The 71,424-nt window shown below is 40.0% G+C and overlaps 4 protein-coding genes and 1 long non-coding RNA gene across 6 annotated transcripts in view; 1 reads left to right on the forward strand and 4 right to left on the reverse strand.

Moving 5' to 3' along the window:
• The window catches only part of anxa5a (annexin A5a), a 23,046-nt gene extending 16,525 nt beyond the window's left edge, over nt 1–6,521 (reverse strand). Inside the window, exons 1-2 of the mRNA XM_061047648.1 lie at nt 6,414–6,521; nt 1,107–1,191 (exon numbers count right to left, since the gene is read on the reverse strand). Of these exons, the coding sequence (XP_060903631.1) occupies nt 1,107–1,191; nt 6,414–6,416 (88 nt within the window). The 5' untranslated portion in view covers nt 6,417–6,521. The remainder of the gene's footprint in view (nt 1–1,106; nt 1,192–6,413) is intronic.
• A 10,781-nt stretch (nt 6,522–17,302) lies between these two features.
• On the reverse strand, nt 17,303–21,502 carry ccna2 (cyclin A2). Of its 2 annotated transcripts, XM_061047650.1 has the most exons (9): nt 21,467–21,502; nt 20,888–21,155; nt 19,335–19,596; nt 19,102–19,208; nt 18,718–18,941; nt 18,424–18,628; nt 18,172–18,285; nt 17,899–18,032; nt 17,303–17,807 (listed from the first exon to the last, which is right to left on the reverse strand). In XM_061047650.1, exons 2-9 carry the CDS (start codon nt 21,110–21,112, stop codon nt 17,756–17,758), a joined length of 1,323 nt encoding a protein of 440 aa, XP_060903633.1. In that variant the 5' UTR covers nt 21,113–21,155; nt 21,467–21,502; the 3' UTR covers nt 17,303–17,755. The 2 variants fall into 2 exon arrangements, with proteins under 2 accessions (XP_060903633.1, XP_060903632.1); XM_061047649.1 differs by lacking the exon at nt 21,467–21,502 and having other exon boundaries at nt 20,888–21,359.
• Nucleotides 21,503–23,217: 1,715 nt separating this feature from the next.
• On the reverse strand, nt 23,218–30,709 carry bbs7 (Bardet-Biedl syndrome 7). Its single transcript, XM_061047651.1, has 19 exons — nt 30,243–30,709; nt 29,591–29,656; nt 29,405–29,467; nt 29,015–29,190; nt 28,716–28,902; nt 28,538–28,610; nt 28,348–28,455; nt 27,640–27,770; nt 27,041–27,125; nt 26,742–26,844; nt 26,416–26,608; nt 26,237–26,311; nt 26,068–26,136; nt 25,748–25,887; nt 24,813–24,977; nt 24,506–24,615; nt 24,295–24,398; nt 24,009–24,132; nt 23,218–23,836 (listed from the first exon to the last, which is right to left on the reverse strand). Exons 1-19 carry the CDS (start codon nt 30,282–30,284, stop codon nt 23,703–23,705), a joined length of 2,148 nt encoding a protein of 715 aa, XP_060903634.1. The 5' UTR covers nt 30,285–30,709; the 3' UTR covers nt 23,218–23,702.
• A 1,118-nt stretch (nt 30,710–31,827) lies between these two features.
• On the reverse strand, nt 31,828–37,443 carry tmem33 (transmembrane protein 33). Its single transcript, XM_061047652.1, has 8 exons — nt 37,327–37,443; nt 36,218–36,285; nt 34,935–35,029; nt 34,649–34,836; nt 34,115–34,182; nt 33,831–33,964; nt 33,432–33,515; nt 31,828–32,936 (listed from the first exon to the last, which is right to left on the reverse strand). The coding sequence occupies exons 2-8, from the start codon at nt 36,263–36,265 to the stop codon at nt 32,807–32,809; spliced, it is 747 nt and encodes a 248-aa protein (XP_060903635.1). The 5' UTR covers nt 36,266–36,285; nt 37,327–37,443; the 3' UTR covers nt 31,828–32,806.
• A 2,264-nt stretch (nt 37,444–39,707) lies between these two features.
• Nucleotides 39,708–51,346, forward strand: LOC132981669 (uncharacterized). Its single transcript, XR_009674637.1, has 2 exons — nt 39,708–40,024; nt 50,405–51,346. It is a non-coding gene; the product is annotated as an uncharacterized LOC132981669 (long non-coding RNA).
• Nucleotides 51,347–71,424: the final 20,078 nt, after the last annotated feature.

A 71,424-nucleotide genomic window follows, 5' to 3' on the forward strand; every position in this document is an offset into this window, starting at 1 on the left:
GGTAGGCCAATGATCAAACAATCAATAACTCCTGGCAGACAAAACGGCTCCGAGGACAAACAGGATCGAGAGCAGGGTGTGGTGTTTCCTCTGAGGGATCAAAGTGTTGAATTAGCCCGAGGTAATTACGCCCCGAACCCCTCTGGACCTCTAATGACAGCTTTAACAGAGGATCAATGTCTACTCTGGTTATCGCTGTGTCCTCCCTGTCGTTCCTTTTTTTAGTTCCACATTTAATAGCTAAGTTGTGAAACAGATAAGAGCCTGGAGATAGAAAGGTGGTGGTGGTTGTCAGTACGGTTGCTTTAAGGTTAATCGTTCCACCATGCGTGCCTGTATTCACCTTTTAATTTAATGATAATCATCCGGCTCATTGATTTAGACTAATGACTGCACAGAGGCGTTTGGATTTCCCCGTTTTTGTGTCTCTGCAAGTGAAAAGGAGATCACATGAGCGAGGGGGGAAACTAGGGCAAAGGTCAAACTATTAAAAGATGAAAACACCTTGAAAACCGAAGCAAAAATTGTGTGACAGGAGACCCTCTTTGGTGGTACAGTCGGTGCTCATTACTGTTGTGTTCTTTGCAGAAATTTACTGAACACTCTGACACATCTTTAGAATATTTCTAAAAAAAGTCGGTGAAACTTTCTTATCTAATTAGACCAAACACAGTGAGGAAAGTCGAGTTATATTCCATGCACCAGTGGATTAAACTAATTGTTGAGGGCAGGAAACTGAGGAAAAAAACAAAACTTCCCTGACAGCTGTGTCATTGTTGGTTTTAGAGAGAAGCAAAAGCAGCAATAAACTGCATGATAAAACAACGTTGATTGTACTTCTTTGAATAAACTCTACAGTATTTATTTTTTTAACTAATGACACAAACAGAACTGTGACATGTGGAAAAATAAACCAACAGTGGCTTCAACGTTCAATGAAGCGACTTTATTAAAGCCGGTCTCTTACAACTTTGAAACAAGCTTTTCCAGAAGTCTCAGCAATAAACCACCAACAAAACTTTTGGAGAATCTCTGTTTGCCCATCTTTCCAACACAGAAATATCAGATGACATTGATAATATGATGAGTTAGTTTGGGAAACATACCGATTCCTTTCATGGCTTTATGAAGGATTTCAGCGTCATGTTTGGCGTTGAAGTTGACGAAAGGTTTGACGCTGCCTCTGTGCTCCTGTTAGATGATAGAAACACAAATCACACACTAAATAAAAATATTGTACAATGCCAAGATACTGTGTCTGCCGTCACCACAACCACCGCCGTCCTCGTTCATTGCACGGCCTGCAGCGACCTCCACCTCAGCAGAGGTAGGAAGTGTGGACAACAGGAACACGAGGAATAAACTCTTTCCGCACAAGAGCATGGTAGGTCGGTACGTAAATGGCCATCGAGCAGGTTCACTGTAACTAACGGTGTTGTCTGGAAATAACAGGCAACATGCAGCCAATCAGGATCGAGACATTATGAGATGATAAAGCACTCTCTGACCAATGGATTCACGGTTCAGTCGACCCGTCTGAGTGTGACTGAGTAGAGATGTTAGACCCACTTAGACATTAAGATTGAGTCAGATGAAACATAGACCTCTACTGCTGCTCAATCCTCAGAGACCCTGTCCTCTGACTGGATTTCTGATGTTCTGGTTGACTCTGGACATTATCTGGACGGGGAGCTGGTGTCTTTCTCCAGCCAATGACAGCAGGCAGGCGAGTTCGGGAGTGAATACTATTCAGTGATTGGACGCTACACAAACCAGCGAACATGGTGGACGCGGACGAAGCGGAAAAGAAGAGAAAATACAGTCACAGTGAGGCGAGATGCCGAGACGATAAAGCTCGTTCCAAAACAAGGGTAACCCCTTGGCCGCCGAGTGGAGTTGGCCGTCTTTCTGTCTGACAGGCAGGCAGGTGACAAACATCGAAGGTTAGCCAGCGCTAGCTTGCTAAATAATTGGCTTTTCCATTAGAACAAATGAAATATTCTCAGACAGCTTGAAGTGTAGGTACAAGCAGTAAACTATACACGCTAACCGTGCTGTGGGCGTCTGCTTCTGGTAGCGAATAGCAATGAGCCCAGAAGGAGGGGCCTAATTTGAATGTTGTGTTTACAAGCTGCAACAAACATTTCTACTGACTCAACCTTTGAATTTAAATAGTTTTCTGTTTCATTCAGGATGTTTTTTTTTTTTTTTTTTGCAGGTCAAATTGGTGTTAACAGTTTCACTACACCTGATAAGAATTTAAAAAACTTCATAGGCTGGTCACTGTGATAGGCCCAGACCCCAACATATAAAATTGGCCACACTAATGAGGTAAATTACGCCTATGTCTGTTTGTTTCATGCTTTTGCAAACAGAGGCGCTGCTTGTAAACAGGCGACTCCTTTGGGCCCCAGACCATTAGCGGGGCCCAAAGCAGCGGCCGAAAATGTGCAAATGTTGCATTGACGGTAAAAAAACATCCTAAATGAATGTTTCATGTCGAGCATCACATCCTGAAAGATACTTGATATTTCTGTGAATGATCCCTGTAGCAGCACTATTACAATTTAGCAGGTGGCCATCCACCAGTATCCACACAGGGCAAGCAGGGAAAGTATAATTGAAATTGAGTCTGGCTGCCTTTTTATGATAATTTAAAATAAATGTGCTGTGTCTCACTCGGAGGAGATTGTTCTGCCATTTGAAGAAAAAGCAATAAAACATCTGCCTCGGCTGCAGCCTTGTTTCAAACTCCAGCGCAGGTGGGAGAAGTGAAACAATACTCTCCTCTCCTCTCCCCTCCTCCTCCCCTCCCCTCCCCTCTCCTCTCCTCTCCTCCTCCTCTCCTCTCCTCTCCTCTCCTCTCTTCCCCTCCCCTCTCCTCCTCCTCCTCTCCTCTCCTCTCCTCTCCTCCCCTCTCCTCCTCTCCCCTCCCCTCTCCTCCTCCTCCTCTCCTCTCCTCTCCTCTCCTCCTCTCCTCTCCTCTCCTCTCCTCTCCTCCCCTCTGCTCCTCTCCTCCTCCTCTCCTCCCCTCCCCTCCCCTCTCCTCCCCTCCTCTCCTCCTCCTCTCCTCCCCTCCCCTCTCCTCCCCTCCTCCTCCTCTCCTCTCCTCCCCCTCCTCCCCTCTCCTCCCCTCCTCTCCTCTCCTCTCCTCTCCTCTCCTCCTCTCCTCTCCTCTTCCTCTCCTCTCCTCTCCTCTTCCTCTCCTCTCCACTCCTCCTCCTCCTCCTCCTCTCCTCTCCTCTCCTCCCCCTCCTCCCCTCTCCTCCCCTCCTCTCCTCTCCTCTCCTCTCCTCCTCTCCTCTCCTCTCCTCTTCCTCTCCTCTCCTCTCCACTCCTCCTCCTCCTCCTCCTCCTCCTCTCAGGTTGAGTTGGTCAGCACAATTTCTCTTCAGAAACTCTCTTACTATCTCTTAGTGTAGTTAGATTTTTTCCAAATGGGATATGAATCAGCACAACCCTAACCCTAACCCTTATTATTAATGTTTGTGTCTTCTAGGAAACAATAAGCAAAGAATGAACCAGTTTGTAAGTCAGAGAATACCAAACTGTCCAGGAGGGATTCTGAGATAGCTAACATCGGGGTCGTTAAATATCTTCACAATGATTGGGAGATTCTTTTTTATAAATTGTTGGAAAAACATTTTAAGGTCCACAGAACACCAAATGCAATCACATTGCTGATACATTTACTTTTAAATCCAACTCCTGTGAACGCGAAATCACCTCTCCACATAAAATATATTGCATTACATTTTTGGGGGAGAAACAGCATTTAGTTAACAAGATGATCTTTTAACTCTTAATATACCAACATCATGAGGCAAAACTTTACCTTTACTTATAACAAATATCTGCAAAGCTGAAGACATTTAATTCTGCGCTCCTGAACTTTTTCGTCCAGTTGAGATGAATGTGTGAATGCAAACAGCTGAATTTTTCTCCCCGGGCTTTCTGCAGACTTTTTCCAGCCAGACTCCAAATAAAAAGTCTGCATGAAGTCAGCATGATGTGTAAATGCAGCCGGCAGGATCTGGAACTTCACTGTGAGCGAGTGAAGTCAGTTATTTTAGCTAGTTCTGTCGCAGCAGTTACTAGCTTACTAGGCGACAGTGGCTGTGTTTAGAAAGTAAAAAAGGTTGAGGGTGATGATGCAAACAGGAAAACCTCTGTAGACTACACCTTCTCATTTCAGTTTGGCCAGAGCAGACTACAAAGCCTGGGTCCTTCCTAGGTTGGGTATTAAAGGATGCTACCCCTGAATTGGGAGTTAGCTAATTGTAGGAGCCATGTTGAGGAAAATTGTTCCAGCAGGTGTCGCCTTTAGGTTGAGGTGATATATATATAGGTAGGAACTATCACTGGGGTGTCAGGTGTTGCTAGACGGGGAGCAATTACACTTTTTTGACCGCTGTACGCTATGAGGTAACAGGAGTGAATGTAAATGTCTGGATTATTGTTTGAACAGCTCACAGCTGACATTAATCAAGACAACGATGGAATGACAAAGAAATATTCCTGAACGAAGAAGTCTTATTTCGAATTCTTACGCTCCGGAACGAAGCCGGCAAGCGCGTCAATAAATAGGGCTAGATTAGCTCGTCCATGTAGCCCCTCAGTGGCTTTAAGTTTTAGGCTTAGCCGCTATACTAATATATCCCATGTTGCCTGAGAATGCTTTAGGATCCCACAGGAAAACGTCACCTGGGAGTGTAAAATGTGTGCTAACTTAGTGCCACTGTGACCCGAACCACAGATATGCAGAAATAAAGGAGGGATGGGTTTGTTCTTAAAATTTGAATTAAACACAAGATACTTTTGCCCTGATGAAAGTGTGAGGGCTCAACCAAATTATGCTCCTTTGCCTTACCTGTGTCCCTTAGTCTCCTCCACAACCGAACCAGCTGTGCCACATTCAACAGACCCAGACTCCGTTTATATGAACTAGCCAGGTAGTGACAACACCGATACATACCCTACCAAATGGCCCCTATTGGCCCCCAAAACTTAACAGTGTAGACTGATGAGAGACATCACCTGGGGTTGTCAAGTGGGAACCTCACTTCATTAGTCCCACAACATCTTGGAAAGGCTTGACAGTGAGCTCCGACGTCCCAGAGCCAACCCCCCTCCATGCTAGCTCTCACCGCCCACCCACACACAGAACTTCTGTATATTACCTACAGGCTCCCTACATGCAAGCTTCAGGTAATGACAACGCCGATGCCACCTACCCTTCCACATGGCCCCTAAAGGCCTCAACAACCCAAATGCAACTATTTCTGGCGCCAACATTACACGAGAAAAAGAAGACAAGACAAAATGGAGAAACACAGAGAAAAGTCTGTATCGAGAAATCTCAGGACAAAATAAATAAACCAGTTAGGAAATAAATGAAAGCAATTTGTAAGATTTCCAATCGTCTTGCACGCCTGAACATAAAGCCACATTATAACAGCCTTTTGAGTTAACCATCCTGAGCACGATGAAAAAGGGAAACGGTCGTCTTAGCTTCTCTTATTGACTCCCTGTATAGTCAGGTGTTTCTTTTTAACACACTCTAATCAACAAATGTGAAGTACAGGCCTCTTGAACCTGCACATGTTTAAGACGATGTTAATGCTAATCTCAAAGAAAAGGCTGTTGCATTAACTAATTATTGGTACAGAGTGCTTCTCTATTCAGCCGAAGCACCATCAGGGAGTCATTGTCTGAAATTGTAACCCGGCGAGGATACAATGACACCTACAGCTTCCACAAACGCGGTAATACAATACGGAGCAAATTAGACCAAGCGTCATCGGCTGAAACGGAGTTCTTGCCATCACTTTTAAATCAGCTTCTCCTCATCAGACAGTCTGAGGTCCCTCTACAAGCCGGGGAGGATAAAATCAAATCAACAGTATCAAATGAAGCCTCTCTTTCTCTTTTAGTGTCGATGTGAGAACACAGCACAAAGTGAGTCGCGCTAATGTTTTTCTAATGAGCACGTCTCTGCAGAGAGTCCTTTCAGGGAATAAGGGATCCTCTAGAAGTCGGCATATCTGCACACCAGGTTTTCACAGTTTATAGGAAATTGAAAAAGACGAGGATTAAATGAATTGAAAAAGCAATCAAATTATGTTTTTAAAAAAAACACGGTAGCTAGGGGATTTATGCAAATCAGGAGGCTGGCTGTGCTGACAGATATTTGTAATGTTTAGTGTTTAGAACTGATCATGCAGTGCGGGGTTCTCGGTGTGGCTGGGAAAAGGCAGTGACCTTTTGAGGAGTCGAGGCACACTTCATCACACAAACATGTCGGTTATATCTGCTGCTGTGGCTACAAGTTGTTTTCTAGTCTCACAGCATTTACCTCTCGACCTCTGAGGATATTTCATTTTTTAATAAAAACAAAGAAAGGGAACACTTACCATCCTTTTTTTTTTCCTGATAGAAGACAGCTGTTGTTGTAACCTAAAAGATTTTACAACAGCCTGTCGGTCCCTCCTCAGGTGATCCTGTAGCTCAGGTGGAAGCTCTTTATATTGTCTGTGGAGACTGCACCGTCACACAGGGGAGGGAGAGCTGTCAGGCTGCACTTCCTCATCCACATGCGGTGTTGTGTTTCACTCGCTGTCACTCAAACAGGAGATCGTCACCTCGTGCATTCAGTTTCTTTGTGTGTCCTTTGGAGAAGAGGCAAGGGGTTAAAAGTGTCTCCCGATGATGTGACTGTCCCCATAATTCAGTGAGGGCTATTTTTTTTATTTTATGTTATTATCCTTTCTGTTTCCAACACATCATATTACAATAACAGTAATTTTTTTGATGTTGCAGGATGTCAGAATCAAATTCACTTCCTGAAAAGATCCAAAATATCCATACCTGTAGATGATATCTTAGACTCAACAGAGACAGAATAGGTCATAAAGTCTTTAAATTAAGTGTAATTAACAAGAGAGAATCAGATGCATCCTTCTTTTGAAAAAGATATGCAAGCTGTCAATAGTTGGGGACACTTTTTTTTTTTGACTGTTTGAATTATGTCATGAAAATTATATTTTAGGAAGTCCTTTGCAGACATGCAGTCATACAATTTGTTTACTTCGTTTTCTGTGATAAATAATAATTTCCGCTCGTTTTTCAAGATCTGGAATAATTCTTGAGATTTATTTATCGCATGGCCTCAGAGTTGCAAACAGTGTCGACTCTACAGTCTGTCGGGGTCCTCGCAAAAATCAACCCTCCTACCAGCATTCAGCAGGGCACCAAGAGTGAGCTCTGTCAGCTGGGAACCCCTTAGGGAGGTTTCCTACCGTCATTGCAAAATTTGTACATTTTCGGTCGCTGCTTTTGGGGCGTAACTTACCTCATTAGTGTGGCCAATGGCAGCATTGCATGTCGGGGTCAGGCCTATCACATTAACCAGCTTATTTTTTTGTTTTCTAGATTGCCAGAAAAAATTATCATGTTATTATGATAACATCAGCTTTGCTATCTTCAGATAACTAAGTCGACATCTCAAGAAAACTACTGGAAATTACCGTTATCACAGAAAAATGGAGTGAATAAAAATGTTTGGATTCATGTCCGCTGAGGGATATGTTTAAGTTTAAAGCTCCTATGAGGAGTTTTAGCTTGTTATGTCTGTCTTGTTTGAGAATCATCATTTTGACTTTAGATTAACTTTAACATTTTTTTATTAATGAGGCAGGTTCCCCTTTCTGGCCTCTATGTTTAATCAGTGTTTAATGCCTTCAGTTTCTTTGGACGGCCCGTTTTCAAGCATGATTAATCCCAGCTTCATGTAATAAAGTGTTGTGTTGTGTTGTGTTTTGTTGTGTTGTGTTGTGTTGTGTTGTGTTGTGTTGTGTTGTGGCAAACAGGAGACAAACCGGAGACGTTTGTGTCTGAAGCGAGCGGTGAGATCAGCAGAGCTAAGCGCCAAGACACTGCTCACATATCATTATTGCTTTCCTCGTCCCCGCTAACCTTAATTAAAGTGAGCACTTGTGAGGAGACGTTAACACCATCTTTCAGGTTATCCAGTTACGGACGCTCGCCATTTCATCTCACTCCCACCAGACTGACGCGCTTCCCTAAAACAAGCACACAAGAAGAAGCCAATAGAGAATCAATCAAATGAAATGGAGACTTAATTAAAGAATAAAATATTGAATTTCTCAAATCTAGAAGATCAAGATTTTAATTTAATTCTAAGCAACATTTGTTTGTCCACAAAGCCGCAGTTTTTAGCTTGATGACCTCTCTTGTTAGGTTCAAATGTTTGCTTTTTTCACCAAACAAAACCGCCCCACCATATTTAAAGACCAAGAGTTTGAACTGTGGAAGTTTTTATGCACTAGAGGGGTTTCACATGGGGTTTCCATTAATATGCTACATGCACGTTTTCATTGTGCTGGGTAGAATGCAGCAAATATGAGAGGAGTCAAAATATTGCAGGAAAGTTTTTCATGGTTGGGGCAGGTGGGAAGGTCTGTGATGGAAATTTGATGCTTTGATAGAAGAAGTTTCAGGAGGAAGTTTCAGTCTGGAGACTGAGGCTCGAGTGTGCAGAAATATTTCATGAAGGAGAAATAAGATGAGCAGAACAACCGACAGATTGTAAAGGCGGAGATGAGGGTCAAATTCTGAAGCTTCCCATGCAAGATTATTTAACCCAGCACATCCAGAAACCCAGGACTCCAAAACTAGTTTGCATGAGATGATGTACATAAAAGAACAAAATAACTTAACATAACTTAAGTAAAGGTTAGTTCATGTTGAGACTGACAATCAGGATTTAAAGTTAACTAATGTTTCACTGCTTAAGAAGACGTTCATGGTCTCCTTACAGAACAACATTGGGAGGTAATACATCCTTATATCTGCAAAGATTAGCATCTAACTGCTTAAAAGAAATATGATTTAAAGGCTTTATATGTGATTTTTCACACTTAAATGTAATAGAAATCAAGTATATCCTCTGAAAATAACTCTGTGAGTCATGACTGTCTACAATGGGTGTAACACCCGAGTCCCACTGTCTGTGATGTTTTCAGAGTTTTCAGAGTCCTATCTTCAGTTTGTTTACATCGTCAGGACGGCCGGCTGACTCCTCCCCTCTCGTATAAAAGTTGTTTAATTGAGGGACTAGAGAAAAGAAGAATAACATACTGTACTCACTGCTTAACTGTGTTTCTAGATCACGCTCATTTCAGGTAAATTTACATGCAGTGTGAAGATACGAGCATAATAAAGATCGCTAGCATTAGCATGCTAACACAACAATGCAGCGCAAGTTGTTTTGGTTTCATGCTGGTGCTCAAGGGCGACATCTGCTGGATCAAAAAATCGCATATAAAGCCTTTAAAGCTTCAAAACTGCTCTTCAAACAGACCTCGACACCAGCTATTAGGTTGTTCCCAGTGTAAGGTATCAGTAAGTCTGCAAACTGCTGACTGATGCTTCATCTTCTCCTATCAGCCCCTGGTTGTCAGTTTCTGAAGTGAATCACGGTGAGGTTTTCATTCCTGAGTGGAGCACCAAGGGACATCCTGCTATACAGAGGTGTGGACAGCTCAATTTGTCAGGTGCTGACTGACAGACAATGAGCTCCATCATCAATCAAAGGGCCTCCCCAGACACCACTGATCGCCTCTGTTTGCTTTTCTCCTCTGCGCTGAGGGCAGGTGTTATCAATGCTGATGGCTTCATTTCAACAAATATTACCGGACCCCCGTGGATCCTTTGAGAACACCCAGAAAATACCACATCATAATATTTCAGGCAGTTTTGCAAGACTGTGACTGAGAAACAATATAGGTTTTTCTTGCAGATAACTATCCATTTCTCTGAATTAAAGCACCACTTTGCTTTAGAGCTGAGCTGAGCTGCAGCTTCCTGCACGATTAGCATACTGTCAGACAGGATTACTGCAAAACACAAGAGACGCCTGGATAACTAGAGTAAGAAATATTGCCACCATCATACTTACAGTCTGTTACGAAGCTAGTTCAATTTCCCATTAGCTACTTTGGACTGGGTTTCAGTGTAACCATTGGCTTTCTCTTTCACACGTGCTCTGCAACTTTGAAAATGTCCAGACAAGAGGGGCTACATGTGACAATGCTAATGTCTGCATTTGTTTGACCAGACATTAAATTCTCTTTGCAGCCTCCTGGTATGAAATCTGTTTCATGACACAGTGAGCTGCTGTGAACTTCTCACCTCTGTTTCCAGCACATTGCTTTTCAGTCTGTCAGATTGTGGATAAGTCTGCATGTTGTGCAGCACAAATACAATTACCACAAAGGAAGACCCTCCTCCTGCTGCATGCTCCTCCACGGTGGCTTCCCCTTGTCTATACAAAACAATGTGTTTACAAGGAGTAGGAATGCAGGAAACCTCCCAATATGATATTTGATGCGTCACACACAATTATATCATGAAACAGCGTTTCTGCGTTGACTGACGTAATGCAAGACAATCGTATTATGATAAATTACGATTTCTGATCCCTGCAATTTGGTGTCAGTTTCCTTATCGTGTCTTCTTCTTTTTCTTGAATCCTGATCTTCTTTTTCTTTGGGCAATTCACTTCTGTTCTCTTTACCTTGATTCACGTCAGAAGCAACAACATGACTTATGAAATGGTGTCGCCATATTTCTTTTTGTTAAAATATTGATATTTGGCTCCAGGGATCGGATATTCGTATCACACAATTTAGGTAGGTATGATTTATTGCCGTACTGATATTTGGGGCATGTGGAAGAAGCGGTATGTGTCAAAAGTCGGTTGTGACCGATGGCATGCCAAAGGGGGCAAGCGTGTCTGTCGCACCAGTACACCCCATCTTCCACCTCCACCTGCCTCTGTAAATTGAAAGCAAATATGCAGGTAAAAAGTGCAGCTAATACTGTGTTTACAGCAAGACATTAGCCATCTAAGTATTCCCTCAAGGCGGAGATTTCTATGATGCAAAGTGGGATCGCATGCTTTCTGCTGTCGATTATTCCGACTGGTTATTGTGGCGTGGATAACCTTCTAAAATGGGATTAACTTTGCCCCGAGCTTACCGGTATCATCGGTTGTTGATATCAACAATGCTACAAACTGCGTGTGTGTTATAATAATAATTATTATTTCCACAAGTGGAAGTGCACATACCTAGTATTATTCTATTATTGTATTTTTTCTTCCTTTATTTAGCTGATGTACATATGTTTGATTTTTAATTTCTTGTTATTTTTAATAATTATATTCCTGTTTCTTGAGCCGTTGTGACAAAAAAATGTCCCCCATGGAGATCAATAAAGTTTATCTTTATCTTTAAGAATATAACTTTGGAATGTCTTTACTGTCATCACAGTGATACCAAACAAACAGTTTCAATACACATGAAAACCAGACAAAGGAAACGTGTACATTCCTTAAATAACATCACTATGCTGCACTTATGTTGTCAATGAAGACAAAAAAATGTCAAATGTTTACATTTACCACAGTGAAATGTACATGTCGTAAAGCAAGACCACTGGTATTGATTCACACATGCACCATGGTGGTGGAAGATAGGCAGTACGGGTGTGAAAGAAGAGTAGCACATGGCTACCACTTGTAGCATGCTAATGAGCCACGGCACAAGCTGCTGAACCTACAACACATGTCGCTGACCTATGCTCCTTTTTTATATACCTGCGCTGCTGCAACATTTTGTCCCACACCCAGTACCTACTTACTTACTTGAGAAAACATACAACACAGAAAAATCTACTTTTAAGGGTGGAAGGGCACGTCTATACTTTGATTCTGATTGTAGCTAGAGTGGCTGAAGTTCATGTATGAAAACGGCTGTATACCGTATAAAAACATTAGCTTAGTCATCGTGATGTCACCTTCTGGTTTCCGTTTTAAAGGGTTGTTTGGCATTATGTTATCTGAGCTATACAGTCACAGCCTCAGGCCTGTTCATTAGCTTGTTTAATTAGCTAGAAATGAAATGAACTCATCCATCAAGGAGGCAAATTGAAAATTTCAGGGTATATAAATTATGTCGGCAACAAGTACTTCGCTGTTAATACGACATAAATTGTGAATTTTCTTTTCAAAATGCTCAAAACAACCGCCACAAGAATAACATCTGCTGTAAAATTTTATTTTTTTCTCTCTTGCACAAAAGCCGGATTTTGAAAATTGGTCACAGAATATGAGACGAAAACAACAATACTATCTCTCCTCATCTCTCATCTTTTCTTGAGCAGACGCTGCCTCTTCACTGTCGTCGGGGTAAACCCAGCAGGTATCTACAAGGCAGAGGGCACCGTCTCTCTAGCTGCTGTGACTCTTTTCATGTTTGAGTTCATTTGGATTTATTTTTTTCGGGATCTGCATCTGCGTGCTATATTCACAGACGTAATGGCACTGTGTGTTTATTAGAGAAGGATGGAGAAGCCACAGATGGCAACGCAGTGCCAGAGGACGCAGGCTATTTCAGCTGAAGAACAGAGGTGAAAAACGTGACGCTGTGGGAGCTTTTCATGGTGTCAAACCTCATTAGTCTGAAAGCTGAAAAGAGACGACAAGCAAATGATTAGTTTGAAATAACCTGCGGTCAGAACTGTTGAAGAAAAATCCCTAAAGATGTCTTGTTTTGAAATAGTGAAGAGTATTTTACAGACTGACAAGGTCTACAGGAGCAGGTCATTTGGGAAATTTAATTAGATGCAAAGTTTAATACCCAGACCACATCTTCACTAAATATGAGGAAAGGGCCAGCAGCTGGTTAGCAGCTAGCTCTGATCAGGGCAGAAGCTGGAAACAAACTGCTAGCCTGGATCAGTCCAAAATGAAAGGCAGGGTTGGTCATTTTCTCCAGAAACACTTTTTAAGATTTTGGCTTAAATTGTCTTTAGGTCCTGACAGACATTATTAATTCATGTGCTCTGAAAAAGGAACAAAGAAAATCTGTCATCTGTATCAGTTTGTAATCCTGTAAAACAAATTGTCATTCTGCATGAAAGTTATAATACACTTTAGCCAAAAAAAATACTAATAAGTGAATGCTTAATTACTTGTTCCTAGTATGCTAAGCTGAGCTAGCAAGTCCAGTTTAGCACAGAATCTGGAAACCAGAAACAGCTAGCTTGGGTAAATCCAAAGCTAACTAATTTTGCCATTCTATATATGTGTGGATTAAACACAAAAAGGAGATAATACATCTTAGTTAGTGCACTTTGATAGACAGGTGTATTTTTATACCTTTTGGTCAAACTAGCCACCAACCTTTCCTGAGTATAAACCAAGCTAAGCTAAGAGGCTGCTGGGTTTTTTTTTCAAGCCAACAGTTGGATCGCTTTGCCGACCAAACTTGGCACTAAATCTGGAAACAGGGAAAACAGCCTTAATTCAAAGTTAAAATATTTGCAAATTTTACTCTTGGACAGAGCCGTCCTGTTTCCAGTCTGCATGCTAAGCTGAACTAACAGCTAGCCAAGTTTGGCAAAATAGCTGGAAACCAGAAAAGACTAGCTTGAGTCAGTCCTTAGCTAATATTAGTCACACATTTTTAGTCTTTATGCTGTTTTTTATGCTAAGCTAAGCAAATTTTAAGCAACTTCACATAAGAGCTGTATGTTTTTTTATCAATCGAAACAGGTAAACAAATAAGCTGTGTCATGATTGAGACAGCAGCCACACACAAAACCCCCTCTATGTCTTCAATTAAGTTAATTACGTCAAATGAGAAGTGATTCCCTTGAAGTAGGCTATCATGCCAACTGGTGTTTACACCGCTTGGGGGGGGGTCAGGGCTTATTTCCACAAGAATGACAAGCTCATTGTACGTTATCCCTGACTGAGGCTTTACACAACAACTCTGTCCAACAATGTCTCTGTTATTGTGCTGCTGTAAAAGGAATTCAACTGTGTTTAATTAAAATGCTACCCTCAGGGCTAATGAGTATTGGTTTCTCTCTCTCAAGACTGTTCAATGCAACACAGCCCGGCCCCCATTGAGTAATGACTGTACAATAATAAAACCAAAACACATAAATACTTAGAGTCCAAGGCATACTGAGTGAAAAGAGGAGCGTCAAATACCCCTGCCTGTATTAAGTAGACACTTTTAAATCCCAGATAAGTTTCAAACAATATCAAGCATGTTGCCTTTTGCTGTTGGTATTAGCCTTTTGCCTCGAGGGCCCTCATTTATTTTTGTTCCCCTGAGGAGTCTAGAAACCAAGTGGCATACAGTTCCCTTCATATTTGTCATCGGCGGCATATTCTCAATATTCCTCCTGCCAATTCACCAATGAGATGAGAAGGGTGCAAATTACCTTGTGAATGCATTTGCTTTAATCAGCATGAATTGGGATGCAGATTTAATCTTGGCTTGTGCTTTCTTTTTTTTCTCTGCCATTTAGATGTCTCAGCTCAGCTGTGCAAATCCATCTGAGGGATGAAAAGAATTAGCTCATGCATAAAAACAACAAGATTTTTTAATTACTCACAATTAAGATACGACTCCCTGAACTTCCTTCGTGCATGTCTAAGAAAAATATTCAAATATTCAAATAATAGACAATGCTTTCTACAAATACAAACATGAACAGATTTTATTTTTTGACAGAATGTAAGGGCTTGAGTCCATAAATCATTTTTTAAAGTCATTTTCTTACATGAACCTGCAAAGGCACATTCAAGCCATCCAACAAGCCCTCAGTCCTTGGCAATGTTTTGGCAGAATTGTCCCCTTGTTTTTGTTTTTTTCACAACACGTGCTGGAACCTGTGTTCAAAGCAAGGCTGTCTGAAAGAGCGCGCAGGCTGCAGCACAGATTTTCCCACCGAGTTGCTCAGCTGCTTGAGGAGCATCCACAGGAGGAGCAGCAGCAGTGTCAGGAGTCCGAGGAGCATCCCCACATACAGGCTCAGGTTCCAGCCCCAGCCCAGAGCAAAGGGCAGCGAGGTGGACGCCACCAGAAATTTTCTGGGGGCAGGCATTTAGGTTACCCAGCAACACGCCCTCCTCACCTCTTCCAGAAAACACTTTTTTTGCCCAGACTTGGATCTTCTCAGGGGTGACACAAATGCTGTGCGGCAGCTGTAGGAGCCATTGTTTAAACTGGTATCCAACAGGTTTGGTTATGTTATAGAATTCCCATCTGTTCCCATAGTTTAATCCTTTTGTTTGTGCGCTGATTCAGTCAAAAAAAAAAGCAAACCTGTTGAGAGCGTGAGCATGGTCTTTGAGCTGCTCGCGAGTGAAATGGTGGAAATCTTTCTGCAGCTGGGCTGTGTTTTCCTTCTCGTCTCCTGTCAGACTCCTCGCACAGAGCCAGCCTCCCAATTTATCACAGGCGAGGGAGAGAGAGAGAGAGAGAGAGAGAGAGAGAGAGAGGGGGGGGGGGGGGGGAGATGCCTTCAACACCACTGGCTGCATTTACTTCACTTTCAGTGAAAATCAAATTACTGATGTATGAGAAGAAAATGTCAAGACCTTTGTCATTAACTGAAATACAAAGAAAGGGGGGAACCTTTATTTGCTCTGCACATTTTTGAATATTAAATATCTCTAAAGCTCAAACAATTGCTCAGAGCAAGCTGTGCACCCTGACACGCTCTGCAATGATTATTTACCACATTTATATTTTAGCCTGTATAATGACTTACAATGCTTTTGTTAGGTTACGGACTATAGATTAAAAAAAAGAAAAAGAAAGAAATTACCAAGTCAAGAAATGTACATACAGTATTAAATGTGTCCATTTTATACTGTGACCAGAACAAATAGATATTGGGGATTATGCCATCCATATAACATTAAGTACATTTCTGTAAACTTTCAATTGGGGTATTTTAAAGGTCCCATATTCTGCTTTTTCTGGTTTTATATGCCCTTTAGTGTGTTAGGGTTATGTGTCCTGTGCATGTTTAGGCACATCTATGTGTAAAAATTCAAAGTCTGCAGAAACACGGCTTCTCCTACGTCCTCCTGTTAGCTGTAGCATTAGCCGCATGTAACGCTCGGTTCTAGCCCCCCTCGATAAAAATTTGTCAGTCCGACGTCATTGTCAGTGTGAGATCACTGATCTAAGCCCATTGGCTCGTTGTGGCAAGCCCAGCAGCTCATGTTGCACACCCGTTAACTTCTGTAGCACGCCCATGATATGCCGTAGCCTGCGGTAGCACAGTAGTGCTAAGGTGCTAATGTTTATGCTCCCCTCGGACGGAGCCAGTGGCTGCATTCCCAATATGGTAAAAGAGGCGGGACATTTCTGAGAACCGTGCTGAGCAACTGACCAATAACGACAGAGCGGATTGGCAGACCAATCAGAGCAGACTTGGCCCACGTGGGGTCTAACAGTGTGGGCTCAACAGAGTGCAGCTGACGGACTCAGAGCGTAGAGGGAGCAAGGAGGAGCAGTACATGAAAACAGACACTTTTTTCAGACTTTAGCTGTTGTGAACATACTTTAGTAGGTACATTAAATATACAAATCCCAAAAGGGCATAATATGGGCTCTTTAAGTATTTTACCTACAGGCTCTACTCCATTCAATCTGCATCTTTAAGAAAAAGCTAAAGACCCAGCTCTTTCATGAATACCTACTAACTTAATGGTCTCCATATTATTGATGATGATAATGACGATGGTTTTTGTTTGATAACGACGACTTATAAGATGGTTTCTATACTGATTAGAGCTCTGAAGAACTGCCCTCAATGTTGTGCTTTGCCTCTGGTCACTGCCTGTGTGTCCAATCAGACTCAAAGCTGATCGTTTGCTCTTACTGACATTGTTGCCTTTTTTTCCTAGATCCTTGTGTTGTACGTCACTTTGGATAAAAGCATCTGCTAAGTGAATTGTACTCAAAATCTCTACTTTCACATTGGAATTCTCTTTAAAAGCTCAACATTTCTTGCTTTTCTAAAAGGCATTTTAGAGTACAGCGTTCTGTTCCAACATTGAGGACCACATTTGAGTAGCCAGGGATTTAAACCATCGTACTTTACCCTTTGAGAAAATCTTCACCTTTAATATTCAGCCTCAATTAGTTTTAAAGCCTCCCGAAAGACGTGCACAAACAGCTTTGTCCCATAGATCAATAAATCATTAGATTTAATAATGAAAATGTCTTTTTTTATCCTTTCTGCAAGTTAGAATGTTTTTGCACAGCCAAGTATTCAGACATGAAACCACTTAATATAAATTAATGTTTCTCGGTCCCCATGCATCTGCTGAAACGTGTTTAGATCCAAAGCCGGTCCTCTGCTGCCCCCATGAGTCCTTTGTGACCATAAACATGTAGACATTAAGTCTTACTTTAAATGAGTTTTTATTTACAAGAGCCATATCTTACAGTGCAGAAGATGTCCTTTAAGACACCTATGTAATGAGACAGCTGACTCCATGACAGACAAAATACACTTTAATTGCCATCCCATGAGGCCAATAGGTAATCAACACTTACTGCTCAGATCAAGCTACACTTGGACATAGTAGCTCAAAGCAGGATGTTCAAACAGCGGTGACCTAAATATATTTTGTCTGTTTTAAAAGTCAAACTATTAAAACTGCTTGATTAACCAAAACTTTGTGGCGTCTGGTAAGAATGCATGTATAAAAATACCATTAAAACTCTAAACATCTGACTCTACTCCGAGAAGAGCAGGCCAAGACATAAAATTGTGGCACACATCATTAAAAAAAGAAAAAATACACAAGACTGACAGGGGAACAACTCTACATGGACAGGGGGAGGGGGAGGAGTCAGTTAAGCTGCAATTTAGCTGGAGCATCGATGAGGGAAACTTCGCAGTACCTGGGAAACAGAAAAGTGTTAAAATCAAAAATATGAAGTTTGAATTTATTGAAACTTGTCTGAAGAGCAGGTTTATTAGTGGCACACTTACTTGGCACCCTTGTACTTCTCCCGAACTGACTGCTGGGCATGTTGAGCAGCATTGAGGTAAAGTCGGTGCAGATCCTCGACGCATGGCATCAGATCTTCTAAGGAGTAGCCGCTCATCTCTATCAAAGACTTTGGCTGAGGAGGAGAAAACTGGAATTACACTTGTGTTTGCAAATATCAAAAGTTAAGACTTTGAATTTTAATCTTTAGGTTTGCCAAGACACTTGTCTGAAAACAAAAATTAGATAAGACAAGTTTGGCATTTAGTATTTACCCATGAGCCACCAGACACTGTGCTGTTTGCCAGGGCGTAAGCTGCAGCTGCAGTCTGAGATGGCAGGTACTTCAGGAAGGGATCTGAGTCCACCAAACTGAGCTCACTGAGGTACTGAAGAAATAAAAAACACAGTTAAAGCCAATCTTGTAAATACATGAACATATCAGAGTTGCTGTGATTGAGCTAATAGTTTTCCAGAAGTATAATTTAAATAATTCTAAATTATTATAATATTTGCAGCAAGCTCACCATTGCCAGGCTTTCCACCTGTTTGCTAACAGACTGATGGAGGAAGTAGTGGGTGAGAAACTGGTTGATGGTCGGTGCAGCCAGATCAAAGGAGAGCACTTTCAGCACCAGATGCTCCATTCTTAACACTTGCTTCTTTGTGTAGGTGTCGTCTGTGATGTAAACAAACTCTGCCACCTCGGGCGGGTAGATTTCTTCAAATTTCCTGCATTAAAGAGTCAAGTTAGATCACAAGGAGTCAACATCACGCATGTTATTCTTCAAACACAAGACATAAAAAATGAATATACTTACGAAGCCAACAGCATGGCGGCAGTCCCAACCAGCTGAAGCTTCCCCCTCAGAACAGACATGGAGGAGAGGAATCGGTCAATGTAGTTCACAGCCAGGTAAAGCGTCTCGCTCTGGAGCTTGTACTCTTCTCCGACCTCGACCAGCCAGTCGACCAGGATGGCCCTCATGCTGTTTGTGATGTCAGGCTGCTTCTTCATGTAGCCTGCTTTAGGTCTGGTTTTTACCTTAGAAGCAATGCAAGTGTGTTACTACAGGAACTCATTAGAAAGGCCTCAGGAGTAATAAGACACAGGTAGAAAATCTGTGAATTAGATTTAAGTTTATGCATAAAGTTGAAGGGGGGGGGGGGGGGGGGGGGGAGTAGCATTTCCCCAGATGTCTCACCTCCATCTCCCTCAGGTACGTGTGGATTTCAGCAGCATATTCTGGCACCTCGTTGACATCGATTGTTTTCTCCTCCCCCTCGACCACAGACATGTCCATGGGAGAGTCTGAACACAGACAAACGTTAACATTTCACAGGTTAAGAATCTCACTTGAAAGCAAAAGCGACACATTACCTGTCAGACAGGATGCGTTAAAAAATGTTGAGATAGTGAATTCATTTTTAAACCCACCGAAGCTGACATCCATTGCCGATGGGAGATCGATGGTGGCCAGGGGCTGTCGGAGCCGTGCCACAGCATTGTTAATAGCGAGGGGAGACTCCTCGGTGATGGACTTGGCCGCTTTGACAGCGTCCGCCACGGGCTGCTTCTTTTTGGCGGCGGCGCCATCGGGCTCGTCCACGTGGATCTGGAAAGCGGGCAGCTTGGAGGAGGGCTTCTCGGAGCAGCTTTTACTGAAATCTTCTTTACATGACAGGTTCTGTGAGGAATCCTAGAAGCAGAGTGAAGATTTCACATGAGGTGGTAGTCTTTAGAGAATGGCAGCATTATAACCCTTCAATGAGGAGAACATTAAGACAATGTGTCACTCCTGCGTAGTTAACTTCATTATGTACCCCCTATTTTTATTTATCTCATCTATTCTGTTTAATGTATATTGAGCTTACTTGTCTGTGCTGCTGCAACGCGTGAATTTCCCCTCTAATAAGTATTATCTATCCTACACTAGTGCAAGTAATGCAATTTCACTCTCTCCCCAAAAACATCAGAGACTCCCCCACACTCACTTCCTACAAGAAAGCCCTAAAAACTCATCTTTTCATCACCGCCTACAACCACTGACTCTCATCCTCTTCCCTTGACACTATTTCTATTTTGTATTGTTCTTACCTGTCAAAGCGTCTTTGAGTATTTAGAAAAGCACTATATAAATCCAATTTATCATGAAAAAAGTAGTAATTTGTGTGCAGATTCAAGAGTTTGTGTTTTAATACTAGAACATTTATGCAAATTAAATAAACACCTTAATCCCCTCCTGCACGATTTATGGACTTTACAATAAGATGCGAGCACAGAATGATTCTATGTAATATCTTAAGGCAGAAGAAACTCTTACATCATTATTGTGGGAAAACTACAAGTTTAACTCACTAAAACTGCGTCAGAGCAGGTTTTACTGAAATCTTCATTTTTACATGACAGGGTGTGTAGCAGCAGAGTGAAGATTTAACATATGGGAGAGGTGGTTGTCTTTGCAGCATTATAACCCTTATATATGAGGAGAACATGAAGACAAAAGTAACACAATAATAACTTTAAGAAAAAAGTAGTAGTTTGTGTGCAGCGTCAACAGTTTGTTTTGTTAATACTAGAGCAAATTAAATAAACGCCCTAATCCCCTCCTGCACGATTTATTGACTTTACAATAAGATGTGAGAGCACAAAGTGATTCTGTGTAATATCTTACGGCAGAACAAACTCTTCTTACATCATATGTGTGGGAAAACTACAAGTTGAAGCAAACAAAAGTGCATCAGAGTGCAAACCCAAATGCTATGGTAAAATGGCGGACAACCTAAACGACAGACAAGTCTGCACTTAAACACAACTTTTAACTTCGCAGGGAGAGTTTTAAAAAACTGCATATTAATAACAAGAAAGTAGTTAATGGTTTACGTGCAGGACGTGTTGCCTCCAAAAACGTACAATGGAAACCCCATCTTGACTTAGCTGCAGCTAGGAGAGCTAAAGATGTAGCATCACACACACACACACACACTGACCTGTTTGGTGCCGCGCTGGTTCTGCTGTTTGCTCCTCTGGTTGTTCTGCAGGGCTCCCAGTACGGTTCTGGTGGCTGCTGCTGCTGCTTTAGGTGGAAGGTTTTCTTGGTTTTCGTTTGCAGCAGCAGCTCGGGGTTTAAGAGAGCCTCTCAGTCTTGACATCATGTTTTCTTGGTTGTGATTCTCAGTAGCCGCGCCTGTCTGTCCCCTGTTAGCTCCCGACATGATGATGATGATTTCCCCCCCTCGAAACAAAAAAGTTCAGCCTCTGCAGGTTTGATTTTAAAAGAAATAACAAGATGTGCTCCTGGGCTGGAGAGAAAAGGTTAAATAGTTGTAAAAAAAAAAAAAAGATCAACTATGGAGGGTTTAAATGGAGGGTAGCATTAGCTGCTAGGTTGCAGAGGAAGGTGAAATAGCGCAGTCTAATCTAAGCTGTTGAGATGGCAACGACACTCAGAACAACAAGCGCAGATAAAAACAAAAACAAAACGCACAGTTGTGAGTAAAAATATCTTCAACTTGTTTAAAAAAAACGCGTTTCAAGTCGCCATTGTGTTCAGTTTCGAGTCCACCAACCTGCTGAGCCCTCAGTTCTCTCACCCAGAAACATGTAAGAGATGTCGCTCCTCTCTCAGTTCAAGTAGCCCGCGATGATTGAAATCAACCAATCACCGTGCGAGTCGGTCCGTGACATCACGAGCAAACGGAAGCCGAAAGAGCACAATGTTGGCCTGATTGTAAATTCGAAACCGGTTTGTTTGACACATTGGGGGGGAAAGCAAAACGTCGTACAAAGACCAAAGGGTGGGCAAAGTGCGGCCCGAGGGCCATTTGCGGCTCTTGAGGAGATTTTTTTGCGGCCCGTGACTTAAATATAGTAAAGCAGATTGTATATAGAGAGATTATAAGGAACACAGGAAGTTAATATAATTTCATAAATATTAATTATTGAGCTGTGGAAAAGGATTAAATAAGTTTAATACTTCTTCCTACTCCTTTTCAGGCATATCAATTGAATATATGTAATTTGCTTTTTCTTTATTTGTGAAATAATTTGAAAATAGTTTTTTGTTTATTGTTATTTTCGTGCTTTTCATTTTGTTTTGTATTTGTTTGATTTTATTTGATATGTTTGAAATAAATTTAATCAATCAATCAATCAATCAATCAAATGAAGAATCAGAAGATTTTGATTAAGATTGGCACATTATCTTATTTTTATTTTTCATGTTAACAAGGGCTGAACAATATTCCTAAACTAGAAAATGTTCAGTAACATGTTGTTGTTTTTTTTTTAAATCTACAGCTTTTACTATTTTCCACATTTTTTAGTAAACTATGAAAAAAAAGTTAAGCAAAGTTTTTGCAAACTTAAACTGTTGTTTAACCATTTAATGACCTGAGCTAAATGCAGAAAGCTTTTCCAAAAAAATGAACCACGTTACAGGCTTGATTCTGAGAAAAAAACAAATAAAGTAGAACAAAGAAATCAAAATATTTGATTTCCTTTTATTAAAGGGTTTCTTTAGCGAGCCTTTTGATTCTGATCTACAAAGCCTTACTATTTTTTCAACTATATTTTAAAAAACAAAACCTGTGGCCCGCGAGCGATTCTAACACGACAATTTTGGCCCGCAAGAAAAAAAGTTTGGACACCACTGACTTAGACCAAACATATGTTGATCTTTAAACTACAAATGTTATTTAGTTCGTTCCTATGTTAGATTTTATGTGTTAATAACTGCGCGTGGTTATTCCGTTTAAAAGACTAAAACCCCACTTTGATATCTTTTGTAGGAGATTTCAGCTCCTTTATTTTGGCTGAAGTTCCTTCCAAGTGCACAAGTTTTATCATCAAACTGCTTATTTTGCAGCCCATACTGATGCTTATATTAGATGATAAGTGGGGGATTTATACTGATGCATTAACACTGGTGTAGTTTTCCACTTGTATAGTTCAGATGCACCTATGCACTGTTGGTGTGTTCAATATTAAGTACTGCATCATATTTAATAAATTGAACCATTTCTGTCAATTAAGTGTATAACAGGAGTTAATTTTTCCCTCCAAAATATGGTGAAAAAAGTGTTGTGCAGTGTAAAATGGAAATCCCTCTTGTACTAAAGTACCTAAACATTAGGTAAATGAATGAAGTTGCACTAGTGGTTTTTGCTTTTATTACAGTGCTCCACCTATTCTCTTTTAAACTTAAGAGTCCCTTCAGTCAGTCAAGGAAAATATTCAGAAGAAAAAATGGAAATATGGAAATTACATCATGTTTTTTGTTTTTCCGGGATGCAGTCATTGTGGAAAAATAGAATTGGTTCAATAGTTTTATTTTATTCAAAACTTTACCCTACATTTTAGTATCAAACCCATTTTTTCCTCCTGTAGAATTTCATAGTCTTAGTTGTATTTTTATTCATTTTTTGGTCCATCAACTTTTATTTCAACAGGGGGAAGTCACATTACTATGATATTGTGCAACAAACAAACAAAAACTTTGTGCTTTTTGTTGGCATATATTTGGTCATTGTCATTTTCAACATGATCAAAAAGGGATTAAAGAAGTCCCTTAACTATCCTGGCAACATTGTAGTGAATTATTCATCACCATCTTCGTTTTAGATGCTATTAAAAGACATTAGAAATACCAAAGTTAGGACAAATATTATCTACATGTCAGTATGACAGAATGGCATTGACACTGCTACTATACCTGCAGCTATAATAAACAATATATATTTTTTATATTTACAAGACAACATTGCTTAAATACAAGTAAATAAATACCCTCTTATCTATATTTCATCATGCCTCGTTGAAAAAGTCTAACAGAGAATTTAAGTCGTAATTATCGAGTATCTCCAACAATGAGGACACTTTAGTTTTCACATTTTGGCCTTTGAACTTAAATTTGTCGATGAACAGGTCCGTGATCATTCCTACAGGGAAGAGAAATCAAAATATTAGAAACAAGCTCTTCTTTGATATTGTATGTTTGTCTATCAGACCAGAGTATTGACAAAATAAATACAAAAGAATCTGCAAACGACACTTTGAAATGTGGAAGGACATTCAGCTCTATTAGCAGGGTAAGAGTGCAAAACCCTTTACCATAAAGCCTCTCGAGGTGTGCAGGCTGCTTCTTATACTCCTCGAGGAGATTAGCGGATTCGTCCAAGATGTTGCGATACTCTGGGATTAGGAAGTCAGCGTTCCCCTCATGAACCTGAAGCTCCTACCAATCAGAGTAATCAGAGAAGTCAGAGCGGTGGCTCAAAGTGAGTGATGAACATTATAAGCCTTTTCTTAAAAAAATAAAAAAACCCTGAGAACTTGAAGTCTTCATTAACAGGAAGTTTACTGAAACATCAGAATGGAAAGGTAGACCAATACTTACTTTAAGTGCATCAATTAGCTGAACTTTTCTCGCCAACAGCAACTGGTACTCGAGCTTTGGATGGATCATCTTCAGAGTGTGGCTCACTGACTCATCATCGATATCTGAACGATTGATTAACACAATAAAGGTCGGTTCAACATGTTTTATTTTTACGAGAGCTTCCTGAGCTAGTGTTACCAGCAAATACTGAAATAATAAAAACATGTACCATATGAAATGTTGAGATTAATTTTCCTCTTGGTAGCTTCTTTAGAGAGAACATCACTCAGTATGGAGATGGTGGAGATGTTGTCTGACCTGAAGTGACCTTCCCCTTTGCTAAAAGACCAGAAAACACATTTGATGTCTTAGTCAATTATAACACAACCGCCCTGCAATAAAGAAAACATTTATGGAAACATCCGGAGAGGAGCATTAAAGATGATTGTATAACACATTGTCAGTTGTCTTTACAGCTCTTTACAGATTTATTCATAATGCAGAGAACAGCTGTTTGACTTTGTGTTCCTATTTACCAGTAGGTGGCTTCAAGCTGTGTCCCGAGAAAAGTGTTATGGAAATAGAAAGCGATGTTCTCTCCTGCTGGTGTTTTCTCCGGCACCTCTGGCAAACAGAAGACCACCCAGGAGTGGATCTCCGCAAAGCTGAACTGTCCCACCAGACTTAGCCTGTTCATGGGCCTGCAAGGAGGGCATTGAGACAAAGAAAAAAGACAGATCAGCATTTTTTAACAGTTAAAATAACAAGACTGATACAAATGTTGTGGTTTTTATATTACTGCTATGAAAATATATGGCATTAAAAATATTAAAATTTAGTTTTTATGACCAGTACTCTAAGATAAAACATAGTTCTCAGCTACCTTTTGACATTCTTTTATAAAGACAGAGCTTGGCTTGGCCCACCATTTAGTTTGAAACATGTTTTCCTTTAATAAAGTGAAATAATCAATTACTATTTTAAATGATTTGTATGCTTCTAATGGAGCCTGAATCCACAATTCTGGTATCCTGTTACTCAACACTGAGCTGTCTTTTATTTCTCTCTGAACAAATCTGATGTGTGCAGCCATTCAGTTTAATTCAGAATCAGAATCAGATTTATTGTCCAGGTATGCTTACACACACAAGGAATTTAACTTTGGTGAACTGTGCTCTCTTATGTACAGGTACAACATTAAATATCAACAATAAAGATAATAAGAAAAGACTAATATTTACATGACTAAATATGAAACAGTGGTGTGCAGTGGTGAATAGTGCAAAAAGATGCTGAAGTAACATGATAAGTAAAATGCAGTTATGTGACAGATGGATCAATTAAGATGTCGATTACAGTATTTACATAAATAAGTGTGCGTGTATTATCATTTAAATTAAATAATATATATATACATATATGTATATTCACAGTGACGGTTGGTTTAGATTGAATTAATTCAAATATTAACCTCTCCTGATCGATGCTGTGTGTCCGCTGGTGGAGGGACAGAGGTTTGATCTGGTACTTGCGGACCTGACATGTCTTGGGTTGCAGTCTGGGGGTGATGTAAGCCTGCAGGGTCCCAAACTGTCCCTCAATGGACCTCACCTATGAAACAAGTTAATGTGGTTAAAACACATTTTTATTCTGCAGTGTAAAATATGTAGGGCCTGTTTTCTAATACATAAAAACGATATAATCGAAAAATAAGAGACACACAAAGCTTAGTACTGGCTGTGACATCAACGCATTCATATCACAAAGAAGAGTTTTGATTGTGTGTGTTACCTTGAGCTCGAGTCTGGTAGTGTTAGCCTGACATCTGTATGTGGCCAGGAGGAAGTTCCCATTAGGCTGCTGGAAACAAAATAAGGGAGTCCGGTTTTAGGAGTAGAAGCAGGTTTGTGTTTTTATGTTTAGACAATGTTTGTCTAATAAAACAGTTTCTATAGCTCACCTCTGAATCACACTCACTGAAACTGACAACAGCTGAGTTCTTATCCACATCCAGGAGGTCTATGGGGACGTCACTCTGCAGAGGAGTTTCATTTTTAAGTTACATTTGGCATTTTCTGAAGCTGAGTGTGTAGGCTCCAGCAGCTGTAACCATAAGGATTGTATAAATAAAAGGCAAACCTGGAGCAGCAGATTGTCGATGGCAGTCTGCACCTCCAGAGTCAGGCTGTAGCTGGCATCGTCCTGGCAGAGGGTAAACTTGTCATTGATACTGAAGAATGGAACGGCAGAGACCGCTGTGCTGGACTGTGAGGTCTGCTGGTACTGCTCACGGCCCTGAAGGACTTTGACCTGCAGCTGCTCCAGCTCGGCCCTGGAAGGTGACATGATGACTTTACAGGAGAATTGATAGAAATGTACTTCATCTAACACGTTCTAACACAAACAAAGAAAAAGACACAAGACGGACTGAACGATGAGATTTAAAAACACAATCTTTCTGGTACCTGAGTGCTTCTACTTTGGACTGCGTCTCCTTACTCATCATGACCTCGTCTCCAGGGCCAGCTTCAGCCTTCTGGGGTTCAGTTGTCAAACCAGTCACCCAACCTGGTAGAGGTAGTGACAGTAATTCCCAATATGCTCTACATTCCAGATATACTACTTCATTTTGTAACATGAGAAGAGAAAGTGCAGGAAATCACTGTGTCCCTCTTTAGAAAATGAACACAGACACATTTTGCTTTCTGAGTCAACATTTGGGAACATTTAGGTTAAGTGTGTGTTTTTCTTGTTTTAATCTAACCTGTATAAGTTGCAGTCAAGACTTCATCATACAACTCCTTCCCTACACAGCCGCCCTGGATAGAGGTCACGCTCTCTGACAACACCTGAAATCAGGAAAGACATCAAACTTAAGCCATCAATGATCTGTATCAACTATGTACCAGTCAACATACTTGGGCGTCTAATGGAAGGCCAGTGAAAAATAAAACTGCTGTAAAATCCAGAATATAAATCACACCAGTACATATGAGCTAGCTTACATTTAACATGAGAAAATAGATATTAAAAGTGTCTTATACACTGGATTTGACTGTGATTTGGATTTGAAGTGATTAAAAATGTAAGCTATTTTACCCTTTGATTATTAGAAAGACTTAATAAAACAGGTGGTGGTATTAAAAAGTGATTGACAAACCAACAGTTTAAGTTAAGTTGAAGAGTTTGCATACAGCTTTGTATTTCTGTATGATACCCGACAAAGATAAAAACTTAACCTAAACATTACAACGTAATAACTTAAAATCTGAGCAGACAAAGTTTTCCTCAGCATTGGAAAACTACAAATTGGAGTGAGTACATTTCTCAACATTTGATGAGTTGTGAGGTGCATAGACTCACATGCTCAAAGCGTAATGTGGGCTCATTGGTGCTTTCAAAACCAAAGACCTCTACTGTCCCATCGTCCCTGCCCACCAGGATGTCGTTCACTCCATCTCCGATAATGTCATAAGTGTCAATGCACAAGATTCCTGAAGGGAGAAAAGTGAAACAATCAGGATGTTGGATACTTATTAAAACAGTGAACAGTTTGCAAAACAAGATGTTATTTTTTTTGCATTCATAACTAAGGGTGTTGAAATGAATAGTTTCTACGACGAAACTCAATGTGGATGACTTGGCATTGATGCCGTGACAGAAAATAATCAATTATTGTGAAATGCATTGCTTTTCCGTCCTTGGCTTGACCTTTATAATTTATTTATTTTGGTTTAGTTGACAATGATTTCTAAAGCGCTTTCTAGATGATAAAAAAGGGAGTTTAATTTGTATCTGACTGCTTTTCTTCATCGATGAAAAAGTAACCATGTGCAGTAAAATAGAAAAATTGAGAATGCAACCCATCATGATGCATTATAATATTGAATCAATCGAATCGTTGACGGGATAATCGCAATCGAATTGAACAACCAGTGAAGATGCAGAGACCTATTCTTAACTTCCTGCAAAGTCATTTCCTACACAGTGGGATTATTATTTTGACAAGTCAGTGGTTTGTATTCTATTGGCTAAAACATTCAAAAGCCTGGTGATGTCATTAAAACATACCTCCTTTCTTTTTGTCATTGTCGACCTCCCATTTGGTCGCAGCCGAACGCTCACCAATCTGGACCAATCCTATTTTGCCATCCGTAGTTCCATAGAGGACTTCGTCTCCTGTGCAGAAATATTGACATCTGTAGAAAGCAATCTCAGGTTTAACTGTTCTGGTATCCAGCAAATCATGAGGTCAACTTGCCTTCTTCTTTGTTGTACAGTTCCAAGACGGATGGAGGACCAGGGACTTCGATGTCATAGGCAAGCTCAGATCCCTGCAGAATAAAAAAAAGAACAGATGAACAAATCTTGTTAAATTATTTTAAGGCAGAAAAACATATTCTTGTAAAATCTAAGCGTTCAATATTAACTTGATGTACCTGCAGGACTCTAAGAACTCGATCTTGGCATGCCAGGACTGGGACAATGCGAGTCAGGTTCTCAGAGGACAAACATGTGATATCATTGATCTTGTCTCCAGAGAGGTAGTAGTCCTGGTCCTTGCAGTCACAGTAGTGGTTGTAGATGTAACTTGCACACACAAAAAGATCTGCTCCTGCAACATGCCTGAAAAAACAAACAAACACTTAATTGTAAAAAAATAAAAAATAAAATAACGATTGTGAATGTGGCAATAAATCAGTGTAAGTCAATCAAAAAGGAAAAGTTTGGTTCCTACATGGCGTTAATGCTCTCAGTTAGGTTGGCTTCAAATGTGAGAAACTGTTTGCCTTTCTTGGTAAATCCTCGGACCTGAGAACCAGAACACACAAAGATCTTCTCCTGTGGAGTTCCTGCCGCTCCTCCAAGGTCCATTCTGGATATTTTCTGGCCTGGCAGTGTTTTGAACACAGGCTGAAACAGAGATATAGATTCCTCACAATAAAAAGTAAAATGCATCCCATTTTATAGCAACCGGCTGTGTGAAAAGGAAAAAAAAAAAACTACATTAGACCCACTCGTTTCGGCTTGCCGGCTTAATAAAGAAGCTGGTGAAGTTGTTGTGCCTGAAAACCCTACTCTGCTTCTTGTGTGACAAGGAAAGAAAAGTCTTAACCGGGACACTCACCACTGCTTCTCCTTTCTTCATCCCAAAACATGTCAGTATACCATCATGATCAGCGATAGCAACCTGAAACGAAAAGAAGACAACCAAAGTGATGTTACTGTAAGATTCAACACCTTAATTAAAGAACAACTCAAGTAAATCTGTTGGTGGTTACACAGACATTGTTGTTGCTTGAGGTTAAAATACCTTTTGTGTTGCCTTTTTCCCCAATGCTGGAAGCAGCTTCATGGTTTTCTGTGAAGTCACACCAACCTATGAGGAGGAAACATGGATTAGATAGATAGATAGATAGATAGATAGATAGATACTTTATTGATTCAGAGGGAAATTCAAAGCATCCAGTAGCAGGTTACAAAGACGTACATGACATGAAACATTTGTTACAAATTAAACCGCAAAACCGACGCCCCCCTCCCCATGCATATATATTAACCTGAAAAAAAGATTTAAAGAATACCCCTAGATGAATCAAACCTAAACTGTGCAATTAAAAAATAGACTTAATCAAGAAATGTACAATTTAAAGCAAGAACCTTTAAACAGTTGAGGGAAAAATCTGTAATTAGACATGAATATAAAAAATAAAAATAAAAATAATAATAATAATAATAAAATAAATAAAATTAAAATAAATAAATAAAATAATAATAATAATAAAACAAAAAGTGTTGACCTTCTGAAGTAGTGTTGTTAGTTTGTTGATTAGTGTTATTAAAAGTGAGTACTAACAGGTGTTTGAGTGAAAAGCCCAGATTATACAGGAGTTTAAAATGAAATTTCATAATAAAAGAATCCTAAAATAATAAATAAATAAATACTGAGTTAGAAAGGATGTTACCTGAATATAATCGACTCGGTTTAGCTGGATGTCCATCTTCATTCTTTCTTCAGGTTGTCCTTTCTTAAGGGTAATAAAAGTAAGAAACAAACCTTCCAGGTAAGTTATCCGACTCTAAATCTCCAGCTGTAGACCACCTTTACCTTCTGCTATTCACAGTTTATTGTTAACATTTCCACCAGAGCTACAAAACGATACGAAAGATGAAAAGAGATTAACCAGCAAAGGAGATTAGCCTGACGTGCTAACGTTAGCTAGCAAGCTAATTGGCTAACACGATTTATTCCCACGTCAACTGTCAACTTCGGTTAACATTTATTTATAAAAATCTACTCTACAACCTCCACGACACCGGAAGCATACGCTGCCCGTGTTTGTTGTTTTTATATGTAAAACGGAACTAAACAAAAACCTGTTTAACGCGAGTGTGAGACGTGAAGGTTCTGTGCAACGCTTCAAAACTACACGGACGCAGTGCTCGTCGCCAATGGCAACGCTCGACAATCGTAACAAGCTGCGCCCCCATTGGATGGAATGAAACGACAGAATTTGAAACTGTGCGCTGATTGGTTGTCTGCAGTAAGTCTAGAATGCCATCTGGTTATGTAGTTACATACCTTCATTAGGTACACAACATAGACTGTAAATATTAAGGTACACATCTGTATTTTATATTCAGGTCTAATTACAGATTTTTTCCCTCAACTGTTTATAGGTTCTTGTTTAAATTGCACATATATTTTTTTTATCCCTGCACGGGTTATGTACATTTCTTGTATAAGTCTATTTTTAATTGCACAGTTTAAGTTTTGATTCATCTAGGGGTATTCTTTAAATATTTTTTCGGGTTAATATATATGTATGGGAGGGGGGGGGGCGTCGGTTTTGTGGTTTAATTTGTAACAAATGTTTCATGTCATCTATCTATCTACATGCTCATGCAGTTAAATGCTTTGATTCTGCTGCAATGTTGTCAGAGACGCCAGCACTTCAACATAGCATGTTTCCTTAATGTCTAATGTTTATTTTATGATTTAATTCAGTAGATATCATACATATTGGTCCTTAAAGGAATTTTCTGTGTGATAGTTGGACATGTAGACATAATTCAATGTATATTAGTGAACAGGCCAAGGTAAAGCAGTTGTCAAACTTCACTGTATCTACTCGTATTAAGTCTTTAATTTGTTGTTTTCACTATTTGCACACATGTAGGGACACAAACCATTAGTGAGGTAAAGCTAATTGTTAAAAAATGTCAGTATAATAGACATTACAGCTGAGCAGTTGTTCTTAGACTACCTTACATTTTACAGCAGTAGCTAATGTAGCTGCCATTGAGTGCTAGGGTTCCCTATATGAAGGCATCTTGTTTTATATAATACTGTATATTCATCAACTAAAAACATCTTTAAAATCTTAACTAGTTAAGTGAATTACTTCTAGCATTACATTAGTAGAAACCTGTCTATAATTCATTAAATGATGCTAAATGAACCATTAGTAATTTCTACTTGGCGTAGATGTGTCAGGGCTGAAATAGTTTTATCATGTTTTTATGGACGGCAGATACTCTGATTCTTTATTTTTTAATTCTTCTTTATTTATTGGTTTAATTAAGAGATCATTCTGTCTTTTCATAAAAATGTGGTTTGTTTGTAGGCAAATGAACACATTAAACATGGCTGAAAAAAAAGATCATAGCATGCATTAAGCAAGGAAGCTACGTAGCACAAATTAATAAAAGATCATCAAAACAGCATTCAAAGTGAGAAACAAGGTTAGAATGCATTCAGAAACATGACATGCATTGTGCGACTCATTAAAAAAAAAAAAAATCCTACAGCAAAAGTCTGGTACCTTTAAATATTCTATAAAATACAGCAGATATCTTGTTTCTCAATTCAACACTCATTTTGACATCATACCTCCATAGAATGTGTATGTTGTTAAAAGAGTGAGTTAATGGCATTGATAGAATACATTTAAAGTTAGGCATTTAGACAAATCAGAGCATCAGATGCTTTGCACATAAAAAAAGAAATAGGACAATGTAGAAACATCAAACAAACCCCATCTTCCATCTATCCAAGCAAGAGCTCATTATTTTTAAAAAAAGAACATAGAATTATGCATAATCACATTTTCATTTAAGCAACTAATCTCAGAGTGTTAATGTTTCAAGATAGAATAAGTAATTTTCATGAATAAATAAAGTCATAAAAGAAAAAATAATTAATAACAGCCGATACATACGGAGCACAGCTGATGTCTGCTGTGCTCCGCTCAGTGAACGTAACAGAGTGAGGAGTGTCCACTGCTTCAATGAGGTCACATTAAGAAGATGGGAAAAGAAATTATCAACGAGAGACTTCAGTGCATTACTGGCTGCTCTTCAACTGTACTCGAACATACAGAGAAGTCGGAGCACAGACTGTAAAGTTGACATTCAAAAAACAGTTCCTTCTGTTGATGGCAATGTCTGTCCCCATCAGAGTTTAAGTCACATCCTAAATGCTGGAAAAACAAAAACATAAAAGAAAAAAGTTTTTTATGTCGTGTAATCAGACCCCCGTGGGGGCGAGACGGCTGATGAAGGCGATACTGCTGAGGCACATCTTCCTGAAGAAGGCGGGGCAGGCGGGCTTCATGATGAAGTGCTCCAGAAGAATTCGCAGCTCTGTGAACAAGGTGCTGTGACGGAGACAGATATATTACTCAACTCTGAAAGCCCAGTGAGGTCATTCTGAGATATTCACTAGAATAGTAGAACAATGTGTTACTTAGGCTCAAGATACTATAAATAAATACGTTTAATTAGATTAATAATGTCTAGTTAATAATGGTGAAACAAATCACAGGAGATCTGTTTCCAAGAAAGGCAAACTGAGTGTCAGTGGAAAGAATGCAGCTTTTAAAAAGTGCCTGTGGACACAAGAGAAGTCAGCTGTTAAAGTATTTTGGTTCCTTTTTACAAATTTCACTGCTAGTTGAGTTGAGCATTCTGAGAAAACATCGCTCTCCTGTGAGGTCAAGGTTCAGACATTTGGCCTCATGACATACGTTTAGATGAGGCATTTAATTTTTGTCTTAATAAAAAAACATTTCAGGGTGTCTTAATCTCTGATCATGTGATTCTGACATACTTGTTGTGATTAACATGATCAAAATAAACATTAAACATCTTACCGGCAGTATGGGTTTCTTCTGGATGTGTAGCGGAGAGTGAGGAATCTGTAGTAAATGAAAGGCAGCAGCAAACTCCCCTGGCCACTGTCAAATATACAAATGTAAAAATGTGAAAATGTACTAACCATAATTATACATTCATCAAAGTGTCATGCTAGATTTTCTTGGCGTTGCATTTTTCAAAACAATGTGAACACAAGTCTCAACCGTAACAAAATCTACTCTAGTCACTGCCCTCTGGGTGTCTTTGTAGATTGCCTTGAAAATTTGCATACAAGAATAATGTGTGTCAGATGAAGTGTCACTAATCCCAGCACACAAATGGATGGACATACATTTAAAGTTACTCAAGGGCTCTAAAATATCTATATACAATAAAAAAACAGCAGGTACATTTACCTGAAGAGCATGAAAACAGTGGCTGGCATCAAGAAGATCTCGTTGCACGCGATGAACTTCAGGATGTTTTGCTGATTGGCTGTTAGTTTATCCAGAAGATTTCTGATGAACATCAGGCTGCTAGGGCCAACAGACTGCAAAGAACGACAAATAAAATCAGATCAGAAGCTGACAAGGAGCTGAAGGGAGTTTCATTTAGGCACAGAATAAACAAGAAATACTATTAATACATTTCTACCCAACCGTACTAGAAGTCAAAGCACACTGCTTCTCCTTATACTCACATCAAGTACTTTCTTTGTGTAGGTAGTTGCATGAAGCACAGAGAAGAGGAAGACTGGGAAGATGCTCACTGGACACAAGGGTTAAGGATAAACATTTAAAAAAAAAAAGAAACATACTAAACTCATTAGCTGAAGGTAGCAGGGTGGCATACAGAGATACATGATCAACATTTCATGGGGTTTGGTTATACTGGAGTATTTGTTTTATAAAGCCCAAGTGCAGAACATCATGCGCTTTCATGTGATACTTATTCTAATGACTGAATATTCAGAGCGCAGCCGTTAAATAAAAAAAGACACAAACAGCACAGAAACTAAACATGAAGAGTTGTCGGAGGATATAAGCAGTTTGTGAAAAACGTGCCTGTTAATAGAGACAGGTAGATTTAAGAGTATGGACGTGTTGCATTGAATTAAAAAGTGAATGTATGCATTAAAAGAGAAAACAAACTAATCCTTTAAAGTAAGATAAAAAAAAGTAATGCAGAGAACTATCCAGTTGTCCTTGATGGATGTTTTTAGATGAAAGGATACTTGTGATGGGGTGGGAGTTGACCAGGATGAGTGAGTACAGCAGGTAATGGCAGCTGTCCTCCTGAAGAGCCTGGGCCAGGAAGGCTCTGCTCAGCTGAAAGCGAGGCAGCCTTTGATGCAGGCGAAGGGCACTGGTGAGGGCGTTCGCTAACAAGGCTCGCTGATAGAAGTTAGCTGCTGCATAGGGTCTGAAATACACAAGCAGTAACAAGTGTTCTGACATCTGTTTGGTCGGGAACAAATTATGGGAGGGTGACAGCTGTTTAGCGTCACAGAGTAAACTCACCCCAATATTGGAAGAATAAACATTACGGAGCAGTAGACTGTGAAGAGACGTGAGAGCCACATTGCAGTTTCAAGCTTGCTACTCATTAAAAATTGCTGTGGAAGAAAAAAAAAAGATAGATTTAGAATTTTAGGAAAATTAAGTTCAAGGAAATTAAACAATAGGTGTTGAAGTGGCTCCATCACATATTATAACATCATGGGCAAAAGATGTAGACATTTTACTTTGCTATATTTTTAAACAAAGTACTGAACATCTTCATCTTCTCTCTCACCCACTGAGACTGACCTTCAAGTCATCTCAACAGTCAGGATACACAGGCCAAACTAAAAAAACAACTTAATTTGATCTGCCAGTAGATCTAGCACACTCATCAAAAGTCAGGAGACAAGAAGCAGCTGTATCTCATAAAAGATGTTTCATGCAACATTGCCTGAGTGAGGACATCTTGTTATCCTCCTGATCCTGACTAGTTTAAATACAGAGCCTGAGGAAAGGAATAAAGACGATAAAAATGTACCATAATCCCGAAACTAAATTCTAACAAATAAGGGCTGCAACTAGAGATTGTTTTGCCAACTATTTCACAATCAAATATTTTGTTCTTAATGCCTGTCAGAAATGTTGGAAAATGCAGCAAGATCCCCGAGTCCAAAGTGACGTCTTTAAATGGCTTTAATGTCAGACCAACTTCAGAAAAACTAAAACAAATTTAATTTATTATCAGATGACAAAGAATACCATCAAATTGTAACAATGGAAACATGTGGCATTTGTACATTTGCCATTCATGCTTGAAAATGTCCGTCGCAATTATCAAAGTAGTTGCAGTTTAATTCCTTTTTGGTCAACAACTCAGTCAATAAGAGCTGTGCTTTGTTGATGCAAAACATTAAAGCATATTTCTTACAGATAAATGAGCCAGTGTACTTTTAAACAATGGACACAAACAAGGAAACACCTGCACCATATGAAAAGAGAATTACCTTATTTTAAATAAATAACACACCCTTCAGAAAGTTGGTGTTTTATCTATGATCAAACTGTTTCCGACTTCATTTTTTCTGTAGCCAGAGCGTATCTCTCCACCATTTGACACTTTACAAATCTCCCTCCAGAGCTAGAGAAGACACTACACACGCGTTCTTTGCAGGCTGAGTAGTACTACATGTGACGAGGGTCTTTGTATGTAGAATCAGCAGAGTATGCTCACTTACAAGGTGACAAATAGTTGAAGGGTGTAAGTGTGCGGGTCACTGACTGAACAGTTCAAGTAGACTTACCACAGGCCCCAGCTGGGGAGGGGGACTCTGTGTGTTTGTGTCAGCCATCTTTGGGAGCGTAGATTACTCTAAGGGGAGGAAAATTACATCATGAAGCAAACTGACTAGACAAGAATAACAAAGTGCTAGTACAAAGTAGTTTTTGGAGACATTTAAACTTTTAAACTTTAGCCTGAGTTGCATATATCATATATCAAACTGTATTGTGGGCTCATGTTTTTTTGTATGGGTGGGATATGTTTGTATATATGTGTTGTGTTGTGTGTTTGTATGTATATATGTGTTGTGTTGTGTGTATGCATGTATGCTGGCTGCTGGAACAACTAAATGTCCCTGCTGGGATGAATAAAGTATATCTTATAAAACTTATTTAATCATTTTCCACATGTCAATAATTTATATTTATTAAATTAAACTAACTTCCTGTGTTCCTTATAATCTCTCTATATATACAATATTTATGATACTATATTTGATATTTACAATCCAATGATTTTCCATACATATAAACAACTTGATAAACTGTTTTTATTTTATTATTTTATAGTATTAATGTAATAAAGACTGCTGCTGGTGTACAACATGCTGATTATACATCACAGGGGGGGATTTAAAAGTGAAATAATGTACCTATAAGTTTATTATCTTATTTGGAGGATTGACACAAGAATGAAAAAGAAAAGGTTGCATTTGTAATGTTGCTGCAGCATTAGCTCAGTTAGCATCTTAGCTTCGTTATGACTTGACCATTACCGACTATATTTATCTTATTTACAGTTTATGTGACAAACACAAAACGCTGTACTGCTTACTGAGTATAAACAGTCTGCACCCTCATGGGTAAATAATCAGGGAACACCTCTGCTGGTTGTTTTAGTGATGCTAATGTAAAACCAGGTGGCTCTAGAATATTCTGTTACCATCGTTACTAGCATGCGAGCTAAACCCTCTGCTAACGTTAGCTTTTCGGCTAGCTCGTGATTTTTTTGTCACCTAGGTTACGCTGTCTCTCGTTGGCGGCCCCGGCTGTTTAAAAGGAGCTCGTATTATATATATATTAATAGTCCTGGTTGATGACAATATATGTTAGTTTAAGGTACACAGCTTACCAGTGCTACAGCGTCGATCTATGTCGGTGACAGGCTGCTGGAGTCCCTACACTGAATCACTGAAGTGAATGATCAGCTGACCTTCCGAGGCAAGACGGGAAATTCCTCTCGCGATAGTTTAGAATCACGTTTGCTGAGCCACACTGCCTTCTAGTGGTAAAAACAATAAAATGCAATAAAGCCTGCCAATTTCATTCTGGTGAAGATAAACATGCAAATTAAGTTAAATTTGCAAAAAATACCTAATATGATGAAATGGCCATAAATTACAGTTAAATACACACTGTGTAGGAATAATTGTTATATAAAGATAAAGAGATTATTGGGTTATTGTTATTAAAAAAAAACATACATATAATTACATTGATACATTTTAACCAATTTTTAACCCAATCACACTGAAAAACTCATTGAGAAAAACTCATTGAGATTAAAAATCTTTTTTTAAAGAATACTCTGGTCAAGACGCATGGGTGGTTCTAGGCAGGGGCCAACAGGGGCCAGTGCCCATGTAACACTGATCTTGGACCCCCCTGTGGCCACCCCTCCAAAAGGAAGAGCCCCCCTAATAACACAGTATTTGACTCAACAACCGGACTCACAATCTAGTATTAAATACTTTTACTGAAACAAATATAAATCATGGTATTTAATGATGTGCGCTATTATTTGACATAATATATATTTTTTAAAGCGATCATCTTTGTCTATTTTTCACCTGGGTTTAATGTTCCCCTCTGACAAAACAATTGGCCCCAGTTTGGCCCCCTCAGAAAAAGTGGTCTAGAACCACCACTGCACTGAAAAACTCATTGAGAAAAACGAATTGACATTAAAAATATATTTTTTAAAGAATGCTCTGATCAAGACAGGCTGCAGTACAGGAAACAAAGTCTCTGCGACAATCAACTAGCTTTCAAACATAACATAAGACACATGAATACATTGAAAGACATGATGTAAAAAATAAAATAGCAAATATTTGTCAAGATCAATAAATCATCGATAATAAATAAATAAATAGATAGATAAATAGATAAATAGATAAATAGATAAATAGATAAATAGATAAATAGATAAATAAATAAATAAATAAATAAAGATATGAGGCAGAACATCTACAGCCAGATGCGTAATTCAACATCCACTTAAAATCATCGAGCAAACTTTAACACCCTTTTTTCCTAGTTCAGTTCATACAGACAAGTAAGAAAATAATCTTGAGACCGAAGATGATAAGTTTCTATAGTCTACTCTTCTGACTGATGTAGGAGAAGTTTTAACGAAGTAGACCTGAGATAGATTCGTAAATAAGAATAAGCAGGTACATGAGTAACTTTGATGTCAGCTATGTATTCAAACCTTCTTTGGACCCTCCTGTAAGCTACATCTATGCAACTCAGTTAAAATTGTGTCCTTTACACACAGGCATTGGCAAGGCACGTTTATTTATGTAGCACATTTCAACAACAAGGCAATTCAAAGTGCTCCACTCAAGACATCAAAAAGCATCATGACAGAGGAAAGAAAAAACATTAAAATAGAAAATGTAATAATCACTTACACAATCACATATTAAATCTGAAAATTTGTTGAAATAAAATTAAAATCATTAAAATGAAATTAATTTAAATAATTTGAAGTAAAATAAAGAAATAGAATATAAAAATAATTATTTAATAAGCGTAAAAGTTACAGTGCAGAGTTTAAAATTGTTTAGTTAAAGGCAGCTGTAAACAGGTGTGTCTTCAACCTCGATTTAAAAGAGCTGAGAGTTTCAGCAGACCTGCAGTTTTCTGGGAGTTTGTTGTTAAATTGAGATAAAATTGTAAATTGTTCACGGTGTTGATTAAAGATAGAGATATAAACATTTATTTTTCCTCACTTAATTCACTATAATAGTAAGCTAGATGTAAACTTTTGCTAATTTGTGTTTCGATTTGCCTCTTTATATTCATGCTAAAAGTTTATTGGGCATCCTATCTAAGGAAACTCAACCCAAAAAGAAAAAATACAGTGCGCATGCGCAAAGGTTAAAGCCCACATTCTGGACCAAGAATAGTCATAAAGCTACCATACCGTTCAACCCGTTATACAGAAATTCCTCACACGAGGACCAGGAGTTTTTCTGTTATGTAAAATAATATTTATTAAACATTTCCGCTTTTATCCGAATGAGCTGCTGATTTTTTTTCAGTTATTTAAAAGCGATTTGAAACTCTGCCACAAGAGGGCGCGCTGGACCAGACTATCCATGCTCCTGCAGAATGGCCTGTAGCCTGTGTTGGATAATTATTTTAGCTTTAAGTGCACCTTATTTGGTCCCAATATGTTTTAAAATCTTACATCTGACTGCAACTGTAGCGCATATATCCGCAGATTATTGGCACGAGTGTCGCAGGATGATGTGTTTGCTGGAGATGCCATTTGAAAATATAGGCAGTGTAAGCACTGTAGAATCTAATTATTTCTTTGCAAAACCTAATTAGGCATTAAAAAAGGTTAACGCCAGCGCCTGAAACGTTTTTGTTTAATAATCCCATTACTGACGGCTCATCATGTATAAAATGGTGCAGGAGGACACTAAGTTTCCACTTGTTAAACGGAATCTCTGAGAAATAGTCGCACTTTTTTGACACTATCTGCGTTTGGAAATTAGGGCTCGTAATTAAACTGCGGAGACTCAGCACAGCTCAGAGTAAGTAAGGGCTGCAGCGTCCTGCCATGCATGCATTTTACATATTTTTTTAACTGATGATTCTGCTTTCCTGCTGCAAAATATAGTCACTATTTTCTGTGTTTCCTATTCCCTCTTTGTAATGTTGTGTAATTTGTGGAGCATTGAAGACCTTAGTAAACGATCTTGTGCACTGAGAACAGACCTTGATGATTTTTTTTAAGCGTCAGCTCCTCTCGGACCATCAGCAGTCACCAGAGAGCTGAAGGTGAGAATTTAAATGAGACGCGTTTTCTGCTCGACTTTAAAATTGAGGAGGCTTCTGAGGAGGACATCCAAGACACAAAGAAAAAATAAATCTACATTGTATCACCAAATTTTATAGGATATATTTCCTCTTCATTTCTTATATTTATTGCTGCTACAGCGTCTACATTGAAGCCAAACAGTCACCTCATGATGCGGATGGGTTCCCAGAATTACACTGAATATATTTAAGAAATATCAAAGGAAGATTTTTGTTATCTTATCGCGTTTTTTAGTAATCTGAGTATGACCATTCTCACAAAATCATATGGCTACGCTTATTGCATTTCGAGTTAGACTATCACTTTTAAAGAAGTAGTGTCTCGTTTTGTACACATTCAGGGGTCAAATATTCGTTTTTTTAAGCACTGATATTTGGGAATTTGCATTTTATTTCTACGTATTAAAAACGCTTGATCGGTCAAGATTGACAAGAAAAGACAAATCACTGCAGCTTCAATGAAAACAGAAATATCCTCCAACGAAATAACAGGCATTATATGAACTTATATATTTACAGGCTCACCTTTGCATTAAAGAAAAATCAGATGATTTATGTTATTTCAGCTGCTGCAAAATAACACTTGGTTGAATTTGATCCCACTTTCATGTCGTCATATTTTTATTGAAATATTGACGTGTTATATGTGTTGATGCTTAAATTTACATTTCAAATAGTAGTGCCTTGTTGCTGAAATGTGCTACATAAATAAACCTGCCTTGTCCATTATAATTAAAATAACAGGCATTATATGAGTGGTGCGTAAACAGAAACATGCTCTACCTGCGCGCCTTTCATTCCTTCACTTTATTCCCTCAAAGCTTCTGTATCGACAGTTTTTTTCAGGAGAAACTAACAAAGAGCAGAGAGTGAGTGACACACCAAAGTGAGAGCTTTCTAAGAGAAATAAACCGGGGTGCATACTGAAAGGATGCGCTTGTAATCGCTCCATCTCAGTCTCGGGATCTATTCGGTTAAACAAACAAGGGTGTGTTGAGGGAAGGAAATCGGGACAAGCGAGGAAGACGACGGGAAGAAAGAGTCGGTGTGATGAGGAGGGGAAAGAAGGACACGGTGCATTTCACTGTGAACGGTTAAAGTCACAATAAAGCGAGTTATAAACAGACGTCTGCGTCTTTTATCTCTTTGTTTGCTGATGTGAGAAGGCGTTTCACAAGAGGACGATTATATGATGGGCTCCAGTGGGAATGAAGCTCCTGCGATTAAGGCCTACAGAATTTACACAAGTTATGTAGAATTGCTTCAATGGGATTGAATTAAAAATAATAATAATGAATTTAACAATTGCAGATTTTGTGTGACAGTTCAGAAACATAATAAATTATATTTTAAACATTTGCTTTGTTAGCAACTCTCAACCGATGCTCAGCAGTTTTACCAATTACCAAAGAACTATTTTCAAATGGACAAAAAAAAAATAGCATGAGAATATTCTCTGCAAAATAAAGGTCTGATGAGAACTCTGCAGCTCGCTTTGAAGCAGCAAACAAAGAGCTTATTATTTTGTTGACTTCAGTAAAACAATTATTTAGGATTGTCTTTGATATCTTTTGTTTTTTTATGGCACACTACAATGATTTTTAATCCAAATGTTTTGGTACATGCCATATTTTGTGGCAGAAAAATAAAAAAGAGAAGATACTGCTTCTTCAAGGAAATTATTTGAAAAATGTTTTCTCTTAAAGCTCAACACACAGCTTTGGCTTTATATGATCATGCAACATGTTCCTAGCATTGCATGCTATCATATATGAACCAAATAATAGAATTCAACTCTTGGATCTTGTTAGGATATTCAGCCATCTTATGGAGAACTGACACTATGAATTGTTCCTCCTTAATTTGACAAAACCCATCACAGTATTTTGGAGGTATCCTCTTTGTTTCTCTGCAGCTCATGCTTCAGTTTTTGCCTCACTGCTACAGCTGTTATGTGCTTGCAGTCTTGGCCTCTTAAATTTACCTGTAAGATTTTTCCTTGCATGCAGTTGATCTGTTTTGCATAAAATGCTCCTCTTTTTCTTACACCTCATAGTCCTACATGTCCCTTACTTTCTCCATATAGTGTAAACTATACTCAAAGATGCAGACAGCCTCTCAGCAAGCTTTTATTCATCCCACACCTGTCTCTGCATGTCTGCAACAAAACCTTCACTGAAGTCTTTTGATGGAAGTTATCAGTTATCAGTTATCACTGAAGTGATTTCATGAAAATAGAGATGAGCTTAGAAATCAAAAAGTTAAATCCAGATTCAATGAATGGTGCAGGAACATAATTTAGTTGTTTCTAAATTTATGTTAAGAAAAAGCCTCCGTTGTAAAATTGAAAGTGCATGTTTTCATCAATAATTAAATGATTAAAAACAAAGGTAATTACTCCAATATTTGAAGGATTAGGTCTGAAACAAACCTCTGTTTTGTCTTTTGTTGTGGAAACAGCACATTGTTTCCTGCTACTTCTATGAAGCCTGGAGGATTTTGGTGCCCACTGCGAGCTTTGAGCCAAACACTGTTGACACAGAGAGCAAAGAGAATCCACCAGAAAGCTGACTTTTCCCTTTTTTGGGAGCAAAGCGATGTTTGTTTCTGGGCTGAATGGGGGCTTATAATGTGCTCTGATGGCATCAGGATTGTCACCACAAATGGTCTGGGCGTTTTTGCACGGCTGTTTGACAGAGCCTATTATGTCATTGGTCACGTCCCTCCACTCCTTGCCCGCTTTGGGTCTGAATGGGAGTGAATTAATCAAATGGTTTGAGAGAGATCAGCCAACTTAATGCACTTTGTGTCAAGGTCTACAGCGATCCCAGACCCCCCCCCCCCCCGCCCCCCCTACGACCCGGCCTCTGTCTGTACCTACACATGTTGATCTGCAACCAGACTCAAAACACAGACATATTCTTATCGGGACTGTAAATTTCTCTCCCAAAACTCAACTCTTTGTGACCCTTTCCCCCCAAATCATTATAACTATATATTCTACTTTAACAACCTGCAGGGAACTACTGTGTATTTTTATTTTTGCAGTGAAATGAATGTGCATTATTCAGCATGAGGCAATCTCTCTGTTTTCCTTCTTGATACATTGGATTTTTTATTTTTATTTGTTATGTCTGTACTGCAATGATGTCACCAATTTTATTTCTAAATCACAGACTTAATATCAGAATATAATCTAAAAGTGACAATTTCAGCATGCAATTCTCTAATCTAATTTATTATATAAATGGAGAGATTTCTAAAAACAGGCTCAAAGTTTTGTGACCAATAAGAGCCCATTAGATAATATTCATCTTTGTATTCTGTGGGGGATTTTAGGATTGAGTTGTCTAAATGAAGACTGCTCTGGGAAAAAGGTCATGACACCAGTCATTTGGAGTCGTTCATAATTGGATATTTGTGTGAAACTGATGGGCCCAAAAAAACCAGAAAAAAAGCCTCATGAAATCATCAAATAGATATTGAAACACTATTTGAAAACTAAAAGAAAATCCACCATCACGTCTGTATACGAGAGTGGGAAATGGCCTAAATGGTCCAACGTGAAGCCCTGTACCGTTATTGCTTCATCAAACACAATCAAAACGTGAATTAATCAAAGCACTCTGCGTCAGAGCACGTATGCATGAGCATTGTTTGGATGTAATGGATGGCTTTAAAATCTGACGTTATTATTTCCCGTCATTTCTGGAAACAAATTGAACATTTATTGCATATATATTAAAAATTATACAGTCGTGGAAAGAGGCTGATGTCTCTTTTATTGAGGCGCACCGAGAGGTGAGGTCTCACCGGATCAATTTCTCTGTCTTGTTACTCCCACAAGAGGATGTTTGGAAAATGCCTGCACCGCTAAATTGATTCAGAAACGAATTCATAACTTGGGGGGGGTTAAGCAATTTTACGGCGAGTATATTTTTTAATCTCCTATCTTTTCCTTTGTTTTTGTTTTTGTTTGGATTGCTTAAAGCAGCCAAACAAAGTTTTGTTATTTCTGCTTTTGGATTTATTCTCAGTTCTGCGGTCATTAGTCCACCATGGCCTCTTTTCTTTTTTTGCAAAAAAAAAGAAAAATGCATTTAATACACTGGGTTTTGGGTGGCTTCACAAACATAGCCATTAAGCAGTCACAATGCTTTTATTGTGCACTTGATCTCAAAATAGAGGCTGGTCTGACTGCAGGATCCAGACGAACCTATGGCAAAGGCCTTGTCTTTGTCTGCTTGTGCATGAGATGAATGGCCCGTGTCAACCACATGATTAGTTTGCACTATTAAATTGTCAAAAAGGAAGGATTTTTCCCTAATAGTGCCTTTTCGTGAAGAATTATGGAATTCAGAGTTGTTTGCGACGGCCGGGGAACTTGCAGGGCTTCGCAGGGTTGAGGGCTAAAGGTCAGACAGAGTTCTCAGCGCAGCGGCCAGTGTGGCGCAGCAGTCAGAGGGGATGTGGAGAGACAAATAGGCCTGTTTCCTACACGATGGGAAGATTAATCTCGACATTGTACCAGATGAATGATGTCTATGCAGTGACACTGTGATTCAACAAGCTTTTGGGTGGTTTAGCTGCCCTTTGCGTCCACGGGATGTCAGAAACAAAATGCGTAAAATTGATGCGTAAAAAGTGCAAAGAGTGTCCCTTTTTACATCTTCCATAGAGACAACTCAAATGACCAGGGCATCAAATGTAATGTTCAGCTCAAGGTTTATCTTATTTGTTCAACAAATTAAACTTAAATGAGATTAAAGATGATTTTATTTCACAAACTTTGCCTTCTGCTTTGGTGCACAATTGCAAACGTGCAGATCGTTACGCTGAAATCACAGGGAATATGTAGAAAAAATAGACCCTGTTCTTAAACGACTAGATGAATCTCTGCATTATACCTTTGTTGCGTCACTGTTATTGAACAAGTTCATGTTGATTTAGCCTCATGTGCATCCAGGAGGAATACACTGATGCGTAAATAGGCAAGAATCCCAAGAGTGGTCCATGTACGTAATCTAAGGGGAAACTCATATTAGCAGTGTATTAAATGATCAACACGTATCGTTTTTTTCTTCCCAAACATTTACCTGATAACTTAGTGCACGATCAGTGCGCATCCCTGCACATGACCCGTCTCTCTTGGCGCGTCCTGACAGCCATGCTCCATCCAGGAAACCCCCTTCTTTTCTGCTCCACCTCCATTCTAGTGCCAACGTTTTGTGTTAAATGTTAACAACTTGGCCCAATCCATTTAATCGCCAACAACACATGTGTGTTGACTCTAACACTCGCCTCCTTTGTGCCCATTGTGCGCCTGCCCTCACTTGAAGATTTATGTATTTTTGATATTAAATTCCTTCTGTCATCAAGACTGCTCTCTTGTTGACTTTTCTTGACCTGCCGACCTCGTTCCCCAAACTTTCCCATATTTAACGCGGGAGCTGCTGCCTCCCCCCTCCTCCCCTCCAGCTCCTCCTGCTCTGTTGCAGCTCAATGCTGTGTGGCTCCTTTTGTTGGCATGTGCTGTTTGCACTGTTCTTGAACTTCAGTGTGCTGCCCTGTCCCCATCCTGTACTTTGAACCCTTGCGGAACAATATTCCCAAGAAAATAGTGCCTCGTTGTTCTCAAATTGAGGGGCTTTATGTCATTTTATCGTACGTTTTTTGGCCACTGTGCAATATTTTATAGTTTCCAGAATATCGTATTTGAATTATAATAATATTCTATAAGCTGTGGCCTTCAAATCAACACCATCCAACCTTCACTCAGCGTCTTCGCGTCAGTCACAATACGCATTCACGCAGCTTTGACGCACACTGACGGATCCCCACACCTTTCGCCATATATGACGTCCATGTCTTCTATACAAGCCTCCCTCTGCTGCCCAGCTTGCTAATTAGTTAAACAAACGTTCATACTAATGATCCCACTGGCCTGGTGAGCTCTGGGTTTTTTGTTCGCTGTCTTTGGCCCCGGCTTCTCCTGCTGGAAACTTGGCCCCCACTGACCCGAGCTATCAGGGCGCTGTGGAGACGGCTGGACCGCCCTGTCCGGAGTCCAACCCCCAAGGGGCCAAAGGGCAGCGACCAAGGGCCCGGGAATGCCACCACCAGCTGCTAGCGGTGACACCGTGTACAAAGGAGGCTTGGTGAGCAATCCTTCTATGAGCTGTCAGAGCTGTGACAGAGCTGCTGAGACATTTATTTACTCTCTCATCGGACCAACAACTAACTGCACGTTTGGTTTGAAAAGTTAGCCACAACATTTAGTTAGTTTAAAATGACTCTAAACTGCTGCTACTGTACATATAACCGGTTCCATTTATAAGAACCATATGTTTGGGGTTATCACCAGTCGATGTACCTTTGACTTTAGTTTTTAAGAATAGTTATGAGCCAGTAATAAGATCAAAGATGGAAATTCTCCATGCCTGTTTGATCAATCATTTCCAGAAAAAAGGCTGCAGAATGTCTGGACCAAAATCTATTGACAACTTCAGTCATGACACATGAATCCCTAAATTAAAGTCTTATTAGCATTCAACCTGAAAACCAATAAATCAATAACACTTATAATATCATTGTATAAGGCGACATAAAAAAAACAAAAGTTGTGTATGACTTATTTCTTCAATATTAGTAAAGTATTTGTTTACAGTTAATTACCCCAAATGTAATTACTCAAGTTAGCTTTCCTGAGGTGTGTTTTAATGTTGAAGAGAAACAATCGAGACTCTTATTTTGGTAGATTAAAACTCTAAAAGGGTCGCAATGATGGACTCACTGCAGTCATGTTTTTTAAAAAAGGGTTAATAAATGAACTGAGAGGTTTCACAAGTTCACAATCCAAAAAACTATAATTCATACATGATTTTTGATGAAACATGACTCTATAGATTATAATTAAATCAGTCAAAGGATGCCATGTATCAAAAACTGAAAAGTAATATCTGCATGTTTTGTGCATTTTTGTTATTGATTGATTGATTCATGAACACAAACTGTCTCACACTCTTATCAGGAAAATATTAAGTCAGTATTCAATATTTTTAATCAGGAGGTCGTTTATAAAATGCTGTAAGTGGCATTTTTCGTATTTGTAAAGGTTTCATTAATTGGAAATTCAACAGGAAGCCTCCTTTATATGGGATGGATACTTTCACAATAAACTAACAATCCTCCACGACGTCCAGATTTATATTTTCAAGGCCCGACTGGCATCCTTGTTTTCCGTAGTTTATCTCGTCCCATCGTGTGTTTACATCATGTTCCTCTTAAACTCATAGACTGTAAATATTAAGTTTAAAGTCAAACGTTTGTCTTCCCCCGCTGTGTCTCTCGGTGTTATTCGGACAATGTTTGGCCATTTCCCCCGGCCTGTGTCTGCGCGCTCTGAGGAGGTCTGGACAGAAATGGATACTAATTGCGGGGGCCTGTACACTGCTGGCTGCTGCAGCGCCCGCAGGCACTTTGAGGAACCTGCTTGTCACCGACTAATTGACAAGGGCTTGTCTGTCCTGGGAGCAGCTGGTCCTAAACACAGCGCACAATCGCAATCTTGACAACGGCCTCCACTCGCCTGAAGGAGTTTTGGAGGGGGAAACGCCGTTAAAGGGAGATTTATTGAATCTCCCTTTGGGTGACGCTGTATTAAGTAGCGCAATATCAGGCTGATTTCCGCGGGTGCAAAAAGGGAGCCGCACTCCGGGTATTAATAACAGAAGGTGCCAATTAGGCCAGACAGGTGACATTTGTGGTGACATTATGAATCACTGCAAACAAGACAAGCTGTGCGCAGCGCTGGTCTGAAATCAGTTTCAGGGGAAGTTGTTTTACTTTGCGCAGCTATATGACACACAATGAGGCTGTTTGCGCAAATCGGATGAATGCAGGGGGATGTGTTTCTGCAGCCTTTTCAGCCTCTTCAATAACATCAGACTCTCACAGTAAAATAATCAATTCATTATTGTGGCCTGTTTCTATAAGTCCGTGTCTTTATAGCTGAATGCATCAGGAGGAAAAAGCAAAGCAAGCATTGTTTCCGTTTGCAAGTGGAAAAGGTTTTCCTGCACTTTCCCACTGCCTGTAAAGAAACGCTGCTTTTCTGGCCTCTTTTGAACTGAAAATCGTGATTTTTTTTTTTTTGCCCCTGGTGTTCTCCGGACGCGCTCCTTTCTTTCCGCCGAACAATGACAACAGTGGAGCACCCCGCCGGTGCGCCACAGTTGGGGATCCAGCGGATTGTTTTGGACATCTTTGGATTTCATCAATCAAAATGACTGCAGTTTTCCATAAAAATGCTAGATTTGGTCCTGGAACCGAGCGGGCAAGGTAGAAAAATACGAAGCTGTCCTTCTCGATGATAAATGGCCATCCTTTGATTGAGCAAATGGAGAAGTACGTGCCACAGAATCTGAGAGACTCCTGACGCAAAGCCCTGCGTCAGAACCAGACTTGAAGAAGGTTTGCGTATTTTCACACGAGTAGAATAAAGCCCAAGTAGAGTAAATGTGTCTAAAGCCAATTTCATCATAAAATAAGTCCAAATATCCAAACTAAAAGCAGCCAGTGAATGACTGACAGGTATGAGTATCAATATACTTTCCCGCCAGGTTTCTCTGTGTTACAAACCAAATAAAGACCAACACATAAACATACAAATCGTTAGCCTGAAATTCAAGAATGCTGGTCCAGTAGCTGTGCATGTTCCCCACTATTAAACCCCCTGTTAATATGGAGAAACCAAATCCTGCTGACAACACCCAATTAGCATTTTGCAGTAGCAGACCTGGTTTAAAAAACAGAATAATTCTAATTCAAACTTAATTTTCTGAGAGAGCATAATGCATTTAAAACAATGGCACTGACGCCTCTTAATGTGTTTTCCCTAAACGGCTTTGATGCTGCAGCTAATTATCCAATATTGACATTTTGTCCCGCCTCAGGTCAGAGGGTCAACAGTTGGAGATTAATGGGACTGAAAGATTACAGGACAAGGCAGCAGAGAAAAGTCACAGTAACATGGCTTGTAATTGTACTTTATGAAGCTATCTGTTGTTGTGTTTGTGGTAGGAGATAGTGTTTGTGTATAATATCATTACATCATTTATATGGTATTAGAATAAGGATTTATGGGGCTGTGTTTGGTGCTCAGTAATGGCTTCATATTATAGGTTGTGTCCTCTTTATTATCCTGTGTCTTTGAAGCCACTCCTCATGGTCCATACTGTGCATTTTTAATGGATTTATAGCTGTTGTTGGATGGTTTTCTTTGTAAGGACACCCACCCCTCCTCTCGCTCTTCAGAGCTGACTTGGCTTGTCGAGCTTGAAGAATTGTTTAATTTCAGGGCCCCGGCGTTTCCTGAGGTGAGGTCTGCATTGGCTGCTAATAGAGATCTAATTGATGGGCAGAGTCCCGTTTCCGTGCTCTCTCTCTCTCTCTCCCCCTTTATTGCGCCCCGGCGTCTGCTGTAAAATAGGTCGGTAATCAGATTTTGCCTATTCCTCCTGGAGCGGGGATGAGAGCTCCGGGGCTGCAGAGAGAGAGAGATGGGCAAAAAGGAAAAGAAACAAAAAAAAAAAAAAAATCAAGTTAAGACTCTGGGAGAAATTCGACATACTGTGGAGGCTTGATGAAAAAGAGGAAAAGTGAGCTTCAGCGTAAAATTCTTCACTTTCAAGTTGTACTTTTCTTTATATAAACTTACATTTTTCACTCATACAAGTGATACTATAGTGTGTAATCTGGCAGAATAATCCTTTACTCCTTTGGGAATTTGTAGTTTTGCTGCAATATTTCTATACTGCATCCCTCATCTAAAAATTGAAACTCATAGGATTAATATAGATCCTTCATAAGGAGCTTTGTTATTGCTGCCAAATGGCTTCTATAACTATTATTGTAACGTGGTTATATATACTCTCATGAGTCAAACTCTCATTTCATGATCTAATCTAGTCTTGCTTCATAGCGGTGTTGTCATGCACCCAGAACATGTCAATCTCATCAGACTGGCAGCACACAGAAACACACAGATTCTCTAGTTTTCCCCTCTCCTATGCTTCTCTCTCCATCTCCTATAGAGCTTCCTGGAAGGCTGTGATTGGCTGCCTGTCTTGGGGTCTGTGATAGCAGCCCTGGAGCCGAGGATGATTGATGATGGTGAGGGCAAGGCCGAGCGCTGGCAGCATAAAGCCCCATAGACGCCTCAATAAAGAGCCTGGGCTAGTGGAGAGCCTGGGCCCCCGCTCAATAGGGCCCCCACCGCCTCTGAGGACCCACGGCTGGAGGAGTGCATGGAGAGAGAGCGAGAGAGATAGAAAGAGAGAGAGAGAGAGAGATAGAGGAGAAGGAGAGGTGCTCTGTTGTTGGATAATCCGTTTAGCTATCGAGCCAGCAGCCGTCTGAGGCTGGATAAGTGCAGCAACGGATGTGTGTGGGGTGAAAATAGCAGGGGTTGGCTGGTGGAGAGCGGGGGGGGGGGGGGGGGGCAGAGGATATGAAGCGAGAGTGAAAGAAAAAAACGGAGCCTGCGGATGCATTATGGGAAAAAAAGGGAAGTGTTATAAACAAACCTGCAGACGAGATCTGCAAAGCTGCTTTTCACATTATGCTGGAAAAGCCAAAAAGTTGAAAAAAGTGAACCTGCACGATATGTGTGAGTCCTCTCCTCGTCTTCTTCTTCTCTGGTGGCCGTCCTGACCTTTTCTTCAGCAGATCAATGAGACCCTGCCTGGTTGGATTCCACCGGTGCAGCGTCCCCAGACCGCACGCAGCCCTGTTGTAACCCCGCAGCAGCACAGCAGCTCTGAAAAGCACAATTAGGCAGCAATCTGCTCCCACCAAGCCGGCTTTCAGCGACTCCAGCGTGGATACACGACGTCCTGCAGACCCTCCACGCTGGAAGTTGGCAGGATGAAGGCCAGAGAGAGAGAGAGAGAGAGAGAGAGAGAGAGAGAGAGCAGCAGAGTGATGGCCTGATGGTCGTTTTTCACTCGGCATGGAATCACAGAGATGAAAGATATCATGAAGCATCGCCTATACGGCTGCAGACCCTGCATATGTTGCACTAATGTTTTTTATCTAAAGTATTTAACTGAGCCGAGCTGATTTAAATTCAGAACAAAATGAAAACAAACTGATTCAGATTAAAAGATGCAGCACAAGTCTGGATTATTATCTTTTTTTAAAATCTAAAATGACCTCTAATGCACTCTGAAAATGTTTTTTTTTAAAGTGTTTATTTTATTTAATTGCAATGCTTTTTACAATTCAGACATATTCTCTTTTATTTTGATTTATTGTAAGAAAATAAAGCTACAAATTGTTAACAAAATCACAGTTTTTGTCTCTTTCTTTCTGCTCTTTTATGCATCGATCCAGCAGAGTCTCTGGGTACGGGTAAGGATCTTAGGAGAAGTGTGTAAAATGTGTAAAGTAATGCTATATTTCTTAGTTTATTCCTATATCTCTATATGTTCTGTTGAATTGTATGTTCTTTATTTTACTTATTTCTTATGTCTTCATTCTTCTATTCTGCACAAGAGCAATTGCAGCACTCGACTTTCCCCGCGTGATAACATTTTTTAATTTCTCTTTTTTAATTTTACTTTTATTAATCCCTGAGGGGAACACTCTGGTTTACACTCTGCTACTGAGAGACAAGCTTCACACACACATGGGCCTGAAATACACACATGCTTGCTACACACTGCTACAGAGGGAGCTGTTGGGGGTTCGGTGGCACCTCTCCAGCTATCAGACCATTTATGGTCTACAACAGACTTGAACCGCCGACCCTCCGGTTCCCAATCCTACAGACTGAGCTACCAACACTCCTATTACTGATTATTGCCTTATGACTCTAGAAGCAGGTGTCTTTTATGTCCTAAGTTTTTTAAATTATATTGTCAAGTCAAAGCAGATTTTTTGACCTTTATGATATCAAGTTAGTTTCCGAGGATATGAACGATCTTTTCTCACATACTTTTATCAATATTTTGTCCAAGTTAGGAATAGAAGAGCTCATTTGAACCTCTTCTGAAGAGGCTGACAGCAAAGCATAGAGCAGGGGTCAATCAGGTATGACTTAATAATAAACAACTTCAATCATAAAATCAGAATCGTAAAAAGGACACATCCTTTTTTTCTTTTTTTTCAACATATTTTTATTAAAGCAAGTTCAAGTCAACATTTTTCTTTTTTTTCCCCAGAAACATTCAAAACCCAGTTTCACTTCTCCCTATAAACAACCCTCCCAGTCCAGCAAATAGACAAAAGGACACATCCTTAACACTGAACTGCATCACAGCTGTCATTCTGAGTTAGGATTTTCAGGGTTTCATGTTAATAATTATACCCAGATCCTTCTTAAGGATTGTTTTTCTGGGCTTGTATGTCTTTATTAGACACGACAGCTTGAGAGAGAAATATGAATCATGGGGAGAAAGACATGCACCAAATCACAGCAGGATCAGGATTTGAACCTGCAACCAATCATCAATCAATCAATCTTTATTTGTATAGCACCAATTCATAACAAGTGTTATCTCGAGACACTTTACAAAAAGCAGGTAAAAGACCTTATTACTATATTACAAAGACCGAGCTTAATCCATTATGAGCCCTTTAGCAACATTTAGCAAAACCAGTGCAACAAGAACTGTTGCCTCTGTGTGTGGGACACCTGTACGACCAGCTGAGCTAAAGTAGTGAGACACCTCCATACTTTCTCCCTTTTTGTCCTAAATATTCAAAATAAAAACACAAACCTTTTAGCTGTCAGATAATGTGGTGAACTAGACAGGTAGAATTATTGACTCTGAGATGTACAGGAGTAGAAGTGACGAACTGGTGCTTCAGTAAAGTACTTAAAGGCTTTATATGTGATTTTTTTGATCCAGCAGATGTCGCCCTTGAGCACCTGCATGAAACCAAAACAACTTGCGCTGCATTGTTTTGTTAGCATGCTAATGCTAGCGATCTTTATTACGCTCGTATCTTCACACTGCATGTAAATTTACCTGAAATGAGCGTGATCTAGAAACACAGTTAATCAGTGAGTACAGTATGTTATTCTTCTTTTCTCTAGTCCCTCAATTAAACAACTTTTATACACGAGGGGAGGAGTCAGCCGGCCGTCCGGGCGATGTAAACAAAGTGAAGATAGGACTCTGAAAACTCTGAAAACATCACAGACAGTGGGACTCGGGTGTTACACCCATTGTAGACAGTCATGACTCACAGAGTTATTTTCAGAGGATATACTTGATTTATATTATATTTAAGTGTGAAAAATCTCATATTAAGACTTTAACTAGTGTTGAAAATTTAAAGAGGTGATCAGAGATGAAGAGCATCAGGATGTTTTGATGATCATGAAGCAGGAAGAAATTACAGATCAACAAGGAGAATTTCTAACCAAACCAAAGGGGATTAAGAAAAGGTATAAATACGTAGGGTTAGGGTTATTGCCATGAAATCTTGTAACTAATAAAAAACTAGAATCTGTCTTTAAAGCAACCTGTTGAGGAGCATCGAGGAGCACTACAGTCTACAGACATCCCTGCTGACTCATCAAGTCAAACAATACTTTCATGATTATAATCAACGACTCAAACTATTAACTAATGAACCTAAAACTCTCCATCTAACAACAAATTACACCTGATTACTTTACAGCCAATTAAAGACACAAAGTCTGTTCAAAATGTGTTAATAATGAAAGTGTTACAGTCAAACGTGTCGGTATTGGTGTGTGATTAGAGCAGGGGGAGGGGGGATTATTCATGGGGTATCCATAACCTGATTCTGCCTCAGATTTTAATTGCCTAATTGGAGTGATTATTTAGCAATGGGAAACCATTCCACCTGTTCTCCTCTCTACTTCTGGAAAGTGTCAACAGTGTTTGAAATTCATGTTAACATGTGCACCTTGAAATAAAGCACCAATACAACCAGATAAAGACACATGGAAACTCTCCCTACAGACAAAACAAAAACACAGAAATATCAAGAAGGTATCGGGACGCTGCACGATTAACCAGGAAGGAAGGAAGGAGGGGGAAAACAAATGTCTGCAGCATGTGTGCGTATCAATACAATTTAAATATTCTTTAATATAAAATGTAATCTTTGCACATTTTGTGAACTAGAAGGTAATGTTCTCTCTTCATTTGAGCCCTGATAGCTTTTTAATGAAAACTTCTAAGAGGGTAAACGTTGCTTAATCATCTGAGAATGAAGATGTTTTTTGTTTTTTAGGTGGAGAAAGCTGAGAAGCAAAAGAGTCACTCTTTGATAAAACACTGAAGTGAAGATGAAGACTTTTTTATCCTGAAAGTTTAGACTTTTATCTAATTTGAAAAATATCTAAAGTAATAGTGCACCAGCGTCCTAGCGGTTATGTTGCACGCCCAATGTACAGAGGCTATAGCACTCGTTGCAGTGGGTTAGAGACCATCTTCAGCTCTTTACTGCATGTCGTCACCCACTCTCTCTCCTCCCAAAATTTCCTGTCTCTCTTCAGCTGTCCTGTCTAATAAAGGCGAAAAAAAATCTGAATTTCCTACTTTATGACTTCAGAGGGACGTCCATGCGCTCATAACTCGTAAATATTTCCGAGGAGCACATGACAGCAGCATTAGTTTAATGTGTGTTATGCTAATAGCAGCTCGAAAAGAGACTAATAGGAGGCTAAAGATGTATGCTAAGCTAGGCTAGCATACAGATTTTTTGGGGTCTTTTTCAAACTTGTAATAGATCAGATCAAACTGTTTTTTTTTTTCTCTGATTTGCTGCCTCGCCCTCTGGCAGACAACTTTGTTTTTTTAATCACATGCAACAGTAGGATACAACTCAAACCTCAAATGATTGATGTTCAAAATTACAGAATTTCCTTTTTAAAATTACTGCTCAACTACTTTCTAAATCTACGACGCTGCTTCGAGAAAACGTCATCCGGTTAAAATGAAGTTAGTCTTTTATGAATATCCAGATTTATGCATCCAAAAGGGATCAAATCATTGTTCACCTTGTGTCTGAGATGAAAATGTTGTGTTTCAGTGCAGCAGGAAGTGTTGCTTTAGGTATTATCACTGATTTATTTCATATCGTGTTGTTGTTGTTGTTGTTGTTGTTGTTGTTGGTGGGCAGAGGTTAACAAAAGGCCAAGGCGAATCCAAGCCACCGGCGTTGGCCGCATGGGGAAACGTTGGCAGGCGAGCTGGAGAATAATCATCGGCTAATCCGATTTCCAGCTCTGATAATGGAGGCCGGGCTAAATAAGAAAAAATTCCAGGCAAATTTGTGCAAATGAAAAAGGATTCCTCCTGACATAATGGTGCGGTGCAAGGCTGCGTCTAATGAGCAATAATCTGTCTAAGAGCTTCTCTCTCTCTCTCTCTCTCTCTCTCTGGTTTCTCCCTCCATCTTCTATCTCATCCTGTCTCACCCCTCCTCCCTCCCTCCCTCCCTCTCTACTCCAGCTCTCATCAGCTTTTTTTTTTTATTCCAGAGGAGGTGCATGTCACAGCTCTGTGACACAGATAGAAGAGAGAGGGGAGGAGGGAGATCTTTACAGTCTTATCCGAGAGCGGTCTGATAAGTTCAATAAAGGTGTATCACAGGTTATTTACAGTGGATAAAGATTCTCCATGAAAGAAGGCGTATACAATCCAAAAAAAATAGATGAAATATCTGCCAGTGTCATGTGAAAATGTTCAATCTGTTTAACATATAAGGGTTATTTTTAGACATATTTCAACTAATTGTGAATTGTATTTTTCTTTCTTTCTGTTCCACATTGGGCTTTTCTTCTTTTATGCTTCAATCCCCCCTCCCACAAATGTCTAAAGACTTCCTGCAGCATGTTAAATACTGAAAAAGACTGAAATGTTCTGACAGCACAGCAGATTTTTTCGTTTGTTTAAAGAAAACAGTTTTTGCCTCTCATGTGGAACAAAAGCCTCAGTAGTCCTCCTGTTCTGTAATCTAAGACGCTGCAGGCACGCCTCCATCATCATCATCATCATCATCATCATCATCATCATCATCATCACGCAGCGCTCTGCAGTCAAGCAGTCAATAATGAATGAACAGTACAATGCACAGTTACATGTTTCAGGTTGAAAGTTATTGAAACATTCACATTTTCATTTTGTTTTTGTTTTGGACATGCAGGGAAGGAAAAGAGTCATCTAACCTTTGTCGTCATGGTTACAGTAATAAAACTTGGCATAGAAATTTCTGTTACACTAATAAGACAACGACACAAGACTCTCTGAGACTCGAATAACACTCAAAGAATCTGTGGTATGAACTCTGTCGTGTACAAAACGACTTGTATTTGTATTCTTTAGGATTTATCCACATCACAATACGGTTGTGAAACAGTGCAGGACGGGTTAGGGAACCAAAAGTTCTTGGTTACACAAGTTAAAAATGATCATGAATATTGTGTTATTAACATACAAACTACTGTATGTAGTCTCTTTAAAAACCTGTGTAGTGGGGTGTTGGTTTATTGCCTGCGCCTCATGTACAGAGGCTGTAGTCCTCCAAGAGGGTGGCCCGGGTTCAAATCCTAACCCATGGCTCCTTTCCCGCATGTCATCCCCGACTCCTTCTCTCCCTGATTTCTGTCTCACCAACTGTCCTATCTGTAAATAAAAGCCCCAAAATAACACTTTAAAAAATAACTTGTGTTATGTAACTATTAAAAATCAACGACAGAAACTCCTGAAACGAAATCAGTGTAGACCATAACTTTCCTCTAAGAGTCGACCTCTGTCTCCTGATCTTTAAACTCATTCAGATGACTTTAATGGAACATTTGAAAACACGAGGCAGCTGGTTAAAACTGATGCAGGGTCATAAAACAGTCCTGCAACAAATGTTCATTGTTTTTGTACGCTATAGAGCAGGATATAATGCTGTTCAAATATAGTGCTTTTTACAAACTGGTGTTTTTATTATTTGGCTTCTTTCTTTGATGTAAGAGAAGAACATGAACTTTTTGAAACAAAGTCCTTAATGTCGTCTACAGGGTTCATGTAAAGATCAGTTTTAGTAAAAGGATCTGAATTAACTGGCAACTGAATGTGAGATTAAACAGTAGATCAAACTCATTTTGAAAATGTTTGTTTGTTCTTTGATTACAGTCTAAAGGTTTTATATGTGATTTTTTTTTTATCCAGCAGATGTCGCCCTTGAGCACCTGCATGAAACCAAAACAACTTGCGGTGCATTGTTGTGTTAGCATGCTAATGCTAGCGATCTTTATTATGCTCGTATCTTCACACTGCATGTAAATTTACCTGAAATGAGCGTGATCTAGAAACACAGTTAAGCAGTGAGTACAGTATGTTATTCTTCTTTTCTCTAGTCCCTCAATTAAACAACTTTTATACACGAGGGGAGGAGTCAGCCGGCCGTCCGGGCGATGTAAACAAAGTGAAGATAGGACTCTGAAAACTCTGAAAACATCACAGACAGTGGGACTCGGGTGTTACACCCATTGTAGACAGTCATGATTCACAGAGTTATTTTCAGAGGATATACTTGATTTATATTATATTTAAGTGTGAAAAATCACATAGAAAGACTTTAAAGCTCTGAGGGTAAATGCCAACATTAAGCCTTTAATGTGACAATGATGTCAGGAACTGTTTTTTAATTAAAGTCATAAACAATCTAAACGCACCAAATCAGAAATCATGCTGCAAAACTCCAGCTGTGTCTTTGTTCTTTGTTTAATGGTCTCTCTCTAAATGGCTCCTGTGTGTGGTTAATGTTTTACACTTTTTGATGCACAAGGTCGAGAAAAACATCGACAACATACAGCGAACAAAGAAAACAACAAAGAGACAACAACACTGAGGTTTAGTCATTACAGCATGGCACACTATAAGATGAGTTATAATAACGACATTCACAAAGCAGCAGCAGCAGCTGTAAGACATTTACCTCCATAGATATATAACACCCCTCTACCCTTCCCCCCTCCCCCCCTCCTCCCCCCTCTGTCTCCCCTCGGCCGGCAGCAGCAGCAGCAGCTCGGCTCCGTGTTCCTGACAACTTCCATAAATTATTGGAGATTTTCATATTTCAAATTTCATCTGCATTCATGCGGAGCAGGCAAGGGCCCCGGCGGAGGCAGCGTCGGGGTGTCGGGCTGTGGAGGAAGCGGGCCCCCTCGGTAGCGGCGCTGCCACCGGCTGCCCGGCTCCGTGGCCCCAGAGACCCTCGGCTAATTGAATTGCATCCGCTGATTAGATTATCCTTGCAGCAGCTTGCTGCCAATCTGAAGTATGGGTGCCTTCTATCCTACTTAACCCTTCTGCCCCCCACCCGCTGCTGCAGGCGCACACACACACACACACACACACACACACACACACACACACACACACACACACACACACACACACACACACACAAGGCAGAGTGGCCAATATATTCAGGGGCCATCAAAGTTGGCCAGTTTTGTTATTTTTCTTTTGCATTGTCTGGCCTTGTAAAAGCGGCCATCTTTCACCGCCTGGCGCTCACCACCGCTCGTTCTTTACCAAACATGCCGACTCTGGCAAACTCAGGGTCATTACTCTTTGTTTGTGTTTGTTTGTTTTCTTGTTTGTTTTGCTTTTTTTTCTCCACAGGTTTTTGTTCGGCAGAGATTGTGTTTTATAACTAAGGATGACACATTTAATGCTGCATAATAAATCATTTCAAAAGTGAAACTTGAGTTTTTGTGAAAATGAGTTCCTCTCATCAGTATTCTTAAATTATTTCACCTATTTGACACTTGAACTGTCATGAGTGGGATTCTGTGATGTGAAAGGTTTTAAACTTTGTGCATTACAACTAATTTAAGATTTTTCTGACTGAACACTTTTCTTACATTTTGATTTTACTTTAGATTGAGAAAAATAATTAAAGTTTTTCCTGATATTGAATCTGTACTTTTTCTTCTGTAGAGTTGTTATTTATTTTATTTTTTATACTTTATTAATCCATGAGGGGAAATTCTAGTTTACACTCTGTTATTTTTAGAGACATGCTTCTCACACACAGAGGACTGAATCACACACATACACATACAGGAGCTGTGGACATGCATTAGTGGAGAGATGTCAGAGTGGGTCTGCTACACAGGGAGCGTGCAAAAACAGTTGCGGGTTTGGTGCCTTGCTCAAGGGCACCTCTGCAGTACTCTCCAGCTGCCAGACCAAATTCCATATTATGTTCCGCATCAGGACTTGAGCCGGTGACCCTCCGCTTCCAAACCCAACTCCCTACGGACTGAGAGACTGCCGCCCGTTTATTTTTAATGTTCAAATATGTCCCAGCTTTTGCATTATTAACGTGACCTATGAAATGAAAAGTAATAAAATGTCTCTGATGTTTAAAGATGTGTCTCTTAAATGTGTCTTTAACTCTTCGGCGCTGGATATCATTTTGAAATACGACGCGTTAGAAGACATAAGACATAATAAAACAAAAATGTAGGGTTTATTTTGGGGCTTTTTATGCCTTTTTTTTAAGATGGGGAGAGAGGGGAGCGGGGAATGACATGCAGGAAAAGGAGCTACAGATCGGACTTGAACCCAGGCCACTCGCCCTGAGGACCACAGCAACCGCACTAACCACTACGACTCTAAAATTCTTCACTTTTTGTAAACAAACCGCAAAGATTGGGTCTTGATAGATCGGACAGATTAGCCCTTTATTGTTTACTGTCATGTCTGCATTTACTTCAACAGATAAGTCACAATTTAAAAAGTATATAATGTCACATATGATTTTTATATATTGATGGTTGTTTCATGAAAGTTGTCTCTGTGTACGATTCAAAGCTATTAAATAAATCCGTCATCATCATTATTGATGAATCTGAGGATTCTTTTCATTATCAGTTGTTTCTCTGCTGCATCACTTTATGTTTTGTGTCTTTTTTCTGTTTGTCCTGTTAAATGTCACATGTCACTGATTTCATCACGTTATCTCACCAATAAAAACTGGCCTCTAAAACATTCACTGACATTATTATCTGGCTTCCTTTGTCCAACTAATAGAGAACCCCCACGCCCAAGCCGATAGCCTAGCACGCTCCATGTACAGAAGCTGAAGTCCTTGTTGCAGTGCCTTTAGGTTCAAATCCGACCTCGGCCCTTTGCTGCAAGTCGTCCGTCTCTCTCTCCTCCCAGCATTTCCTGTCACTCTTCTAAAAAAATCTAAAAAAAATGCAAAAAGGGCCAAAATAATTACTAAAAAAACCCCAGCTTAATCAGTTTACTTCATCAAAAACAAAAGAAATCAGCAAATATTCACATATATCAGAAGCTGTAACCGGTCAGATTTGATAGTTTCACTAAATATGGAGATTCATAAATTATATAAGAACTCTGTATTTAACTGTAAAATAAAATGTGATGCAACAGTGTCCTTTTTTTGTATAAATAAACATCCTAAATGTACTCTTGCTTCCTGACCCTGTGATGACTGCAAACACCCCCCCCCCCCCCCCCCCCTCCTCTCTGACTCCAGCAGACCCTTGTCATCTCATGCATTGCCACATTTCAGTTTTGGGCCGATGCATAACCCAGATGAATATAAGTGTTCGCCGAGGAAAAGCCATGTTCTGATGTAATTATCATCTATTGCTTCCTGTAATCGTATCAGATCTCTTTTGAACAATAATCTGGTGGTGAACGTCTGGAACCGAGCCCTCCTCCCTGTTTATTGTTCTCCACTCCGGTAAAAACACAATCCAATTGAGGACTCGGCTATTAGATTTTTTCGCTCCGCAGAATAAACTGAAATCGTATTTTTGCTGGAAATTATCAATACATCTCGGAGAGTGAAAAGTAAGACGACACAGAGCCCAAAGTAGACCCTGGGTAGAGAGAGAGGAGAGGATGAAGCAGATGAAAGATGAGGAAGAGTTGATGGGAAACTGGAAAAAGGGGGATTTATTGACATGCTGAGGTCAGATGTATATGCTACAGTTTGTAAATCACATCAAAATACTGCTCGCTCCTGCACACAGGAGACCTTACTGCTGTGCAGCTTTCAAATCCACTAAGTACACTGAATGTATTGAAATGTTGTGTGTGTGTGTAAAAAACACAATTTTACTGCCGCTCAATATAAAAAAACAAAGCAATAACTACATTTTTTGAAAGGGAAATAATGCCAGTTTCCTTTGTGAATGCATCTCTGAAAGTTACAGATGTTTGTTTGGCAGCTCAGATTAAAAAAATAACAAAACAGCAATCATCAGTAGATGATATTTTCTTGTTTCCACACTTTAAATTAACAAATCCTCAGCTGCACATGACACAAAAACAAATGTAGTCTTATCTCTTATCACGGTTTTCTTACTGGGCTTGTGGACATCCAAACCAGGAAGTGAAGTTTTCCTTACAGGCTCTGAAGCGATGCAGCAGGTCTGCAGAGTTCTGCATCTGGTCTTGCTGTAAAAAAAATTGATGACACACACAGTTTGAGGCAAACCCAATACCTTTAATCCAATCAGCAGGCAGAGACAGTAAACATGGACAGCTTCACAAATCCGTCCTGAAATGTGATTTCACAGAACAGCAGGACGGCCAGGCATTCTTTGTTTGGCATTAATGACGGCTGGACCAATAAGAGTTGAAATAAGCTCAAATTCTAACCAATTACACATGAGCAACTGTACCGCTCAGAAATCGTTTGCTTTAATTGTCGGAGACTAGCTCGTAAAACTTAAAACACGCAAACAAACAAGTTTGAGCCGAGGGATGGGCGTCTGTCTCCGCACGGCAACAACATTGGGCGGCTAGTTAAAAGAAACGTGGATCGTTTTTTGTTAAATACTGAAACTTAATGAGCAAAAAGAGTTAGAGCTCTTTGTGAAAAAACAAAGGGCGACTTTAGTCCTCATGTTTGGAGTGATATTTCTTGTTTGGATTGAAAGACGAGGCTTGGATTATATGTGCGTTTGTTTTTTGACCTTCTGTTTGTAGCTAGCGTCGACATTTCCCCGTGTTGTGTTGCTTCAGTTGGTTTAAATGTGTTTGTGATTTTCTGTGGCTGCTACCCTATAGCCTACTGTGACGTGCAAAATATCTAAATACCTCAGAAGATCTTTAAACGACCTTCAACCGACCTAAAGACATTTTTAAACAATGCCTTAATTCTTATAATATGTTAGCTCCTCCTGCTAATAAGCTAACATAGTACCAGGGGTACTTTCATGCCCAACAGTTAGCATATCATTTCTACTTTGCTCACCTAAGAACCCACGGCCTATTGACTGAGGCCTTTTGGGGGTCACTGCCTACATTTCAGAGCTTTTGGTGAAGCCAGCGTTCAGCAATGAAAAACATTATTCTGAGATTTTTTTTACCGTGCAGCAACTTGAGAAGCGAGAATGAAAAACGTCCACTAAGAGGACACCATTAGCGTCACCTGTATGCACGTATCTATTGTAAGACATTAGTTAAAGCTATATCATCCTTACATGATGGCTGATGGGTACCAGAACTAAATAACAAAGGATGTGTTTCTTCCCTTTCACTCGGCACCTGGACCGTTTTCCAGCCTACAGTCAAAGCTCGCTGAAATGAAATATGGACAAAATGACCTCGACTACAGATTTCTCTTTAGATACCAGTTTCTCCATTTTTATTCAGAATCTGTAAAGAGAGAGTCTCACTCAGTCTCTGTTTGATTGAGTTGCATTTTCTTAATATAAATGTCAACTTTCAACCTTGCAGAAGCGTGCAGTTTGGAGTTTGTTGCCTCGTCTCTTGGGTTTCCTCTTTATTATTGGTTTTCTTATTTTGTTTCTCTTTGCCTTGGATTGCTGAAAACATACTTTGTTTTATTGAAAGGCAAATGCTAATTCAATATTCAGTCTATTCTTGTTAAGTTGAAGCACTGGCCAAATTTAAAACACAAATAAAAACTTGTTTATGTAGGCTACGTTGTCTATAAACTCTCTCTGAATGAGTATTTGTCTCATCAGAAAGGCGAGTTATGTTGGTGAATTTGGACCTCAGCATTTCTAAACCTGTTGTTGTTTTTTGTTCCTCTGAAGCTGAATTAGAAAACAGAATGTGTTTACCTGTTTCCGCACCGGGCAGGATGAAGAGGATGAGGATGCTCAGGCATGTGCAGAAGGCCCGGCTTGCATCTCTGCTGTTTCCCCCCGAGCGGTCGTCCAGCCATCCATCCATCCAGCCGCTCTCCTGAGTCACTTTTCATAATTATTGAATTACATTCCTGGCAACCCATTAAGCAGGACATTCTCTTCTTAACCACCTGCTCTTCCCCCCCCCCCCCCACCCCCCACACCCCCCCTCCTCCACCCCATTTTACGCCATCAATCTTTCAGCGTTACCGGAGCCCCTAAAAGCTTTCTGACTGCTCTATAATGGGGGACAGCGCGGGGTCAGGGGGGTGCTACAGGACTGTGTGCTCAGGAGCAGTGATGCCTCAGCATTCGGGCGGGGAGCAGGGGGCAAAGGGACGGGGTGGTGGTGGTGGTGTTGGTGTGAGGGGGGCAGTCGAGGTCACTGTGCGCAGCCCCGGCTGTAACAGGTCACTGACTGGACCTCTGGATGGGAACAAGAGGGGAGGGGGAACTACATGTTTGTGTGTGTGTGTGATTATGTGCCTGAAAGTGTGTGTGCGTTTAATGTGTGTGTAGGCAGTTCAGGTGTTTCATCAATGAAACAATCTACATTTTATATATCTTACAGAAATGTTTAGATAGATATTATAAATCTGTCACATTCAGTTTGTTTCATTTAGCAATAAAATATTTCATCACACTTTTTCTGAGTTTTATTCTCCTAATTCTACTTTAGCTGCTGATTTCCTACATTTCCCAGAATGCACCAGCGTTGGAATAAAGCATGAACTCGCAACAATCAGTGGTGGTTTCAGGTGATGAATAAATTCAACCTGTAACCTTCAAACACGACTGACTACTCAGCAGTATATACAAAAAGGAAACGCCTTTTGTTAGCTTAAATTTATTTAGCTTAGCTTCAAGTTATAGTCGCCTGTGTAAGAGAAATGAACATAACCTTTGTGATGTCAGCCAAGATAAAAAAGCACAGAGAGTAAATCTGTGCTCGCTGATTCATAATCCGTGCACGGTTTCAGAAACTGCGGCCGTGGATTTGTAAAGATAATTTCTATCTTCAGAGAACAACGTTAGCGGATGATGCGCTAGCCTATCTTTAAAAGAAAAGCACAAGAACTACAAAGTGCATGCAAAACACAATAAAGCATTAAATGTACCCTTAAAATCCAGAGCAAGTGGACTGACTTTGCGGATGCAGTTGCCTTGGAAAAGGTCCGTTCCTTGTTTTCCTTTGAGAGAAATCGTGTTTCCAAATCTTCAGCGAGCACATGTAATACGCGATGTAAACAAAGTGAAGATAGGACTCTGAAAACTCTGAAAACATCACAGACAGTGGGACTCGGGTGTTACACCCATTGTAGACAGTCAAGACTCACAGAGTTATTTTCAGAGGATAAACTTGATTTATATTATATTTAAGTGTGAAAAATCACATATAAAGACTTCTGCCAATCAGAAATCATGCTGCAAAACTCCAGCTGTGTCTTTGTTCTTTATTTAATGGTCTCTCTCTAAATGGCGAGCAGCTGTTTTGGTTTGAAAATATTAAAGTTACCAGATAAGTCACAAGTAAAAACTGTCCCTTCAATGCTCAAATGAGGTTAAGACATGAAAGGTGTGTGCAGGATAAACCTCGGCTCTGCTTGTACTCCATACAACTTATTTTTATGAATAACAATTTAACTGACCGTCCTCTGAGCGTTCAGTTTTCACACAGACTCCTCTTGTAAATAAACACAAACGACTCACACAAGGCATCGATAGCTTTGCCGCCTGTGATCTGTGAACATGAGCAATAACAGATGAAGCTTATTGAGGAAAGTGGAAAAAAAAAAGCTGGGAGATGAATTTAAATCATTCATACTTTGTCATCTCAGAGTCAGACGGAAAAACACAAAATCTAAAGCACTTCATTTGAAAACGATGGAAGGGCGGGGAGGCAGCAACCATTTCCTCCACATCTTCATTCACCAGGAAGTCTCTTTGTATGTCATCCATTTGTCAAATCATCCTCATGAGAGAAAAATGGTTTTCTCCAAACGACTCAGTGGATACCTGCAGAGAAGGATCTACGTTCTGTGTGATATCGACTTCGTCAGCCATGTTGAAATGTTAAATGTTTTGACACTCGTCGCTAACATTTTGACATTTGGGTATTTTGACAGAGCTGAGTCCTCTTCACTGCGTCGTCCAGGAGATTCAGCTAAAGTCAATGTTAAGTGAATAGTAAGGTTGGGTTTGTCTTTACCCTGCTGGCTTATTGACTCGCCTGTCAATACCACTGCAGAGAAAATCCATAAAGCCTGCAGATGTTCTCTCCACATCCGTTTGTGGGCGTGCACGTTCCCTCGTGTGTGTGTGTGTGTGTGAGGATTTAAAGGTCTTATATACTGTACCAGAACGTAATCATGAGGCTTTGCATGAAGACCTTCTCTTACAATGTATGAAAAATGTTTTACTGACATGATGGGATTTTCTCTTTTGAGGATGAAAGGAAGAGGGAAAGTATTCAAAGCCAAAGTGGATTTTGTTTGAGATGCACAGCTCAAATTTAAGATAAGAATAAAACTCTGATAGAGATTGTTTTTCTGTCCTATTGTTTTAACTTTCTCTCGTCATATTATCGCTTTAAAAGCAGTATGGAGAGTTTAATCATGTAAGCCGAACCAGATCAAAACGGTTGATATTTAATTGAATAGAATAAAACTTGAATTGTCCACAATGTGAAAAATTGTCTTTGGCTTCACTAGAACAAAAAACAAAAACATGATGACAAACAAGACGACGTTCAAGCACAGCAAGAAACCAGAACATCACAGTCATCATGGTTTGTACATTTTAAATAATATAACATAATTAATAATAAGCCAGAGATTTAAAACAGTCATTTCATAAATCAGTGTGCATGAAGTAATGATTGTCTTCTATTTAGATCCCATGTGTTGTTGTTGTTGTTGTTGTTGTTGTTGTTGTTGTTGTTGTTGTAGTTATTGGATTGCTTTGTTCATTTTTGTCTTTTAAGTTGAAGCTTCTTTTTGATTTGGGTCTCTACAAATATTTACATTTGGACCGGACTTCTTGAGAAGATAGTGGACGATGATCAGGATTTAAACTTCTGCCTAAATGAGCACTGTGCACGGTAATAACTTTAAAGACTGGGTTAAAGGGAAACTTTTAAGTAATGCAAAAAATACAAACAAGCAACTAAAGTTAAGGTGTGCTCATACAGTTAGTTAAAACTTTGGAGAGATTATTGTTAATGAAAAGGTGAACTTTGTACGAGTCCTCTGGAAGAAATCTTTGCAAAAGGAAACACAACTTTCCACACTGACATTGAGCATTTAATGCGTATGGAAATGTCAAATATAAATGTAATCACAAGGGATAAGAGATTAACTTTAATTATTTAAATACGGGACTAATCTCTATTTTTTTAAGATTTATTTTGGGGCCTTTTTGAGCCTTTATTCTAGAGACAGGACATTGGATAGAGTCAGGACAGAGAGAGAGAGAGAGAGAGAGAGAGAGAGAGAGAGTGGGGAATGACATGCAGGAAAGGAGCCACAGGTCGGATTCAAACCTGGGCCGCCCGCTTGGAGGACCACAGCCTCTGTCCATGGGATGCACCACCAGCGCCCCAACAGGACCAACCTCATGGTCTCTATAAACGTCTGAGAAAGTATCTTAGCTTCTAAATGCTTTTTTCACATGCCAACATTAGGCAGTGTGCAGGTTGATTAAGTGCGTAAATTAGAGCTTTGCTGCTGAGACTGAGTACATGTGATGTGCTGTATAACCAAAACATTTAGCTAAAATCGGCTAAAAAAGAAAACACAGGCTTGTGATAATCATTTGTAGATTTTGCAACTTTGCACTACAAAAAAAAGTTCAGTAAAAAATGTAACTTCAGTTTTTTTTGTGAAAGAATGAACCAACAAATGTTTGTGTGTTTACATCAAACAGCTTGAGTGCAGATGGAGGGCTCATGCCTCACCTCGCAGCATGCTGCTCATTATCTAATGCTCAGATCCCAACACGTATTATTCATCTCTGACAGCTCGCTCGCTTTGCATGAGACAAACACACACACACACACACACACACACACACACACACACACACACACACACACACACACACACACACACTCACACACACACACACACACACACACACACACACACACACACACACACACACACACACACACGTGTAGGCTTTCAGCCATAAATACAAACTGTACAGCCAAACATATCCTGTGGACTGTATGAGCCCACATGTGCTGCATGGGAAAGTGACCTTGCACTCCATACTTCAGCATATGCATACACACACACACACACACACACACACACACACACACACACACACACACACACACACACACACACACAAGCACTGAGAGCGTATGAGTAATGAACAACCTTAATAACACCTCCAACTTTTCCTCCTCTTCTCTCTGCTGGCTGTTTAAATTCACATCCCCCTTTAACGTCGCTCTAATCTGATTACCGGCGGGCTAATGGCTCTCCTTCTGCTCCTCCCAGACGCTCTGCCCAGACCTTGGAAAACACACACACACACACACACACACACACACACACACACACACACACACACACACACACCCCCACACACACACAGACACACACACACACACACACACACACACACAAATGCAGAGTGTTCAGGGTGTGTGCTGCTGCTGCTGCAGAAGAGCTACATCTGCAAAGTATGGACGAGGGAAAAGAGCTGAGGGGAAGAGAAAGAGAGAGATGTGGGTGTGTGGTGTTTATATGCATGTGGGTGAGCGTTTTTTTAGGGGGTGAGGAGAAGGGGGGGGAGGCAACTGCACTCCAAAACCCCTCCCCTCACTCTTCCTTTCTCTGCACCACCTCCCTCCCTCCTCTTCCTCCCCCCCCCCCTCCCCTCGAGTAAATCTATAGGGAGGGAAGGCAGAGACAGGTGCATTTCTCCACAAATCGAGTTAGCCAAGACATGCCACATCCAATTGGGCTAAATTGATGTGAGAGTTTGTGATGTCTGCCGTGGGTATTACAGCAAAGGTCAGTGTGCCGAGACAATGACATCAATCTGAGTCCACGTGGCCGAGGCGCTCGGGCCCCCGCCAGCGCCCTGATTCAGATGCAAACCTGCAAACACAGGCAGGAGGAAGGAGAGGGCGGACGAACGGCTGGTTGCAAACTGGTGGGCATTTTGTGATTGCTTTTGAATAGAAGCTCAACAAAAACCCTCCACACACTCAGCTTGTTGCCTCTGGGTGTTACATGCTGCTGATGGTCAATAAATACCAAAGATCCCCTAAATGATAATGACTGTTGCTTTATTGGTTTGTTGTTTTGATTATAAAGCATCCAAACCATTAATCAAGAGATACCAAGAAGGGTTGTGTTCTGATTTAGAGAATAGGTCAGATTTCTGTGATATCCACTTAAGAGTGTTTATTTACCTCCATTCTACAATTCTACAATTCACTTAGCAGACACTTTTATCCAAAGCGACGTACATCAGAGAGTAAGAACAACACAAGCAAGGATCTAGAAAAAAGGGAACAATGTCAGTAAGAGCAAACGATCAGCTTTGAGTCTGATTGGACACACAGGTGCTGACAGGAAGTGACCAGAGGCAAAGCACAACATTGAGGGCAGTTCTTGAGAGCTCTAATCAGTATAGAAACCATCTTATAAGTCGTCGTTATCAAACAAAAATCATCGTCATTACCATCATCATCATCAATAATATGGAGACCATCATCATTAAGTTAGTAGGTATTCATGAAAGAGCTGGGTCTTTAGCTTTTTCTTAAAGGTGCAGAGGGACTCTGCAGATCGAATGGAGTTTGGAAGTTCATGTTTCAAAGTTCAAGTTTAAAAGACTACAGCAGCAAGTCCAATGTTTGATTATTTTCATGTTTTAAGTCAATGTTTTGAATCCGGTTTTCTACCAGCGTTCTTCACATCCAGTTTTGATTCATTGAAGCAATGTGCAGTGCAACACAGCACGATCAAAAACATGCTATGCTAACAGGCTAACTGAAGTGTTGCACAAATGATAATACTGGCCTGACCATCGCCGTATACGGTAACATCTTGCTCACTGCCACCTACTTCTTTGTTTTTTTTTATGCTTGTATTTAGAGAGGACAGTGGATAGAATCAGGGGGAGCGAGAGTGTAGAATGACATGCGGTAAAGGAGCCACAGAAGGATAGCACCTCCACTAACCCCGAGGCTACCGGCGCCCCCCCCCCCCCCCCTAGTGCAGTTACTTTTATTGCTTTTCCATTTGTCATTGGCCTGATTTGCAGAATCTTCCCAGGACTTCATGCTCAGGAACAATGGGCCACAGGAACCATTTAGTTCCTTGAAGAGAAGTCCCCGGAACTAAAAGTATCTTTGGTGGAAAAGGGGATATTTGCCCACTTCTTAAACTCAGCCATTTAAAACCCAAAGGAGGAACCAGACTTGGTTTTAACCAGAGACCAAATGCTGTTTGTTGACAAAATAAAGAAAATACAAAAAAAAACCCTGCATTCACCCTTTTAACATTAATTTGATATTTTCTTTAAATGCAGTGCAAATGTCAGCTGAGGGGTTCATTTTGCTAGTTTTTGTAGTTCTTCTTTATGTGTTTTAGGATCAAGTAAAAACCTACTGAGTTCATAACCCTTCTGCTAACACCAATTTTCTTTAACTACAGTCACTACTAATAGCATTACACTCCTGTCACGATGCCAGTACAAGCACAAATGCTATAGCCTCAACCCTAAATAGATTGAGTTAATGTTCACGTCAGATTTGTGAAACTCTGCGATGTTTTCAACAATGAGGCCTACCATTGATGAACACATATTGCCTATCAATTTCACATCCCTCACGTGAGTGGTAGTGGTTTAGGGCTACTTTGCTTCTACTCTCAGAAAATTCAATAGAAACTTCATCATGCTGTCACCTCAGCCGGGGCCTGCAAACCCAGATTTCAGGGGGTATGGCTTTCATCCCACCTCTATTCAGAGAGCCATTTTCTTTGATCACATTAGCTTTATTGCTCCTCTTACGGTTCCCTCCGTCTTCTCGCTGATACTCTATATCAGCCCTGGGCTATTGGTTTTCATTCTGTGGCTTCAATCTGGACCTGGACCAGGCTGAGCCAGGCCAGCTACACTGACGTTAATTCTTATAAAAGCTATATGAAGAGCCAAGTTCAACTCCTGGCTTCATAGACTCACTCCCTCAGTGTGGCATTACATTTGCCTGATCGTATTTAAAGGTGAATTTAGGGTAATAATAATTTAAAAAGCATTTTGAAATGTTGTAAACGTCGAAATTATTGATTGTAATTTTAACAAAAACTGTGAAACCTTTCTTTTATTTGACCAGTGCTGTAATAATAACAATCTGTGGTAAAGGAGCCAAGGTGGATTTGCTGGGGAAATAAAAACGATGTGATGCTAATGTGCGTGCTAAAGTACCTTGCTTAGCTTAAACTCCCTCACAATGCAACCTCTTACCAACAGTGCAACACTAGCTAATGTTAACAAATGTCCGGCCTCCCCCCAACAGAGTACAATTACAAAGCACAAAAACTAGGGACGCCTGTCTGGCCAATGGGATGGCGACCAAAGTTGGTGGAAAACAAGCTTAAATACGGCTAAGGCGATGTTAGCTTGCTTGCAGTAATAATGAATCGATAGCTAGCTTAGCGTCAACCGGGCCTACTTTGTCCTAACTCCTGTGACTGATGTGTGTTTTAAAGTTATGTTTAAGGTCTTCCTGCCCCCGCTTGATAGGACAGCTGAAGAAAGACAGGAAATGTCGGGAGGAGAGCGTTGGCGACGAAACGCAGCAAAGGACCGAACTACTCGAACCCACGACCGCTGAAATGAGGACCACAGCCTCCACGCATGGTGCCCACCCCACCCAGTGACCTATCTGGAGGGTAAGTT

This window comes from Labrus mixtus, chromosome 10, assembly GCF_963584025.1.
Source record: "Labrus mixtus chromosome 10, fLabMix1.1, whole genome shotgun sequence".
Taxonomy (NCBI): Eukaryota; Metazoa; Chordata; class Actinopteri; order Labriformes; family Labridae; genus Labrus; species Labrus mixtus.

Excerpts from the sequence above, each read along its gene's own strand:
- bbs7 (XM_061047651.1), bottom strand. The coding sequence starts at position 30,284 with ATGAAGATGGACATCCAGCTAAACCGAGTCGATTATATTCAG. Across the intron at positions 28,903-29,014 it reads ACTGAGAGCATTAACGCCAT|GCATGTTGCAGGAGCAGATC; the intron begins GTAGGAACCAAA and ends TTGTTTTTTCAG. Across the intron at positions 27,126-27,639 it reads CCACATTACGCTTTGAGCAT|GTGTTGTCAGAGAGCGTGAC; the intron begins GTGAGTCTATGC and ends TCCTGATTTCAG.
- tmem33 (XM_061047652.1), bottom strand. The coding sequence starts at position 36,265 with ATGGCTGACACAAACACACAGAGTCCCCCTCCCCAGCTGGGGCCTGTG. Across the intron at positions 34,183-34,648 it reads CAACTCCCACCCCATCACAA|TGAGCATCTTCCCAGTCTTC; the intron begins GTATCCTTTCAT and ends CCTTGTGTCCAG. Across the intron at positions 33,965-34,114 it reads ACACAAAGAAAGTACTTGAT|TCTGTTGGCCCTAGCAGCCT; the intron begins GTGAGTATAAGG and ends CGTTCTTTGCAG.
- ccna2 (XM_061047650.1), bottom strand. The coding sequence starts at position 21,112 with ATGTCGGGAGCTAACAGGGGACAGACAGGCGCGGCTACTGAGAATCAC. Across the intron at positions 18,629-18,717 it reads GCCGCCATGCTGTTGGCTTC|GAAATTTGAAGAAATCTACC; the intron begins GTAAGTATATTC and ends TCTTTAATGCAG. Across the intron at positions 18,286-18,423 it reads AGGTGGAAAGCCTGGCAATG|TACCTCAGTGAGCTCAGTTT; the intron begins GTGAGCTTGCTG and ends TTATTTCTTCAG.